The following is a 72,089-nucleotide window of genomic DNA, read 5'->3' as shown; positions in this document are numbered from 1 at the left end:
AAGGGTAGAGCCACGGGTCGTAACACATCTGAAATGTAACGTTCACTGTTAAAAGTACCTTCAAGGCGAACAAGAGGTGACCGAGACGTGTAACCAATCGCACCCCATACTATCACGCTGGGTGATACGCCAGTATGGCGATGACGAATGCAAGCTTCCAATGTGCGTTCACCGCGATGTCGCCAAACACTGACGCGACGATCACGATGCTGTAAATAGAACCTGGATTCATCCGAAAAAATGATGTATTACATTCGTGCACCCAGGTTCGTCGTTGAGTACACCATCTCAGGCGCTCCTGTCTGTGATGCAGCGCCAAAGGTAACCGCAGCCATGGTCTCCGAGCTGATAGTCCATGTTGCTGCAAACGTCGTCTTGGAAACGTCCACATCTGTTGACTCAGGGATCGAGATGTGACTGCACGATCCGTTACAGCCATGCGTATAAGATGCCTGTCATCTCGACTGCTAGTGATAGGAGGCCGTTTGGATCCAGCATGGCGTTCCGTATTACCCCCCTGAACCCACCGATTCTGCTAACAGTCATTGGATCTCGACCAACGTTAGCAGCAGCGTCGCGATACGACAAACCGCAATCGCGATAGGCTGCAATCCGACCTGTATCAAAGTCGGAAACGTGATGGGTCGCATTTCTCGTCTTTACACCAGGCATCACAACAACGTTTCAGCAGGAAACGCCGGTGAACTGCTGTTAGTGTATAAAAGTCGGTTGGAAAATTTCCTCAAATAAGCAGGTTGTAGGTGCCGCCACCGGCGCCAACCTTGTGTGAATGCTCTGAAAAGCTTATCATTTGCACATCACAGCATCTTCTTCCTGTCGATTAAATTTCGCATCTGTAGCATGTCATCTTCATGATGTAGCAATTTTAATGGCCAGTAGTGTATACTGGGTGATCAAAAAGTCAGTATAAATTTGAAAACTTAATAAACCACGGAATAATGTAGATAGAGAGGTAAAAATTGACACACATGCTTGGAATGACATGAGGTTTTATTAGAACCAAAGAAACAAAGTTCACAAAATGTCCGACAGATGGCGCTGGACAGCAAAACGTCAGTGACTGCGCATGACAATCGTGTATAAAAGGAGCTGTAATGTTACAGAATCGCATCATCCCCAGCCTGGCTGATAAACACCTGCTGGAACGTACGACGTTTATGCAGGATGGCGCTCCACCCCATATTGCTAGACGCGTGAAAGATCTCTTGCACGCGTCGTTCGGTGATGATCGTGTGCTCAGCCGCCGCTTTCGTCATGCTTGGCCTCCCAGGTCCCAAGACCTCAGCTCGTGCGATTATTGGCTTTGGGTTACCTGTAGTCGCAACTGTATCGTGATCGACCGACATCTCGAGGGATGCTGAAAGACAACATCCGACGCCAATGCTTCACCATAACTCCGGACTTGCTTTACAGTGCTGTTCACAACATTATTCCTCGACTACAGCTATTGTTGAGGAATGATGGTGGACATATGGAGCATTTCCTGTAAAGAACATTATCTTTGCTTTGTCTTTCTTTGTTATGCTAATTATTGCTATTCTGATCAGATGAAGTGCCATCTATCGGACAGTTTTTGAACTTTTTTTTTTTTTTTTGTTCTAATAAAACCCCATGTCATTCCAAGCATGTGTGTCAATTTGTACCTCTCTATCTACATTATTCCGTGATTTATACTGACTTTTTGATCACCCGGTATATAAATCAGGAACAGGAGATGGTCTATGACACTACCTGTCGGATCGCCAGATATCACTTATGTTCTACTCGATGTGTTACCGTCTATCACTACGAACTGTTACCTCTCTGAGAGGAAATCACGAATCCAGTCCCACAACCGAGACGATACTCCATATGAACGCCGTTTGTGAGGAACGGTATCAAAAGCCTTCTGGAAATCGAGGAATATGGAATCGATCTGAGGTCCTTTGTCGACAGCACTCATTATATAAGTAGACTGTTTAGGTTTTTATGTTGGTAACGCCACGTAGAGCTCTATATGAAAATCAGTGACTGTTCTGTGTGCAGTCTGTGGCTGATTTGCACTGTTGGAATATTTGCTATTGTAGTGCTGAGCAGTTGGATGTGAACATCGCGTAGCGTAGCGCAGTTGGAGGTGAGCCGCCAGCAGTGGTGGATGTGGGGAGAGAGATGGCAGAATTTTGAGAGTGTGTCCATCAAAAAGAGTAAATTTGTAATACTGGATATCATGAACTGATATATATATATGATGACTTTTGAACATTATTAAGGTAAATACATTGTTTGTTCTCTACCAAAATCTTTCATTTGCTAACTATGCCTATCAGTAGTTAGTGCCTTCAGCAGTTAGAACCTTTTATTCAGCTGGCTGTATTTGCGCTCTCTGTACTGCAGTAGTTCGAGTAACGAAGATTTTTGTGAGGTAAGTGATTCATGAAAGGTATAGGTTATTGTTAGTCACGGCCATTGTTTTGTAGGGATTATTGAAAGTCTGATTGCGTTGCGCTAAAAATATTGTGTGTCAGTTTAGTGATGATCAGAATAAGTAAAGAGAGAAATGTCAGAGTACGTTCAGCTGTTTGAAAATCAAATAACGTAAGAGGTTTATCAGCACAGTAATTCATTAATTTTTCTAAGGGGATGTTTCATATGTCGACCCTTAGCCGAGGATGCCTCACTGGAATCTTCTGATTTTTTTCTTGTAGTTTGTGTAATTAGTGTAGCTATTGTTTATTGCTAGTGTGTAATTGCTGAGAGAATCTTGTTTGTTGTTGTAGTTTTTCATTGTTGTACAGTAAAACAGATGTAGCATGCATGTAGATTTGCACCAAGTATTTTGTAGCTGTGTTTGCAATTAGTTATATATTATTTTCAGTGCTATTTTAATGTGTTTTCTTATTTTACTCTTCAAATTGTGCTTTTCTGTGTTACTGTGTGAAATAATGTGACAATTATGGAGTGTGAAAAACCTAATACTAGGCTCCAAGGTAAACTGTGAAATGACGACGAGCGTAGCTTATCAGCACCACTGATAATGAATTAACAGACATTCAGCGTAGTACTTTGGTAATTGTGCATAGGGAATTGGACCAGGCGGCAAATAATGGTGTAGACAGTGAAACAATTAGAGAACAGGGAAGCATTATCGATCGATCGGTCGGCAACCGCTCGCCTCAGGAATCCAAATTGACAGGATACAATCTTGCAAATACTGTAGATTGAGGTTTTGCGTCCTCACCGTTTTCTCAAATAAGTCAAGACACATTTTCTGCTTTTCAAAATGCACTGCCGAATAGTACTGAGGAACGAACATGTTTCAGACACCAGTGCATTGTTATTACAATTAATGCAACAAATGGGACAAAAGCATCAAAAGTTAGACGCAATGGAATAACACCAGAGACAAACACAGCAACTAATGGAACGAAATCAGAAACAAATTAAAGAAACACTTCAACAAACACATGATGATTTAACTACTGAGTTACATAGCTCGAATCGGAATGTCAAAAAGTCTGTAATGACGTAAAAACACAAATTCGTGAGCATTTTCAACCTGTTTTTTCGCTGCATGAAAATGCATTACAGAATCACGAAGCAGCAATAAAAGAACTGCAAACTATTGTTCATAAAAATCACGTGACCTCGCGACTAAAATTGAGTCAGTTGCATCTACCGATTCGGTTACGCAACTTGTAAAAACTCAGGAAAACTTAAAGGACACAGTAGATACTCTGAAAATTTGTTCAGGAAGGCACATGGAGGAAATTAGATCATCTCAAAGGAAGTAGTGGAACTTTCAGATCAGCTAAATAATTTATCTACGAAGGTAGATGAAAATCTGAATGACACAAGGCCGGTAGCCTTTAATGGCACAGAGGATTACGAACAAATTAGGAAATTCAAACAAAATCAGAATCAAATTAATACGCAACACAAAAGAGAAATCCGGACAGTACAAGATCAGTTGTCACAAGTAATACGAGAATTACATATTTCAGAGAAGACTCGCGCTCCAACACGGGAAGAGGGTCTTAGAAATACGGAAAAGCCACAAAATAGAAACACAGGGCATTTCGTAAATTATGAAAGAAATAGCAAGGTGCACCGAATTTTGAGATGGAACCGCCGGCACGACGTAACAGTGACCGATATGCGACTCGCCAACACGATTACTTTGAATATAAGCTGTTCATTACTACACGTAAATTCAAAACATTTAAGAATTCTGGCAACGACGTTCATCAACAAGCGTGTCTCCATCGATTCTCTCATAGTCTCCCTCCCAACTGGTCATTGGAGCACAGATTAGAATTTATGTGTGGCTACTTAGAGAATGAACCAGCTGTAAGAATGGTCTCAAGCTACTCATGATTGCGTAAAACGTAGCATCATGATGATGAAACACTTTGAACAATCTGAATTTTCCAGTCGTGTCAAATATTTTGAAGATATGTTGCACAAGAATCAGTACCTGTCAAACCCATACAGCCCCTCAGAACTCATCCGTATTTCCTTAATCAAATTTCCTGAACATTTACGACATATTATTTTGGCAGGACGTTGGAAAGACGACATTGAAGCTTTTCAGGGACTCTTACAAGAATTAGAAATTGACACAGACAGTCGTGGGATGCGAAAACAGGAAGACAATCATTACAGATCACATCCGCTACAATTCCGTGACGACAGAAACAATAACTGGACACGACAAGGCTATTCTTACAACGCAAATAGTGACCAAAACAGACACCATCCGTATGACAACCACTGGCAGAGTAATAATAATCACAGGGAAAGATCAATTCTCCGTGGTAATGACTGTGATAGAGACAATCAGAGAAACAGACAATATGGGAACCAAAATAATTATTGTCAAGGGAGACATAACAATTTCAGACGCAACAGTCCACCTGGCAGTTACGATTCAGGGAGAAATTTTCCACTACGTGACTGACAAGAAAGAAACTATGGAATCTACCGAAATGACGACAGACGATATAATCGTAACGAGAGACCTGAATTTCATCAGAACTGATGATTCAAACAGGGCAGGGCTCTCTCGACAAGGTGAATTCGTAGAAGTTAGATCTCCTAATCCTAATAACGACGCGCGCCAAAAAAGAGACAGTAGACAATGACTCACACCACTGGCAGCTACAAAACGTACTTATGAAGCTGACGACGTTGCTGCCGTGACTAGTAATTACGTAAAAATGGAAGACATTAGAGATATCTTACTCCAGGAACACGACGTAAAACAGAACAACATTGCATATCCTGTAATTCACATTACAGTAAATGACGTAAAATTGACGGCAGTACTTGACTCTGGCGGTCCCATTTCAGTAATTAGTGAAACAGCCTTTTGCAAAAGCAACAAATCTAACGATTGTCCCACACTTCCGTTACGTAAGATTAAATTACTAGGTGTAATCTTTGTTAAAAGTGTAGATGTACGCCAACAAACCAACTTAGAATTCTTTTGTCAAAGCCACAGCTTCTCTATGAAGTTCCTTATCGTTCCATTATTGTTGACGGAAATTATATTGGGAGTAGACTTTTTGAATGAATACAAAGCAATCTTAAACTTTTACGATGCTGAAATAAGTTTAGAGAAAGAGGGTATGTCAATAGCTTTGAGAGACGAAGATTGGCTCTCAAACCATGACGAGGAAATTAATCGGCTTTACCCCCTGTTACATAACAGTTCGGAACTTTCGACGGAACTTGACACTAACAATGACTCTGCAAGTATTGACAGGGATGATATCGACGGCGTATTTGATACTAATGAGGGATTTCAATACCAATTTTGTGTTCGTGAGCATACTAAATTTTGTGACAGACAATACGTAATCCCGGCACATTATAGGGACCGTGTTAGAACAGAAATACAATATATGCTTGACGAGGGCACTATTCAGCCTGCACTAAGCTCATACAACAATGCATTACATGTTGTTGAGAAGAAAAATGGATCGATCAGGCTTGTCTTAGATTCGAGACAAATCAATACTATCATCATTCCTGAAACAGACAGGCCGCAAACTTTAGAACTTCTTCAAATATTTAATGGTGTGAAAGTGCTGTCTTCCATTGATCTCAGATCCAGCTTTTATCACATCGAAATTCACCCAGAATGTAGAAAATACACAGCTTTTCTTTGTTTCGGCGTTTGTCATCAATTTCGGAAACTTCCTTTTGGTTTGAACATTTCTTCGGCAGCATTCATTCGCGGGCTAAATTCCTTATTACCTGAGTTCTTAAAACGTCACATGACCTTATATGTGGGCGATATTCTAATAGCAGAAGTCTCATGGGAACAACATAATCGCATCCTCAACAGTTTCTTACGTATTTTTGCAGAATCTGGAATTACAGTTAACTTGGAAAAGTCTGAATTCGGTAAGTCAAAGGTGAGGATTTTGGGACATATTATTTCTTCTGAAGGGATTCAGCCAGATCCTGAAAAGTTAGAAGCAATTAGAGCCATTCCAGTTCCATCCACAAAAAAGCAAGTCCGCAGTTTTCTAGGTCTCGTAAATTTTTACCGTCGTTTTCAGATTATGCAAATTCTAATTAAACCAAAACTTTGTTCTCACACTGGAAAAAATACTATTTGGAACTGGGACGAACAGGCACAGTTGGAATTCAATTCTTTGAAAGAAGCGATAACACGCCAATACTAGTTCATCCAGATCTGTCACAAGATTTCTGCCTTAGCACGGATTCTTCTAAAGTCGCTCTTGGTGCCCATTTATTTCAAGAAGCTATAGGAAATGACACTACTGTTCAGAAAACCATTGCTTTTACTAGCTGAGTTCTAACAAAATCTGATAAAAAAATTATTCCGTTATTGAATTAGAAGCTTTAGCTATTGTTTGGGCATTTAACAAATTCCGTTTCTTTTTTTTGGTAAGCACGTAAAAGTATACTGTGATCATACACATTACAATTTCTTATGTCTTCAAAATTAAATCATGACAGGTTGAAACGTTGGGCATTGTTTCTGCAAGAATTCCACTTCACAATAGTCTACATTCCCGGCAAGGAGAACATTGTTGCGGACGCACTGTCACGCGCACCGGCTGGGCTTGAGAAAAGTAACACAGAAGGCAACCTCGAAAAAAATTTCAGTATTCTTTACATTCAGAAAGTCGCCTTTGAAAACTTCATCGCCACATCTTTAAAGGACATTGCTCATGAACAAGATAAAGATCCGGTTTGGAAAGACATTAAATGTAAATGGCACAAGAAGACACACACACACACAGATACGGCATTGTTATCTGGTTAGATACAACATACTCTTCAAACGCTGCACTGTTGATGACAAGCTAAGGGTAATTTACATTCCTGACGATTTTGTTAATAAGCTCATTTGGTACATTCATTTCAGCTACGTACATTTTGGTCAACGAAAATGTTATAATATTTTTCGTACGACTTGTTATTTTAACACTATGGAAAAGAGAATTCGAAGTCTTGTCTATTTGTATACTGTGTCAAAAGGCTAAGCCATCTACTTTGTCACATCGTGCTCCATTGTTTCCTATCATTCCTTCTAAATTTAAAGAAATGGCTGCTGTTGTGATCTATTGAGACCCCTTGTCAGAACATCGAATGGATTTTCTTACGTTTTAGTCACTGTTGAACTTACTTCAAAATTTGTTTCTTTCACACCGTTACGTAAAGCCGCTGGACGGTCTGTGTCCAACGCCTTTGTTAAAAAATTTCTTACGTGAAGTTGGACACGTTAGTAAAGTCATTTCAGATAATGGACCGCAATTCAGATCTTCTGTTTGGTTACGCATACTTCAGAAAATCAAACCTGTTTTTATTTCATTGTACTCCTCACATTTAATCCGTCTGAACGAATTATGAAAGAAAGCTTTGCAGACTTTATTGTCACAGAAAGCATCAGTATTTGGACAGATATTTACACTTATTTCAAAATGTGCTGAATGAAATGCCTCATGACTCCACTGCTTTACCACCTATTCTTGTACTGAAGAATGAAGAACCATCAAACAGAATCAGAGAGCTTGTACCTTTTTCGAATACAAGTAAACTTCGACACAAAGACGTAATTGATTCGGCTATGAAAAATATAAATTCTGCTGCAGACAAAAGGAGAAACCTACACGGTAAAGCAAATGCAAAGAAACTATATATTGGTCAGAAAGTTCTCATTAAAGCTCATTCATTGTCACCGAAGAAGAAACACTTCAGTCACAAATTCTTTGTGGTTTACAATGGACCTTACAGAATCCAACGTATACCACATAATAATTGAATTGAAGTTGAAACTCTGCGTACTAGGAAGATTAAAGGTTTACACCACATTTCACATGTAAAACTGTTTATTGAAAGATAATCTGCTTTTTAACTTAGTCTTTGCCATAAAATTTTTCACTTCACGTTACTAGTACGCTTTGTCAGACTTAGAAACTGTTAACATGCAACAATGTTTGAAGTTAACTACCCAGTCAAGAACCAAGAGAACTTGTTTAAACAGTAATTACGAGTGCATTGTTATAGTGAACAGACGTTACAGTGTTATTATTTGTACATTCTTGCTTGTTAGTTGCACGATTACGTAACGAATATATGGATTACATACTTAGAACATCTACTGCTAATGATACTTTAATGCAACATTTTGGTTTACTTGAAAAGACATTCTTAATTTGAAGTACTTTCTGTGGGATTAAAGATAACTTAGTATTTGGTTTCTTTGACAGCTACACGATTATATCACGACGCTACTAATGTGTGACACAATTTACATTGTTGCTTTTGTGGTGTATCTGTTTTATATCCGCACATTTTTTTTGAATTCTTCTGGAAAGTAAAACATGTTTTAGTAGTAACTTTTGTGGTATAGCTACAATGAGACAACCTTTATCGTAGCACAACAACACGTTACAGTACAGTACTTTCTTGATCACGGTAATGTACGTAATAACTACGATATCTATACACATAGCACTTCACTTTTGTTTATTATGAGGTAAGTACATTGACTTCTACAGAACGTTACTTATGGACGACGATAATTACGACACTTGGCACATTTTTAAGTAATGACAGCGATTATCTTACAGCAAGTCGCACAGTTCAGCGCTACAGTACATGTATTTGAGTGATTAATTTTGTACTTAAAACATTTATTTTTAAAGATTTTTGAATTACAAAGATACAGAGTTTTTCCATGATACATTCCATTCCATTGCTGTAATCTGTAACACCTGAGTCTATAATTACATTAATCCTCAGGGGGTACACACCTACTTTGTGTAGTAAGCGTGTGGAAAGCGCTAGGAGCCCTAGCAAATATGGTATTTGCTAATACAACTTTACACATCAATACCATATTTCTGTAACACAGAATTACATAGCTATCTGATCGTTTAACTGAGAGAGATAAACATTTTTTAGTACTACATCAGTGACACGTGTTTACATGATTACACAATTGGATTACTTCACACTTATGAAATTATATTTTGTCTGTACTTCGAGAAGTGTTCAAATTTTTTAGGAACTATTGTGATACTATGAGAGTTTTTAATGATGTATTTGGTATGGAGGGCAGCGGCCTTGCCGCAGTGGATACACTGGTTCCCGTGAGATCACCGAAGTTAAGCGCTGTCGGGTGCGGCTGGCATTTGGATGGGTCACCATCCGGGCCGCCATGCGTTGTTGCCATTTTTCGGGGTGCACTCAGCCTTGTGATGCCAACTGAGGAGCTACTCGACCGAATAGTAGCGGCTCCGGTCGAAGAAAACCATCAAAACGACCAGGAGAGCGGTGTGCTGACCACACGCCCCTCCTGTCCACATCCTCAACTGAGGATGACACGGCGGTCGGATGGTCACTTGTGGCCTGAAGACGGAGTGCTATTTGGTATGGGATCATGATTTTTAAAGTATGTTTGAGGTAGATGACACTACTGAAATGAGCAGAGAATTTTTTTTAGGTTTTGAAATTAATGCAGAAAGGTATGATGTTTTTGAGATTTGTCTGAGATGTTATATTATCACGACAACGATGTGTATTATGCTGTTGAGATATGTTTATGATCAATAAACTGATGCTATATGAGGAATTTGATTACGCTATGTATTTATTATGATGAAATATTGAAGAAGTGTCGACAAATATGTATATGTTTAATAAAGTAAGGAATAATGAGTAGTGGTTAGGGACTCCAATTTGTGAAAATGTATTTTTAAAATGAGGAATCGTACTTTAAGAGTTATGTAATGTGTGTACATGCACAAATGTATCACAATGCAGGAGAAAATTTTTTGGGCCCTGTTATATTTATAGGATTTTGATCTACACATTTGTAACGCAAATTCTCGACCTGTGAATTCTTTTTTTATAAGAGACTGTCACCGTCGTAAATATTTTGGCAAGGAAGTTAAGTGACCTTGATGTAATGCATTGTGGGCGCCCAGCAGTGCCAGTCGCCTGGAGAAAAAGCCATTAAGTGGAGAAAAAAGAGGCCATTAACCTTGCTATTGACATTCCTTTGTAGAAAGCATTGAACATACGACGTGCTCATTACTTGGAAACATATGATTACACTTTGAAGCTCGTACGTTGTGCTACTTACTGAAATGCTTATGAATTGATGGGAAATATTCTTGCATCTGCACACCTGATAATGACAAGTGTCTTTCTACAAGAGTTGAGAGAATTTCTACTGACTTATGAAATGCCACATGGCTATTGAATGATGTTTTTAAGCTTTTTTTGTACATAGTTGCTTATTTCATTTGATATCTGGTTTCCAGCTGTGTTGCAGCATTGGTTTTATAAAATTAAATTAAATTCATTTGCTAATGTGAACACTTTCTGTCAACAGATCTGTTAAATAATAATTTTATGATCCACATTCTTCAAAAAAAGGAGCACTTGGAAAGGAAAGAACAATAAGAAGGGACTAATAATGGTAATTGCATAAATAATTTTCTTTTCAAGTACTTGGTAATTTGTTTTGTAGAATAAGTTGTTGTGGTGCACCACTTTGATGAGATAGACATTAAGATGTCAGTAGACAATTGCCTTATCTGCATTTATGTGTTTAGTGTACTATTTTGTTCTGCTTGTGGGTTTGTCATGTTTAGATATTAGTAGTTGCATTTGCTGCTGCTGTTTGCCAGTCATAGTACTACAAAATTTTACTTTGTATTACTCTGTTAAGCCAGGTTTACTACCGATTTATTTTTCTTGTTGCTGCACATTGGCTCATACTAGTTGTAATATTGCATTAGCTTTGCTAATTGAGATATACTGCTGCTTGCTTTGCCAAATTGCATTTTTTTACTGCTGTTTGTGTTAATTGTTTTGTGCTGCTGCATTCCCTCATCCCTTAGTATATGCATCTGAGGTCAGTAGAGTTATATTAGCATAAGAGGGGGTAGGCTATATAAGAGAATGAGTTGATATGAATTGGAAGAAATGCATTGAGAAGTTATACAAAAAAAGTTTGTAAAAAGAGGGTACTGTACAATGAAGAATAATTATTTTGAAAGAAGATATGAATAGAATACAGGAAGCAGGTATAGATAGAACTTTTTGGGAATAATGATGAACGAAGGGAAATCTCCAAGAAGTAAAGAAATATTTGTTTGCAAAATACTGCAGTAAAACAAACCCTGTCCTTTCCTTTTGTGTCATTCCGCTATGTGTTTGTGTACCCTTGTGTATCAATGTTCTTCTGGTCTTTATGTGTTTATCTAATAAGAGTTATGTTGTAGAAATTTTCTAATAATATGTTATTTACTTTGTAAAGATGTTTAGACATTATTTATTCTGTTTTGTTTTAATGCTCATGTGTGAAGATGATGTTTCGAAAGTTATTCTGATCTTTTATGTATTTAATTATGTCACAATTCCTGTAACACTGATGTATATGTTATTTCGATTCTTTTGTAAAGTCCATGTTAGTACAAATGTTATGTGTATTGCTATGTTCTTTAATGATGTATTTTGTACCTTTGTAATTTTATTCTCCTCTGGTAAATTTATAGTTGTATAGACACCAGTTCTGCAAATTAAGTTTCATTTCACTGCACACATTTCTGTTGGTCATCCTATATGCACAATATGTGTAAAAAAAGGGACTGTTAGTGGTCGCATGTGTGTTGATCATTCAGCAATGGACTGGTTAACAGCATTGATGGATCTAAGAACATACCAAAAAGTTTGTGAGTGCACAAGTGGTGGTTTATGGACTTGCTATATTGTCTGCAAGACTCTTTAATGGTGATTGTGCACCCACACAGTCGCAACAGATGGCTGCTGGCCATCTCTACAAGAACTACAGTAGGTCTACACCTTTGATGACCCACCAATACCATTATTTCTACAAGGACTGCAGTGGATATGCACCTTTGGTGGCCCACCAATACCATACTCTCTACCAGGACTACAGTGGGTCTGCTCTGTTATGACCTACCTACCAATATTCTTCAAAACTTCGACTGACTCTCTGTGGGTCTGCTCTGTTGTGGCCCATTACCTGTCTGCATGTCAAAAGTCAGAATTGTCTTTCTGTTGGAAGGCCAACACTACTTCTTCAAGACTCCATGGAAATCCACTACATCCGTGTGCTTTTTCTTTTACTGCTCAGACTTTGAGAAAAGAAAACTGCAATTACTACTCTGATGAATGATCAGGATTGTCTTTATGGACTGTGAGAAAATTTTTGCTTTTGATCAACACTGTATCGATAAGTGTGTGCATTTGATATATTTGTTAGTGTTAATATAAAAACATTTTAACAAATATGTGTTGACCAATGCACAAAACAATTTGTAAAATTTTTTGTGCGGTGCATGGGGGCTATGTAAGTAGGCTGTTTAAGTTTTTATGTTGGTAACGCTACGTAGCGCTCTGTATGAAAATCACTGACTGCATTGTTGGAAAGTTGCTATTGTATTGTTGGGCAGTTGGATGTGAACAGCACATAGCATTGCGCAGTTGCAATTTTCAGGCATGTCGTAAGTGCAGTGTAATAACGGTACAATATGAAGGCAACAACAAAGATGTTATGTTTGGCTTGAGACTCGCCATCTCAAACTGAAACACTCGACTTCCGTCCCATGTTCTCCAACTGTAGCAGCAAGTAACGTAGATGAGTTGTTATATATTTGCATCTAATATTTTGTGGCAAGCCCTTTGTAAATTAATTTTTTTACAAAATAAATTAAAAATACCGATCATAAAATTAAACTAAACACTTACTATGTATATTATTTGGAGAAGAAAGTCTCTACCATTTGAGTTAACAAGAAGCCCAGAAAGTACAGTTTCATCATGTTAACAGGATCTTCCGTCGGTTCTTGGTAGAAAGAAAGGTTATAATAAATGGAAAGCACCAATTTCTATTGTTCTACAGTATTAATTTCTTATTGTGTAAACAGATTTTCGGATTACAAGGCCATCTTCAGACGTTAACTGAGTATTATCACCAAAGAAGGTACAATGTGTGCAAACAACATTGGAAGAGAAGTTAGACATCTAGGCTGAAGCAGAAACATACAGTAAGTATCATCGTTGATAGTGTGGTGGTAATGCAATGAAGAAGTAAAAAAAAAAAAAAAAAAGAAATGGACTTAAAATAAATAAAAATGGAGTAGACAGAAAAAACATTAACGCAAAATAGGAACAGCATGCCTACATGACTGTTTCTATTAGTAAACAAAACTAATTAAAATAAAATAAAATTAGCCGGCAGCAGTGGCAGAGTGGTTCAAGCTGCCTCAGTCCGGGACCACACTGCTGCTACGATGGTGGGTTTGTTAGTTAGGTTTATGTAGTTCTAAGTCTAGGGGATTGATGACCTCAGATGTTAAGTCCCATAGTGCTTAGAACCATTTGAGCCATTTTTTGAAAATAAAATTAGTGCTTGACAAGGCTGCATCAGGAGGTATAAAAAATGGAGACTGATACACAAACCAATTAACACAAAAAACAATTATCAATGTAACTACAGAAAACATAACGAACTTAAGCAATATCAGTAACATAAACAGAAATAAGTAAATGCAGGAAAATGGGGGAGTTTCAGGGAACATACAGTAATGCAATCTTTTAGAGCGTGCTGGTACTGCGTTTTAACATAAACATATTTAAAGCTGTGGCTATGTAACAGTTTGCATTAAATAAATGAACCAAGTACAATATAAACAATATTTGATGAGACTGCTATAAGAGGTGTTAAACATGGACAGTAATACAAGTGACAGTTAAAAGAAAGCCTTAAAAATTGAAACTACAGTCTATATGGAATACATAGGAAACTTCAATAAAACAAAAGAACTTCATGAATAGAGGAAAATTTTGGAACAGACAGTGGGGAAGTAATGAAAACAGAGATGATTATATAAAGTTTAGGAAAGGGGATGTGTTGAAATGTGTCTGGTCATTTAGGATTAGATCTGGACTGTGTGCTAGATGTTTGTTAATTTTCAGAGGTTTCAGCAGATTGAGTTTGTCGCCTTTGTTTGCTAAGTGAAGTACATGCGACACTGGCTGGTAGTTGTGGCCCTCACTCAGTACTTGCTCAGCAAATGTGCAGTCAGAATTCTGCAACCTCCAGCTGTGTTCATGTTCAGCTAGACTAGTTGCTGTGTCTCATCCTGACTCACTGATGTAAAATTTGTCACAATCATAATAGGTGATTTTGTGTAACCCACTATTGGCTAATAACCGTATCTTATCTTATCTATAAAAAAAATACAGTGGGCTAACGTGTTCTTAACATAGTAGGAAAGCGTATTCTTGCAGTCTTTCAGTGTTTTGGCTACAACCTGTGATACCTCACGTAGATATGGTAATGTGCACCATTTCTTCCAGACAGTGGGTACAGAAGCAGGTGGGGTACAGGGGAGGGGTATAATTTTCCGTAGGCCTATTTGTTTCCTGTGCAAGATGTAGTCAATAAGAACTGGACTGTAGCAATTGGCTGTGGCCATAAAATTTTTTGTTGCTAACTCTGCTTTAAATTAGACGTAATTCGTAATGTTCAATCACAGCATATTTTACAAAATCGTACTGAATATCGATATTATTGATTTGGCCTGTAATTCAGCGGATCACTCTTACCAGCCCCCGCCCCCCATGAACCATAGACCTTGCCGTTGGTGGGGAGGCTTGCGTGCCTCACCGATATAGATAGCCGTACCGTAGGTGCAACCACAACGGAGGGGTATCTGTTGAGAGGCCAGACAAACGTGTGGTTCCTGAAGAGGGGCAGCAGCCTTTTCAGTAATTCCAGGGGCAACAGTCTGGATGATTGACTGATCTGGCCTTGTAACACTAACCAAAATGGCCTTGCTGTTCTGGTACTGCGAACAGCTAAGAGTAAGGGGAAATTACAGCTGTAATTTTTCCCGAGGGCATGTGCTTTACTGTATGATTAAATGATGATGGCTTCCTCTTGGGTAAAATATTTAGGAGGTAAAATAGTCCCCCATTCGGATCTCCGGGCGGGGACTACTCAAGAGGACATCGTTATCAGGAGAAAGAAAACTGGCGTTCTATGGATTGGAGTGTGGAATGTCAGATCCCTTAATCGGGCAGGTAGGTTAGAAAATTTAAAAAGGGAGATGGTTAGGTTAAAGTTAGATATAGTGGGAATTAGTGAAGTTCGATGGCAGGGGAGGGAACAAAACTTTTGGTCAGGCGAATACAGGGTTACAATAATGAATTAAAAATAGGAGTACAGGTGAGCTACTACAAACAGCATAGTGAGCACATTATTGTGGCCAAGATAGACACGAAGCCCACGCCTACTACAATAGTAAAAGTTTATATGCCAACTAGCTCTGCAGATGACGAGGAAATTGATGAAATGTATGATGAGATAAATGAAATTATTCAGGTAGTGAAGACAGACGAAAATTTAATAGTCATGGGTGAATGGAATACAAGAGTAGGAAAAGGGAGAGAAGGAAACATAGTAGGTGAATATGGATTGAGGCTAAGAAATGAAAGAGGAAGCCGCCTGGTAGAATTTTGCGCAGAGCATAACTTAATCATAGCTAACACTTAGTTTAAGAATCATTAAAGAAAGTTGTGTACATGGAAGAACCCTGGAGATACTAAAAGGCATCAGATAGATTATATAATGGTAAGACAGAGATTTAGGAGCCAGGTTTTAAATTGTAAGACATTTCCAGGGGCAGATGTGGACTCTGACCACAATCTATTGGTTATGAATTGTAGATTAAAACTGAAGAAACTGCAAAAAGGTGGAAATCTAAGGAGATGGGACCTCGATAAACTGAAAGAACCAGAGGTTGTACAGAGTTTCAGGGAGAGCATAAGGGAACAATTGACAGGAATGGGGGAAAGAAATATAGTAGAAGAAGAATGGGTAGCTTTGAGGGATGAAATAGTGAAGGCAAAAGAGGATCAAATAGGTAAAAAGACGAGGGCTAGTAGAAGCCCTTGGGTAACAGAAGAAATATTGAATTTAATTGATGAAAGGAGAAAATATTAAAATGCAGTAAATGAAGCAGGCACAAAGGAATACAAACGTCTCAAAAATGATATTGACAGGAAGTGCAAAATGGCTAAGCAGAGATGGCTAGAGGACAAATGTAAGGATGTAGAGGCTTATCTCACTAGGGGTAAGATAGATACTGCCTACAGGAAAATTAAAGAGACCTTTGGTGAAAGGAGAACCACTTGCATGAATATCAAGAGCTTTGATGGGAACCCAGTTCTAAGCAAAGAAGGGAAAGCAGAAAGGTGGAAGGAGTATATGTCTATACAAGGGCGATGTACTTAAGGACAGTATTATGGAAATGGAAGAGGATGTAGAGGAAGCTGAAATGGGAGATATGATACTGCGTGAGGAGTTTGAATGAGCACTGAAATATCTGAGTCGATACAAGGCCCAGGGTGTAGACAACATTCCATTAGAACTACTGACAGCCTTGGGAGAGCCAGTCCTGACAAATCTCTACCATCTGGTGAGCAAGATGTATGAGACTTGCGAAGTACCCTCAGACTTCAAGAAGAATGTAATAATTCCAATCCCAAAGAAGGCAGGTGTTGACAGATGTGAAAATTACCGAACTATCAGTCTAATAAGTCACGGCTGCAAAATAGTAACACGAATTCTTTACAGACGAATGGAAAAACTGGTAGAAGCCGACCTCGGGGAAGATCAGTTTGGATTCCGTAGAAATGTTGCAACACGTGAGGCAATATTGACCCTAGGACTTATTTTAGAAAATATGTTAAGAAAAGGAAAACCTACATTTCTAGCATTTGTAGACTTAGAGAAAGCTTTTGACAATGTTGACTGCCGTACTCTCTTTCAAATTCTAAAGGTGGCAGGCGTAAAATACAGGGAGCGAAAGGCAGTTATAAGAGTCGAGGGACATGAAAGGGAAGCAGTGGTTGGGAAGGGAATGAGACAGGGTTGTAGCCTATCCCCGATGTTATTGAATCTGTATATTGAGCAAGCAATAAAGGGAACAAAAGAAAAGTTCGGAGTAAGTATTAAAATCCTTGGAGAAGAAATAAAAACTTTGAGGTTTGCCGATGACATTGTAATTCTTTCAGAGAATGCAAATGACTTGGAAGAGCAGTTGAACGGAATGGACCGTGTCTTGAAAGGAGGTTATAAGATGAACATCAACAAAAGCAAAACGAGGATAATGGAATGTAGTCGAATTAAGTCGGGTGATGCTGAGGGAATTAGATTAGGAAATGAGACACTTAAAGTAGTCAAGGAGTTTTGCTATTTGGGGAGCAAAATAATTGATGATGGTCGAGAAGAAAAATTTGTTAACATCGAGTACATGTTCTGAGACATCGAGGGATCACCAATTTAGTATTGGAGGGAGACCAAGAGATGAATACACGAAGAACATTCAGAAGGATGTAGGCTGCAGTAGGTACTGGGAGATGAAGAAGCTTGCACAGGATAGAGTAGCATGGAGAGCTGCATCAAACCAGTCTCAGGACTGAAGACCACAACAACAACAACAACTCTTATTTCCTTTCTGGAGTATGAAACTTTCCAATCTTTTGCTACGGATTTTTGTCGAACGAACTGTGTTTAATAAATACCCTTAGTAGGGTTGCCATCGGTAATATTACCACTGGTATCCTACAGTGAAGGCACTAATTGTGTCTTGTCGCTGATGCATCTCTTTCGATTTTACTGGGAAATTTTGAGACAGAGTTTCGCTGGGGAAGTTACTAAAAGCATTTCGCTTTGTAGTCCGCACTATGTTTCGAATTTCTGAAAAACATCGCCAGACTTGGAGGAGGTTTTGTTTTGTTTTAAATATGGCGTGCTTTTTTTTTTTTTTTTTTTTTTTTTTTTTTCTTCTACAACAGCGTTCTGACGAGTTTTGTGTAGAATGGGGGATCAGCACTATTTATTTTGGGGGATCAGCACTATTTATTTTGTACAAATGTCTCAAGTCCCTCAGATACTATTTCTCTACACTGTCATAGTTGAGAAGAGGTACAGGCTGTGTCTTTGGAACGCGTCAAGCAAATTTTTATCTGCTTGTGTAAGCAGCTATTGTCTGCGTTTACTTTTGATGGATTTGGATGTCGCAGTGTTCAGTCTCGCTTTTGAATGGCAACAGATAAATAAAGAGAGAGAAATTTAAATAACGACTGACTTCAATGAATGTTGAACTTAAAATGTGAAAGTTGGAACGAGTGTTACGTGAATGTTAAATTAAACTTAAATGTGCTTCACAAAGAAGTTTTAAGAGAGCCATTAAATGGATTTAAGAGAGTCATTAAATGTATCTAAGCTTTCAGGACTGTCTAGCTATGCTTATTTTTAATACGTTTAATTGTATGATGTAAGTTAGTGAAGCCGCTGTAACGATCAAGTGGTAGCGATACGAATCTGCAGCTTCCGACACTGCTGTTGCACGCCACTCTCCTGGAGAGCTTATTTAAGTTTATTTCCCACGTTAGACATGCGCGGCCACCTGCACACGTAGCAGACTGTCGGATGTATGAATGTTACCGTCTCAGTTTTGGAGAGAGAAAATATTAGTAAATTACAGTTCCAATGCAAAGGTGGCCTATTGTGACGGAACCGGACTGTGTGCAGTCTCGATCTAACAGTCATAATCCGTTTCGATGAGTGTCCAATCATGTGTATATCTAAACCTGAAGCGCAAATGATTCAAATGTCTCTGAGCACTAAGGACTTAACTTTTGAGATCATCAGTCCCCTATAACTTAGAACTATTTAATCCTCACTAACCTAAGGACATCACACACATCCATGCTCTTAGCAGGATTCGAACCAGCGACCGTAGCTGTCGCGCGGTTCCAGACTGTAGCGCCTAGAAACGCTCGGCCAACCCGGCCGGCAAAGCACAAATTTCCATAGTTGTTAAAATGATCAAATTGCTCACTTTCGAATAAGTATTTGTTTATACGATAGCTCTCTTTAGCTAAAAAAACACTTTCGTATTTCTTTTCACAAGGTTTACACCTCAGCACCTAAAAAAACTTCAATCTACACTCCTGGAAATTGAAATAAGAACACCGTGAATTCATTGTCCCAGGAAGGGGAAACTTTATTGACACATTCCTGGGGTCAGATACATCACATGATCACACTGACAGAACCACAGGCACATAGACACAGGCAACAGAGCATGCACAATGTCGGCACTAGTACAGTGTATATCCACCTTTCGCAGCAATGCAGGCTGCTATTCTCCCACGGAGACGATCGTAGAGATGCTGGATGTAGTCCTGTGGAACGGCTTGCCATGCCATTTCCACCTGGCGCCTCAGTTGGACCAGCGTTCGTGCTGGACGTGCAGACCGCGTGAGACGACGCTTCATCCAGTCCCAAACATGCTCAATGGGGGACAGATCCGGAGATCTTGCTGGCCAGGGTAGTTGACTTACACCTTCTAGAGCACGTTGGGTGGCACGGGATACATGCGGACGTGCATTGTCCTGTTGGAACAGCAAGTTCCCTTGCCGGTCTAGGAATGGTAGAACGATGGCTTCGATGACGGTTTGGATGTACCGTGCACTATTCAGTGTCCCCTCGACGATCACCAGTGGTGTACGGCCAGTGTAGGAGATCGCTCCCCACACCATGATGCCGGGTGTTGGCCCTGTGTGCCTCGGTCGTATGCAGTCCTGATTGTGGCGCTCACCTGCACGGCGCCAAACACGCATACGACCATCATTGGCACCAAGGCAGAAGCGACTCTCATCGCTGAAGACGACACGTCTCCATTCGTCCCTCCATTCACGCCTGTCGCGACACCACTGGAGGCGGGCTGCACGATGTTGGGGCGTGAGCGGAAGACGGCCTAACGGTGTGCGGGACCGTAGCCCAGCTTCATGGAGACGGTTGCGAATGGTCCTCACCGATACCCCAGGAGCAACAGTGTCCCTAATTTGCTGGGAAGTGGCGGTGCGGTCCCCTACGGCACTGCGTAGGATCCTACGGTCTTGGCGTGCATCCGTGCGTCGCTGCGGTCCGGTCCCAGGTCGACGGGCACATGCGCCTTCCGCCGACCACTGGCGACAACATCGATGTACTGTGGAGACCTCACGCCCCACGTGTTGAGCAATTCGGCGGTACGTCCACCCGGCCTCCCGCATGCCCACTATACGCCCTCGCTCAAAGTCCGTCAACTGCACATACGGTTCACGTCCACGCTGTCGCGGCATGCTACCAGTGTTAAAGACTGCGATGGAGCTCCGTATGCCACGGCAAACTGGCTGACACTGACGGCGGCGGTGCACAAATGCTGCGCAGCTAGCGCCATTCGACGGCCAACACCGCGGTTCCTGGTGTGTCCGCTGTGCCGTGCGTGTGATCATTGCTTGTACAGCCCTCTCGCAGTGTCCGGAGCAAGTATGGTGGGTCTGACACACCGGTGTCAATGCGTTCTTTTTTCCATTTCCAGGAGTGTATAACTCCGTAAGTGTTGCCGTGCAACAATACAATTAGATCCGCTCCTGTAACACGTCTTGCTATTCCAGTATATCAGGCCATAATGACCAGTATTATTAATCCAGTGCCATGGAAGGTATATCAACAAAGAGTAACATCCCACTCACTTTCTTTCTCAGCCGCAAATACGTTAATTCTCAAGGGCATATAGCGCTGAGTTCGATCATCGACAGTCTGTGCCGTAACACAATATCAGCACAGTTGACATACACAATGGCTCTCAAAATTAACACATTTCTCATCCCTTACGTCGATTTCTGTGGTTACATCTCCAGAAAGAGGGTCACTAATGCTTATATCCATTATGACAGTCCTTATTTATGCAGAACTGTTTGTAGCTAAGAAGTCAAGCATATTATCTCAACCAGTTACTCTTCGAGTGGGCTCCTAAACCAACTGCTCAAAATAATTTTCGGAAAAAGCATTTAGTACAATTTCCGACAATGCTTTAAACCTATTACCGACTTTGAGTATGTATTTTCGCCAACATATGGAGGGTAGATTGAAGTCACCACCAACTGTAATGTTTGAGTAGGTTACCTACTTGTGATGAGACTCAAGTTTTCTTTGAATTGTTCAGCAGCTGCATCATGCGACTTGAGTGTCGGTAAAAGGAACGAATTATTAATACTATCTCACAGGACTATCTACTTCATTTTCGCTACAGGATAAACTACCTTTAACCAGCAACAATATCGCCGCCACCAATTGTATTTAATCTACTCCACTACATGTTAGGTCCTTTGTAAAAATTTCTGCTGAACTTATCTCCAGCTTTAGTCAACTTTCGGTACTTATGACGATTTAAGATTCAGTGCTTTTTACTAGCGGTAGGAGCTCTGGTTCTTTGCATCACAGTTATGACAGTTAATAACAAAAATATTGATTGTTTGCTACAACCCTCTTCCTGTGTTTTGCTACACCCCTATCAAACTGAACCCCTTTCTGCATTTTCCCAATACCCTCTAACATACAAAACGATCCAATTCATTCTTTACAACCCTGAATGCCCGTGTAGCAACCTCCTGCGTGTAGTGGATACCTAATCTATTAAGCGGTATCCGAAACCACACCGCACTACGGCGCAAGAAATTTGCAATCTACACTAGTCTTTACCACTTTACCTAGCTGTCCGAAACTTGAAAAAATCTCTTCTGATCCAAAGGAACACACATCATTACTACCGACATGAGCTACCACCTGCAGTTGGCTGCACTCCATGCTCATCATGGTATCCAGAAGCAGCCTTTCCACATCCGAAATAATTCCTCCTGGTGTGTACCCCAAGTGCTCATTGGATTTCTCCTCCTCCTTTGTCAGCCATATCCCTGAGAGTCTCCACTAAGCAGTTAACATTGGAGCCCTCAACTACCGTGCAGCCACACCTGGTGAATGCCCAATCTTGTGGGTCAAGAGACTTCCTCTGGAAAAGGGCGAGCGACTGCACCTGACAAATGGTCTTTGTCAGCCACAGGTAGTGCACAAATCCTGCTCGTCAGATACGTTTCACGACCATGAGTTACAGAAATATGATGGTAATCGGCCATGCCCTTTGAAAGGAACCATCCCGGTATTTGTGTTAAATAAATCACGAGAAACCCAAATCTGGAACGCCGGATGCGGATCTGAAACGGTGTCCTCCAGAATGCAAGTCCCATGTGTTGACCACTGCGCAGCCTCTCTCGGTATGATTCAAGGGCGATACTTCTCCGTGTACTACAGAATTATCAGCAAAAAGTCACAGATTTCTACTCACCCTATTTGTTCAAAAATGGCTCTGAGCACTATGGGACTTAACTTCTGAGGTCATCAGTCCCCTAGAACTTAAAACTACTTAAACCTTACTAACCTAAAGATATCACACACATCCATGCCCGAGGCAGGATTCGAACCTGCGACCGTAGCGGTCTCGCAGTTCCAGACTGTAGCACCTAGAACCGCCCGGCCATCCCGGGCGCCCCCTTTTTGTGAGAGATCATTTATGCATACAGGGTGGTAAGAAAAAGTCTGAAAAGCTTGTAAGGGTGTTTCAGGAGACGTTGTGCTGAGAAGTAATTGTTAAGAATATAATCCACACGTCGCGCCTCTATCGAATCAACTGTCATTGAAGATAGCCAGTCAGGCCACTGCACGCTCAAATTGAAGCGACGCGCCAGAGACAGTAGCGCCAAACGTTGTCTTCGTTGGTTTCCTTAAACCGAATAGGAGAGCGCTTCAGTATAGGGACGTGGGTTGGTAGTAACGATCGATCCCGAGCCAAAGTGTGACCAGTCTCGTGCGCCGTCATTTACGCTATGAGAACATCTGACACTAACTGTGTCTGGCTGGCCGCTTGAATTTGCGCGTGCAAAGGACTGATTGTCTAACTTCAGCGTTAATTACCTCGAAAACGGTGCAACGTATCGTATTCTTTGCTTAGCAGTTATTTCTTGTACATCTTACTCTGCAATACACTTATAAGTTTGTCAGACTGTTTCTGACCACCCAGTGCAGAAGACAGCAGTGGTCTTATAACAATGATTGCCAATCTAGCTAAGACCTCGTCGGAGCACTCTGGGATGTTGGTGTTGAAATGAAGTAAAAAGTTACGTAATATAATTAATCTTTATTTAGAACACACTTACGTGAAACTTGTTGCAGCAGGATTAGTAGGTAACCATATTTTTCACGTCTTTTTCCCTTTTACTCATTTATAAAAAAACTCAATGCAAGTAATCTTGTAGTTAAACTGGCACCGTAAGATTGATTCCACAGTCCATGACAGCAGTCGATATCTTTCATAAGCCCACTGGGCCCACGTCGGCGAAAATACGCTTTCCACAGTGCCCTTGTTTGCGGGAATAGAAAACAAATACTCGCATAATTTTAGCAGTTGGCATATGCGTTCAGAATTCTCCGTTTCCTACAAAAAGTGAATACAACTTTCTTCCACGGAGTGTTCAGACTTGCATTGTTCCGAATCACGCTTAGTTTCTAAATAGCGCTTCAGATACACATGTTCCTGAAAAGAAATTGGTCCCCTGAAATCTTAATACTGTGTTTAGTCAGGTATACATTGTAGTGTTTCCAGTCATCGCCCAATCTACGGTTTTGGATAGCGTCGTCCAATCAAATATTTGATATTTATTACAAGAAACAGCCAATTACTGTAAGCATTCAAATACAACGGCATAGAAAGCCATTGTCACTTCCTCAAATTTCGAATTCAAATTGATTATTTCTTGGTTACGGTTCTCATTCTTTAATTTGTCGAGATTCATCTTGGTTTGTATGCCAATACCATTGGTAGTCTCCTTCTCATTAAGACATCTTTGAGAGCCGATTAATATATTTTTCATTTCAATTGGCAAGACTTTATTCTTCTTCACGCTTTTTATATATTTTTTCAAACAGAGCCAAGTTCCTCAGCAGGAACATGAAGTAAATTTCACCGGACTACTGAAAAAATCTGAAATTATTCTAGGTGGCCTGTCTTCCACGTTAAAAAAGTGTTTTAATAGAATCCAAATCTTAAGAATTATCTCAACTGCGGGCATTAACGACAGCCATCTTGTTTTTGAGTGAGATAGAAAAGTCTGATGATTGACATCAACATGTAAGAAGACTCTTTCAGGTTATCTGTCCTTACCGTGTATATTGACAAATAATTAAATATTTTCATGACGATTATTTCAATGTCAACAGTTTAGCCTCCAGTAGCGGTTGAGACAGATTGTGGAGTATATTGGACATATTGTCGCATATGTAGCAGAATTCCTTAACTACGTCTGCTTCGTGTTCTCCATTTCTGATGCTAAGTTTCCACTATTCCCATTTCCCCATATTTTGTACTCCATTTAACACATCTTGTAATTCTTCTTCACCTTCACTGAAGACAGTAATGCAATAAGCGAATCTCATCATTGACATACTTTCACCTAGAATTTTATGTCCCACTGTTGAACCTTTCTTTTGTTTCCGTCATGGCTTCTTCGCTGTACCGATCGAAAAGTAGGGGCGAAAGACTGTCTTACACCCTATTTAATCCGAGCACTACTTTCTAGCTCTTCCAGTCTTATTGTTCTCTAGTAGTTTTTGTAAATACTGTATATTACCCGTCTTCCACTATACAGTGCGTGATCAAAAGTATCCGGACACCTGGCTGAAAATGACTTACAATTTTATCGCGCCCTACTTCGGTAATGCTGGGATTCAATATGCTGTTGGCCAACCCTTAGTCTTGATGACAATTCCACCCTCCGAGGCATACGGCCTATCAGGTGCTCGAAGGCGTCTTGGGTAATAGCAGCCCATTCTTCATGGAGTGCTGCACTGAGGAGAGGTACCGATGTCGGTCGGTGAGGCCTGGCACGAAGTCGGCTATCCAAAACATCCCAAAGGCGTTCTATGGCATTCAGCTCAGGATTCTGTGAAGGCCAGTCCATTACAAGGATGTTATTGTCGTGTAACTGCCGCACTACAGGCGTGCATTGTGAACAGGTGCTCGATCGGGTAGAAAGATGCAGTCGCAATCCCCAGATTGCTCCTCAAGAGTGGGAAGCAATAACGTGCTTAAAACATCAATTTAGGCCTGCACTGTGATAGTGCCACGCAAAACAGCAAGGGGTGCAAGCTCCCTCCATGAAAAGCACGACCACACAATAACACCACCATGTGAACGTTTCTTAATTTTCTTTCACTCTTGCTGCCATAGCAAGTCGTGGGACTAGGGCCTCCCGTCTGTTTGACCGTTCGCCACGATCGGGATCCGTGTGTTCCGCGGAGTGCTCCTTTCTGCTCCCCCACAATGTCTAATGACCACTGAGGTCGCTGATATGGAGTACATGGCAGTAAGTGTCAGCAATATGCGCCTGATATGGAAAACGTATGTTTTGGGGTGTCCGGATACTATTGATCACGTAGAGTATCTCTATATGGCTGGCCACACTCTCCCAAATGATGACCCTGTCCTGAACTACAGAAACGTGCTTCCTTTATGAGTTTCAGGATGCCTACCCTACAAATTGCGTTGATGATTTACTTCAAATATAAGCTTCCACAGGGCAGCTACAGGCGTATTAGTCATTTAAACCGTTAATACCACATTATCAGACCATGCACATATGTCCAGACCATGCACATATGTAAGATAACGTTGTACGTAACTACGCTAACGTATGACCACTTTCTTTTTCGATGTTACAGATACTCTACAAATTAATACACTGGAAAATAGTGAGGACTTAGTTTGGGCTTTGAGAATCAGCAGATCGGTGAAGGAGTGTGCGGATTAAGACGACCTCTCTCTTGTTCTATCAAAACACAAAAAGTTTCATGTACGAGTACCCTCGTCATGACTTGTTGGTTCATTATTTCTTTGAGGCAGCCACCTACGAACAAGCGGGTGTCGATGAAAAACTGAGCGACAATAAGATATTCAGTTCGTCGCAGCTGTGCTCTGTGACCTTGTGATACAGCCAGATCCTCCACTGTCGCATTTTGACTGCAGTCTCTGCTCGGTCCCTTTGTTGAAGAGTCACGGAATCACGAGTACTCCACATCACGCAGAGGAGAGCCTTATAAAAGCTCTACAGCCCATGTTCACCTCAGCACTTCCATCACCATGAGGGCGACAGTGGCAGCTCTCCTCCTGTGTCTTGTGGTGAGTAGTAAGGACTGAGGCTTTATCGACATTTGTGCCCCACGTATATTTACTGGTACTTATATCTACATTCACGTGTAAACACTGTATGCTGCAAAAGGTACCTTTAACATGGTATTCTCAAATGTAAGGGTAGAAAATTATTTGCAAGTTCATCGGATCTGTAAGCGACTTCATACTAGTTCTACACGTACAAGTTAAATGAGTTACGAGATTGTACCAAATTTATCAACTTCGTGTGAATCGTTATAAACTATTAATGTATACTTTTGGTGAATATTCATCATCTTTCTTCTTACTGGACTATAATTTAACATTGTGACTGTTGCAATCACCCTCCGACCATCCACAAGTGACTGCTGGTGGATTTCCTAAATCGTACGACATCAGTCCAGAAAGTTTCGAGAATGGATTAGTACAAAGTACAGATAAATCAAGTTGGTGGTTTCAACTCTTAAGGCGTTCTACATACACCTCCTCTTCCCCACTTGATTAATATGCACAGAACATTCATACATCCATGAGCAACTGTCAGTAAAATCTGTTTTTGTGATGTTGTTCAACTGGTGTGTCACATTGGTCTGAATGCCGGTTATGGCGTCAAATCGTTAACATTTCACGTGATTTTCTGCATTTTGTCATTTTGCGATAACTTAGATTTCATAACACCAAATCTCATCACCCGTGATGATTTGTTCCAGAAAAGGTCTGTCCACGTGTTTCATTTTATGCTAGTCGCAGCAGGTGCCCAGGCTTCGTCGCTTTCGTTCAGGAGTCAAGACGAATGGGACACGCCTTGTACACTCTTTCCTTCTCTTCTTGAACACTTAGAGATATTGCTCCATTACGATTTTTGTCTCAACAATGGCTACACATTACGGTCGCACGTCGACTATGTACTTAACACTGGCTGATTACGACTGAATCGTCGAATTTATATCTCTGTTTCACAGTTTTTCAGGTTTCCACCGTAGTTACTGCGCTAAATCGCTTGTAAGTCAGCTATAAAATCAGTCTCAGTACTTTTTGGGTGCAAGGTGAACTTAGAAAAATGCCAGCACATTTTCTTTCTCGTGTCGATCTGGCGCTCAATTTATAATGCTTCTAATGGTCTTCCATCTGCATATCTACATTGTTTTATGAATTCTGGTGCACTGAAAGGGTTCAAGAAATTTTTAGCATCTGGTTCAGCATACGTTCGTTATCATTTGTTATGTCGTTAGAGAGGTTGAATTTTCGCTTGTTCTGTCCATAAAGGCTCCCAGGAACTGCATATGCGATCCATTACAAAAGCCTATCTTCAAGTGATGTTATTTCGGTCAGTCTCTTTACCTCACTAATGTTGAGGTTAAAATCTAAGTAGTACAACTCTGATAATACACAGCTACATATCGGATTTCAAAACACAGCAATTAATCCGGAGGATAAATATTTAACTCATTATATATCGAAACCCTAAAGTATTACTGTAGAGTAACAGAACAATTTACCACATGTGACGCAAAAATCTTATTCTACACTCCTGGAAATTGAAATAAGAACACCGTGAATTCATTGTCCCAGGAAGGGGAAACTTTATTGACACATTCCTGGGGTCAGATACATCACATGATCACACTGACAGAACCACAGGCACATAGACACAGGCAACAGAGCATTCACAATGTCGGCACTAGTACAGTGTATATCCACCTTTCGCAGCAATGCAGGCTGCTATTCTCCCATGGAGACGATCGTAGAGATGCTGGATGTAGTCCTGTGCAACGGCTTGCCATGCCATTTCCACCTGGCGCCTCAGTTGGACCAGCGTTCGTGCTGGACGTGCAGACCGCGTGAGACGACGCTTCATCCAGTCCCAAACATGCTCAATGGGGGACAGATCCGGAGATCTTGCTGGCCAGGGTAGTTGACTTACACCTTCTAGAGCACGTTGGGTGGCACGGGATACATGTGGACGTGCATTGTCCTGTTGGAACAGCAAGTTCCCTTGCCGGTCTAGGAATGGTAGAACGATGGGTTCGATGACGGTTTGGATGTACCGTGCACTATTCAGTGTCCCCTCGACGATCACCAGTGGTGTACGGCCAGTGTAGGAGATCGCTCCCCACACCATGATGCCGGGTGTTGGCCCTGTGTGCCTCGGTCGTATGCAGTCCTGATTGTGGCGCTCACCTGCACGGCGCCAAACACGCATACGACCATCATTGGCACCAAGGCAGAAGCGACTCTCATCGCTGAAGACGACACGTCTCCATTCGTCACTCCATTCACGCCTGTGGCGACACCACTGGAGGCGGGCTGCACGATGTTGGGGCGTGAGCGGAAGACGGCCTAACGGTGTGCGGGACCGTAGCCCAGCTTCATGGAGACGGTTGCGAATGGTCCTCGCCGATACCCCAGGAGCAACAGTGTCCCTAATTTGCTGGGTAGTGGTGGTGCGGTCCCCTACGGCACTGCGTAGGATCCTACGGTCTTGGCGTGCATCCGTGCGTCGCTGCGGTCCGGTCCCAGGTCGACGGGCACGTGCACCTTCCGCCGACCACTGGCGACAACATCGATGTACTGTGGAGACCTCACGCCCCACGTGTTGAGCAATTCGGCGGTACGTCCACCCGGCCTCCCGCATGCCCACTATACGCCCTCGCTCAAAGTCCGTCAACTGCACATACGGTTCACGTCCACGCTGTCGCGACATGCTACCAGTGTTAAAGACTGCGATGGAGCTCCGTATGCGACGGCAAACTGGCTGACACTGACGGCGGCGGTGCACAAATGCTGCGCAGCTAGCGCCATTCGACGGCCAACACCGCGGTTCCTGGTGTGTCCGCTGTGCCGTGCGTGTGATCATTGCTTGTACAGCCCTCTCGCAGTGTCCGGAGCAAGTATGGTGGGTCTGACACACCGGTGTCAATGTGTTCTTTTTTCCATTTCCAGGAGTGTATATTCTAGAAGCTGGTTACCTGGACCGGTTCGCTTGCTTATTTATTCCACTCTGATGTTAAACAGAACGAGGAATTAAATATCATATACTGACGGGAAAAACCGAAAGACCAAAAAATAATTCATGTAGAGTAATGAAATTTCGGGATTATATTTGCCTAGGTAACATATTTAAATGATAAACTTTACAAGATCACAGGTTAACGTAAGTGCGAGATAAGCCAATGCAAATGTGAAATGCTAGTATATTAATAATCGGTGTAGCCACCAGAATGTTGAATGAAGGCATTCAAATGTGAATGCGATCTGTTGTACAGGTGCCGGCTGTTAGTTTGCGGTAATGAGTTCCACGCCTTTTGCACTTGGTCGGTGAATACAAGGACGGTTAATCTTGTTTGTGGATGATGCTGGAGTTGTCAGCCGATGATGTCCCACATGTGCTCGACTGGAGCCTTATCTGCAGTATGACGACACCCTGTAGAGCATATTGAGTTACAACAGACGTACGTGGGTGAGCGTTAACCACTTGGAAAACACGCCCTTTATTGCCGTTTATGAATGGCAGCACGACAGGTCGAATCATCAGACTGACGTACAATTTTGCAGTCAGGGTGGGTGGGATAATCGCGAGGGTGGTCCAGTTGTCTTACGAAATCGATTGCACCTCAGACCAGAGTCACTGCGGTTCCAGCTGCTGCTCAAATTGCTACTGCAGACGCCCTACGATGCGCCAGAGCCATACACCGAACACGACGGTCTTCCGTCTCTGTAGAGCCACGTGCCTCTTCCTGCTGAAGGTTCTCGTGAGCACTTCTGCCTGCAACCATATATAGTGGCTACATTCCTATCAAGTCTTTCTACAATGTCACAGAAGGAGCATCCAGCAACCTGATTTACATTCTTATACTGGCGCAACTAGCGTGACTCTTATGCGACTGGCGCGAAATTTGAATAGACAGCATTTTTTACGTGTAGAAACACGCATACCAACTTTAGTTTGTGTTGCACAAATCTTTCTTGATACTACAATATTTTTCCGTCAGTACAGACAGCGCCACCATGGCAGGGATGAGTGATTGCGACGAAGAGGGAGCACAAGAGGTCCCAGAGAAAGTCAAAAATTCTTTATTGAAGCATCTGCGTAGCACACCAGGTCAGTGGACGACTTGCTCTGAATTCTGCTGGGCTGCCTGCCTGCATGCCTCACGGTGCTGACGCAGAGTCTCTACGATGCGCTGGCGGCCTCGTTACATAAGCTACTACAGCCCTGTGTGGTGCCTCGGTTGTGTCATAGTGGGAAATGCCCATCGCTTAGAGGCGCACGTTCTCCGATGGTGGAAGATGGCTGGCATGCATGGGGGGGGGGGGGGGGGGTAAGACCCGCTCCAACCTGAGCAGGAGTCTGCCTAGTTGCTGAGGTAGACCTGGGATTGCCTGCTGCGCTGTGGCACTAAATCCGAGAGGGACTTAGTGTGTAGATCTGTTCCCCTGCTGTGACCTCAAACTGGTGATTTCTGCTGCAGGTTCATGTGATGACCTCGTCTGCCACAATCCCGTCATGCAAACCTGAGAATAATTTCGTTGCCAACCGTCCAGTACTTACAGTCGACAGTGGCACACTTGTTGTGCATATGCGCCAGTACCAGTAACGCATCCTAAAACACCACTATCACTACCAATGTAGAAATCTGCCTTGCCACTTGCTGCAGGAGCTTGTGCAGTCCTGTTGAGTCCTCGCTTCAGTGCATCGTCTTTGTCAAATTATCACAATGCGAATATTCTGCGGTAGCCTGCTGGCAATGCTGCTAAAATACACCGCTGTAGCTCACATTAATATGGTCTTATATGGTCAGTATGGTACAATATATATGAACGTAACCTTCAGTAAACAACATCTTTCCCTAGGCGTAATCTGATTATCTCCAATAGACTGTCCCTTTGATTTACTGATTACAATAGAGAATGAAGTCCACACTGAAGGTCATTGAAGTTAAAAGCAATATTTGTTGAAAAGAGATGATTGCATGACATACAGATATGGTCAGTATGCTACAATATACATGAACCTAACATTGAGTGAGGAACATCTTTTCCTAGGTGTAATCTGCTTATCTCCAATAGACTATCCCTTTGATTTACTGATTACAATAGAGAATGAAGTCCACACTGAAGGTCATTGAAGTTAAAAACAAGAGTTGTTGAAAAGAGATGATTGCATGACATACACATTGGTTTACTACATATCCATCCTGTTAAGATTTTCACTTCAGTTAAATTACCCAGTCTTGTCTTTATAGGTCTTGTCACACTGCAAAGTGGTGCTGGATATAAATTCCATAACAATATAATTGCCATCTCATTTTACTCTGAAGAGCGAAAGAAACTGCCTAACATCTTGTAGGGCCCCCGTGGGCACGCAAAAGTGCCACAACAGGTCAACACGAAGCGGCAAGAACTCTACTAGTGTCTGAAGTGGTGCTTGAAGGAACTGACGCCATGAATCCTGCAGGGCTGTCCATTAATCCGTTAGAACACGAGGGGGTAAAGTTCTCTTCTGAACAGCACGTTGCAAGGCATCCTGATATCCTCAATAGTGTTCATTTCTGGGGAGTTTGGTGGCCAGCGGAAGTGTTTAAACTCAGAAGAGTGTTCCTGGAGCCACTCTGTAGCAATTCCTGATATGTGGGGTGTCGTTTTGTTCTGTCGGAATTGACCAAATCTCTTTTTGAATGTACTATCGACATGAATGGTTGCAAGTGATCAGATAAGATGTTTACCTAAGTATAACCAGTCAGAGTCGTATCCAGACGTATCACGGGTCCCATATCACACCAGTTGTACACGTCCAACACCATTACAGAACCTCCACCAGTTTGAACCGTCCCCTGCTGATATGCAGTGTCCATGGTTTCATGAGGTTGACTCTATGCAAGTACACGTTCATAAGCTCGTTACAATATGAAACGAGACTCGTCCAACCATCAACAGTCCAATGTCGGTGTTAACGGGCTCAGGCGAGGCGTAAAGCTTTGTGTCGTGCAGTCATCAAGGGTACACTAGTGGGCGTTCGCCTCCGAAAGCCCATATCGATGATATTTCGTTGAATGGTTCGCACGCTGATACTTGTTGACGGCCCAGCATTGAAATGTTGCAGCAATCTGCGGAAGGACTGCACTTCTACCACTTAGAACTATTCTCTTCAGTCGTCGTTGCTGCCTTTCGTGCAGGATCTTTTTCCGGCTGCAGCGATGTCGGAGATTTGATGTTTTGCCGGATTCCTGATATTTACGGTAAACTGGTAAAATGGTCGTACGGGATAGTCCCTACTTCATCGCTACCTCGTAGATGCTGTGTCCCATCGCTGGTGCGCCGACTATAACACCACTTCAAACTCACCTAGATCTTGCTAACCTGCCATTGTAGCAGCAAAAACCAATCTGACAACTGCGTCAGACAGTTGTTGTCTTGTATATGCTTTGCCGACCGCAGCGCCGTATTCTAGTTGTTTGCACATCTCTGTGTTTGAATACGCAAACCTTTACCAATTTGTTTGGCGCTTCAGAGTAAGTAAAAGATGATCTGATGCTAATTCAACTGGAACTCTCTGCAGCCATTTGGGGTGTCAATAGAATCTACTGTGGTGTCGAGAACGAGGCACGATGTCGAGAATGAGACACGAAAGTCAGTTCCTTTTGATTTTCTTCATACGCCGATATCTTTCTTTGTAGATTAAACTCCTAGACTTGAAACAGCACTGGGACTGTCATGAACATTAACGTCGTTTGTTTTGTGCCATTTTTACGAGTTACGTCCTCATAGTCGGCGCCCTCACTACTAGTCACGCTAGGGATGTTTATTCATTGACAATAATCCAGTTCAGAATTTCTCCGATTTTCTCCAAGTGCTTCAGGGTTATGATTCTCATGTCACTCCTGCCTGCCACCATGGCCACCTTGAGGATTTGACTTCATCAACAGCATCACCAATCAACTCAATAACCCCAGACACTATGGATACGACAACTATTACTTTTATATGTCATATTTGCACCCAGAACATAAGAATGCCAGTGGTGTCTTACTCCAACGGTACATTTTCTCCATTTAATCCACACCTACAAGATAGAAGAAGAAAAACCTATATTATCCATTATTAAAGAGGTCAGTGACTTAGAAAGGAGCTGAATATCTGTCAACAAAGATTTCTGATCATTTCCCTAATATCATAAAATATTTGACATACAGGAGAGCAAGTTTTAAAGGTAATTTAACACCATTTCTTCAGAACTGTTCGGTATATTCCATTGACGAATTTTTTCTCTGAGGACTGGTAGTCTGTAAAAATAATAAAAACACCTAGTTCTTAAGTGTAGTTACATGTGAAGGTCTCCCTGCTGGTCTAACCTGAGCAATCCTATTCGTCTCTAACTACTGGAAGCTCGACCCATTTGAACCACCTTAATAAAGTGATGCGTTGCTCTCCCATTACTGTCCCCCCCCCCCCCCCCCCCCCCACACACACTCAACACACTTCACACTATCTTCTATTGCCAACCTGACCCCTCAGGATGTGTCCTATTAAGCGATCACTTCTTTTCATAATGATGTGCTATAAATTTCTTGTCTCTGCAATTGTATTCAGTACCTCCTCAATAGTCTATCCGTCTAATCCTCAGCAAGGTTCTGAAGCAATACTTTTCCAAGCTTCTATTCTCTTCCTGTTTGAAGTACTTATCATCCATATTTCATTTTGGTACAGGGCTACATATCACACAAATATCTTCAGAAAATATGTCCTAACACTGAAGTTCATATTCGATATCAACAATTTTGTGTGTTTCAGAAACACATGGCTTCACTATTGTCATCTGCAATTTATATCCTCGCAATTTATATCCTCTTTTCTTCGGTGACTGTTATTTTGCTGAGAAAACAACAAAATTACTTTTAGGCCCCTTCCTAAGCTAATGTTTTCAACAAATATACGAGGGTTATTCCAAAAGTAAGGTCCGATCGGTCGCGAAATGGAAACGACTATGAAAATCCGATAAAGCTTTGCACAGATGTGTTGGGTAGTGTCTCTAGTATAACCCCAGTTAGCATCACGTCGCTCTTCTCATTTCTGAGCTCGCAGTGAGTGCGTAAAGATGTCTAGAAAATAGTGTCTGCCGCCAAGTACGAGGGCCTGGTGAGAAATTTCGCCTGCAGCTATGCAGCCAACATTACATAACTGTCGTGCTGTTTCGTCTTCACGACAATTCTCAGCCGCATTCTGCAGGGGCAATGAAGATGCTCCTGCATCGTTTTCAAATGGAAGTGTTAGATTACCCACAATACAGTCCGCAATTGTCTCCCCCTGAGTTTCATCTCTGGTCACATGAACCGCTGTCTTTGAAGACAACATTTTGACACAGACAACGAGGTGTAGGCCAGCGTGGAGAATTGGCGGAAAGCACTGGCGGCTGCCTTCTATGATGAGGCTATTGAAAAGTTGGTACAACGCTATGACAAAAGTCTAAGTCAGAACGGCGACTACGTAGAGAAGTAGCTAAAAGGTGTAGCTAATTGTTACAAGTAAAACATTTCTGATGTTCACTGTGGTTTCAATTTGGCAATCAATCGGACCTTACTTTTGGAATAACCCTCGTAAATTATTCATTAACTATTTCTTATACAACTTTTTTATTAGGTGTTCTGGGATATCAAGTATGCCATAACAGTAGTTATTTGTTATTTCGTTTCTGGCGAATAACAAATAATGGCACGAAACTACATCAAATTTGCATGAATGCATAGCCCTACATTTCTTTGTGATGCCTTGAAGCAATAGACAATAATGGTTGATCATGTACACTCATTCAGTTTCTGCAATAAAACGGTAAGACTGATTTCTAATGTGCGTCAGGGTAACAAAATGCATCTGATAATTCAGTACTAATAGTGTAAGTCATAATTTCTGCAATTGTCATCATTTCAAAACTACATTAATGGAATCTTAATCTCCCTACCGAAGGAATACCACTTAATTTCCATCTACAAATACGGTGTAGTTTACAATACGACATTCCACTACAGGTATCAGCATGCCGCAGCCAAGAAACTCCACCTGGCCCTCCTGGACCAACTGAGGGGCCACAACCAACTGGCCCACCAACCGGAGGTCCTGATCCAACTGGTCAACCAACAGGAGGTCCTGAACCAACTGGACCACCAGGTCCACCAACTGGAGGTCCTGAACCAACTGGAGAGCCTCAACCAACTGGTGGGCCTGAACCAACTGGAGGCCCCCAGCCAACTGGCGAACCTCAGCCTACTGGAGGACCTCAACCTACTGGACCACCAGCGCCGCCTATCCGTATTTGGCGTGGTGTTTTCTAGTGATGCAAGATTAGCGCACCAGGAAACATTAAAGGATTTCAACTCTTTGTAGTTGAAGTTAGCCAAATTAATTGATGGAAGTGTTCTTATGAAACATAAAAATTAATTCTGATTAAACCAGCATTGAAAAAACCCCATTAACGTTTTATTTACTATGTACTGTAAAATCAACCACTTCTCCAAAAATATGATACCAATATGCAAAAATCGTTACATGCCTCATCAAATTCCTCACCACATCTGGAATTTATGTTTTCCAGATCCTAGCATATCTTCCGAAAAGAATATTAACCGGAACTCAGCGTAACGTAGGAAGCAGCAATAATAGAAGGGATAGGCATGTAGCTGTTTTAGACTGCTCACAGATGGTGCTGCCATTTAGAGGGAGCCTGTCGCTAGTGAGAACTTAAGTTGGATTCATCAAGATACGAATATTTGTCAACATAAGCAGATGAATGTCCTCAGTACTGTTTGAGGATAACATCATCAATAAAAATAGAAGTCACTAAACTTAATCACACCGACCTGACCATTCCGTTCTATTTGAAGCACAATGGCTGCATGAATGTTACGACATTAAAGGTAAAAAATTAAAAAGGACACATAACATAGTGCGAGTCGTTATGGACATAGTGAGCAGATGCATCTTTTTTACAGTGGAAATATTCTTGAAGTCTCTCTATGCAATACGCAGCTCTGAGTAACACATGGGCATCCATATAACATTGGGTGGACTGAAAAATTTTTCAAAGGCTAAAGCAGAACTGTGTAATTTGTGATCAATCTTCAGTAGGAAATTCTTCAAGCTGAAAGTTTCAAATTACTGAAGGTTGGCCCTCCAAAACTTTCCGATCGAGGCTTTCATGATGAATTTGAGAGTGGGCTGCTGCCAGTTTCTATGTAGGGGAATGATGCTAGCAGTAAAAAACTACATCTACATCTACATCTACACGGTTACTCTGCAATTCACACTTAAGAGCCTGCCAGAGGGTTCATCGAACCATTTTCGTACTACTTCTCATCCATTCCACTCCCGAATGGCGCGTGGGAAAAAGGAACACCTAATCGTTCCGTTCGAGCTCTGATTTCTCTTGCTTTATTGTGATGATCATTTCTCTCTACGCAGGTGGCTGTAAACAAAATATTTTCGCATTCTGAAGAGAAAGCTGGTGATTGAAATTTAGTAAACAGATCTCGCCGCAAAGAAGACGCCTGTGTTTCAGTGACTGCCACCCCAACTCGTGTATCATATCAGTGACACTCACATCCCTATTGCGTGATAACACGAAACGAGCTGCCCTTCGTTGCATTTTTTCGATGTCCTCCGTCAATCCTACCTGGTAAGGACCCCACACCGCTCAGCAATATTCCAGCAGAGGATGGACAAGTGTAATGTAGGGTGTCTATTGAGTGGGTTTGTAGCATCTTTAGTACCCATGTGGATGACCTCGCACTTTTCTTTGTTTAGTGCCAATTGCCACTTTTCGAACCATACAGAAATTCTCTCTAGATAATTTTGTAATTGTAATTGACCGTGTGATAATTTTACTTGACGGTAAATTACAGCGTCATCTGCCAACTATCTAATGAGGCTGCTCAGATTATCACCTAAATCTTACACTACTGGTCATTAAAATTTGCTACACCAAGAAGAATTGCAGATGATAAACGTGTACTCATATTATACTAGAAATGACATGTGATTACATTTTCACGAAATTTCGGTGCATAGATCCTGAGAAATCAGTACCCAGAACAACCACCTCTGGCCGTAATAACGGCATTGATACCCCTGGGCGTTGAGTCAAACAGAGCTTGGATGGCGGGTACAGGAACAGCTACCCAGGCAGCTTCAACACGATACCACAGTTCATCAGGAGTAGTGACTGGCGTATTGTGACGAGCCAGTTACTCGGCCACCATTGACCAGACGTTTTCAATTGGTGAGAGATCTGGAGAATGTGCTGGCCAAGGCAGCAGTCGAACATTTTCTGTATCCAGAAAGGCCCGTACAGGACTTGCAACATGCGGTCGTGCATTATCCTGCTGAAATGTAGGGTTTCGCAGGGATCGAATGAAGGGTAAAGCGATGGGTCGTAACGCATCTGAAATGTAACGTTCACTGTTCAAAGTGCCGAAAATACGAACAAGAGGTGACGGAGACGTGTACCCAATTGCACCCCATACCATTACGCCGGGTGATACGCCAGTATGATGATGACGAATACACGCTTTCAATGTGCGTTCACCGCGATGTCGTCAAACACTGATGCGACCATCATGATGCTGTAAACAGAACCTGGATTGAAACTTCCTGGCAGAGTAAAACTGTGTGCCGGACCGAGACTCGAACTCGGGTCCTTTGCCTTTCGCGGGCAAGTGCTCTTCCAACTGAGCTACCCAAGTACGACTCACGCCCCGTCCTCGCAGCTTTACTTCTGCCAGTACCTCGTCTCCTACCTTCCAAACTTTACAGAAGTTCTCCTGCGAACCTTGCAGAACTTGCACTCCTTAAAAGATTAAAACTGCCAGGAAGTTTCATATCAGCGCACAATCCGCTGCAGAGTGAAAATCTCATTCTGGAAACATCCCCCAGGCTGTGGCTAAGCCATGTCTCCGAAATATCCATTCTTTCAGGAGTGCTAGTTCTGCAAAGTTCGCAGGAGAATTTCTGTAACGTTTGGAAGGTAGGAGACGAGGTACTGGCAGAAGTAAAGCTGTGAGGACGGGGCGTGAGTCGTGCTTGGGTAGCTCAGTTGGTGGAGCACTTGCCCGCGTAAGGCAAAGCTCCCGAGTTCGAGTCGCGGTCCGGCAGACAGTTTTAATCTGCCAGGAAGTTTCATATCAGCGTACACTTCGCTGCAGAGTGAAAATATCATTCCAGAACCTGGATTCATCCGAAAAAATGACGTATTACATTCGTGCACCCAGGTTCGTCGTTGAGTACACCATCGCAGGCGCTCCTGTCAGTGATGCAGCGTCAAGGGTAACCGCAGCCATGGTCTCCTAGCTGATAACCGATGCTGCTGCAGACGTCGTCGAACTGTTCGTGCAGATGGTTGTTGTCTTGCAAACGTCCCCATCTGTTGACTCAGGGATCGAGATATGGCTGCACAATCCGTTACAGCCTTGTGTGGATGCTCTGAAAAGTTAGTCATATGCATATCACAGCAATTTCTTCCTGTCAGTTAAATTTCGCGCCTGTTGCACGTCATCTTCGTGGTGTAGCAATTTTAATGGCCAGTAGTGTAACTTTCATTAAATAAGTACTGATTAACTCTTACATGACAGTGTTACGTATTTTGGAAATGGGAACAGAAATTATTGATCAAACACAGAAATTAAACATTCTGATCTGCAATAACCTTAAAAACTCACTAAAATTACTTAGTCATAATCGCTGAGTATTAGTGCGTGCGTGATTCGCGTGCATTGAATGCACGTTTGGAGCGGGTTAAGCAGGGTCTGCTGTTCCTGCGTCGGAGATCTCAATTGGTGTGTGGTCCTCTCTGTTAGATTCGTCTTCTCGTTGTCACTTTAGTGTCTTCCTCTTCTCTTGCTGCCTGGAGATTATTCCAGCAGCACGTCAGGCCAACTGGTCGCTGGGCGCCAGTGCGGTTGATTTCCCAGTCCACTGACCAGCGGGTTTTGAGAAGTCCTCGCCGACTCGTAGAAACTTGTTGCGAGCGCGCGGAAGCGGCGCTTCAGCAGCGGGATTCGCGCGATGTCGCGCAGCAGACGAGTGCCGTAGTCGCTTGGCACGTGGAGCGCCAGCCGGAGGGCTTTGTTCTGCACTCGTTGCAACATGTGAAGTGCGTGTCTGCCGCGTTTCCCCACACCACGGCCGCGTACTCCAGCACCGGCCCGACGAGTGCTAGATAGAGCGGGAGGCCGCAGCGAGGGGGCAGCGTCGTAGCGGGGTTGACGAGGGGATACAGCGAGCGCATCCGTACGAGAACTGGGCCCCTCAACCCCCGGATGTGTTGACCCCAGGTCAGGTGTCTGTCCAGGGTGACGCCGAGGTATCTTCCTGTGCGCGACCACGGGATGGGGCCTCCCATGACCCGTACTTGCGGCAGTGCGTCGGGTATGCGGCGGCGCATGAACACCACCGCCTGGCTTTCCCCGGCGTTGAAGTTGAGCCGCCATTTGGTGGCCCACGCTCCAAGTTCGTTTCAGATTTCGCTGAGCAACAAAGTCCATTATCGATAACTATCGGTCTCAATTAGCTTTTTTAAAGTTTTGATAACTTTCACTTTTTTAAATCAGTTATTAAAATTGAATTAGGTCAGCAATTTTAGGTGTTTTGCAAAAACAGACATAATGTCTTATGGGATAACAGCAATCAGTGATTTTATAATGTTACTTTAAATCCGTCTTGATTGCAAATTTTTTATTATTCATATGACCGGTTTCGGTTCATTCAGAACCATCTTCAGATCTGATATTTAAGTTACAGGAGTAACCCGTCCAATTCAGCAACTTTCACATGCTACGTATGCTGAATGAACCGAAACCGGTCATATGAATAATAAAAAATTTGCAATCAAGACGGATTTAAAGTAATATTTAGGTGTTTTATCATCAACAGTGATACTCGGTTTCAATTAATATTGAGAGGATAGGAAACTATTTCTGAATTGTTCAGGTTTAAGCACTTGTAACACAGTGTTAATGTTAAGTTGGTAACACAAATTTCAAATGTGTGTGAATTCCTAAGGGACCAAACTGCTGAGGTCATCAGTCTTACACACTACTTAAACTAACTTAAACTAACTTATGCTAAGAACGACACACACACCCATGCCCGAGGGAGGACTCGAACCTCCGGCGAGAGGGGCCGCACAATCCGTGGCATGGCGCCTCAAACCGCTCGGCTCCTCCACGCGGCTCAATTGGTAATTATTCCCAAACTGAAACTACTACGCTGGATAGCCTTGATACGCTTCTAACTATTAAAGCTCGTCTGGTCTTACTTCAGTGAGTGGCTGCTGGTGCTGTGTAAGGTAATAATAATCGACAATGCATGGCAACAGGCTGTTTTTAACTTCGCTTTGCAATATAGAATTTTGGGCCCCAAGTGCTCTTCTTTCATATTAATTCAACTTGATGGGTTTTGCGCTGTGACCTGTTAACACGATAATTGTGCCTGGCCTTAACATACAGCTCTTCCTGAATGAGAATTACACTCTGCAGCGGAGTGTGCGCGGATATGAAACTTCCTGGCAGATTAAAACTGTATGCCCGACCGAGACTCGCACTCGGGACCTTTGTCTTTCGCGGGCAAGTGCTCTACCATCTGAGCTACCCAAGCACGACTCACGCCAAGTCTCACTGCTTTACTTCTGCCAGTATCTCTTCTCCTACCTTCCAAACTTTACACAGCCGGCCGTTGTGGCCGTGCGGTTCTAGGCGCTTCAGTCTGGAACCGTGTGACCGCTACGGTCGCAGGTTCGAATCGTGCCTCGGGCACGGATGTGTGTGATGTCCTTAGGTTAGTTAGGTTTAAGTAGTTCTAAGTTCTAGGGGACTGATGACCTCAGATGTTAAGCCCCATAGTGCCCAGAGCCATTTGAACCATTTTGAACCAAACTTTACAGAAGCTCTCCTGCGAACCTTGCAGAACTAGCACTCCTGAAAGAAAGGATACTGCGGAGACATGGCTTTGCCACAGCTTGAGGGATGTTTCCAGAGTCCTGTAAGGTTCGCAGGAGGGCTTCTGTAAAGCTTGGAAGGTAGGAGACGAGGTACTGGCAGACGTAAAGCTGTGGTTGGTTGGTTGGTTTTGGGGAAGGAGACCAGACAGCGTGGTCATCGGTCTCATCGGATTAGAGAAGGATGGGGAAGGAAGTCAGCCGTGCCCTTTCAGAGGAACCATCCCGGCATTTGCCTGGAGCGATTTAGGGAAATCACGGAAAACCTAAATCAGGATGGCCGGACGCGGGATTGAACCGTCGTCCTCCCGAATGCGAGTCCAGTGTCTAACCACTGCGCCACCCCGCTCGGTCGTAAAGCTGTGAGATCGGGCGTGAGTCGTGCTTCGGTAGATCAGATGGTAGAGTACTTGCCCGCGAAAGGCAAAGGTCCCGAGTTCGACTCTCGGTCGGGCACACAGTTTTAATTTTCCAGGAAGATTCATACATTACAACGTGCAGCACTACATACCGCTGGCAACGACAGTTCACAACAGCAAATCGCCCTACTTGTTCAAAATGGTTCCAATGGCTCTGAGCACTATGAGACTTAACATCTGAGGTTATCAGTCCCCTAGACTTAGAACTACTTAAACCTAACCAACCTAAGGACATCACACACATCCATGCTCGAGGCAGGATTCGAACCTGCGACCGTAGCGGTCGCGCGATCAAATCGCCCTACTAGAACAGCGTGTTTACTGCATGTTAGTACATTATTCTTTTTTTAGACGTTGCATGTATATGACATAATAATCGTACTCATTCAGAAAAAAATATTTACAAAATAGTTACAACGTTAATACTGTGAAAATTTCTGATGTTACACACTCTGCCCGAAATTTAAGCTGCTAAATTTACCACGTAATTGGTCGAAGTCGACAGTGGCAATGTCTTTGCTGGAGCCTAAGAAGCACTTGAAAGCCGCCTATTGCGTATCCACGGCAAGCTTCAGGTCATCTGTTACCTTTAGGAAGGCAGATGTTGTTCTGCGATGTTTACGTAAACCTGATTTGTATTCGTCTAGTAGGCTATTTGTACTTCGGCTGTTTGTTAGCTGGTCGTGGACTATATAATTTCTCCTTGGACAGTGCAGGAGAAATGCAAATGGGTCAGTAATCAGAGGGTGCTGCAGCAACGTCCTTTTTAGGTAGTCGCTTAAGTAGTCTCTGTTTTCAGGCCACGGGGAAAACACTTGTGATTAAGGAGTGGTTGAAGGTACCTGTGGTAGTGGGCAGTAGTGGAACAATAATAAGTTTCATCATTTGGGCCAGCTTCATCATCGTCACCAGTAGTCGCTGATTTGATACGCGTGATGGCTTTTTTTGACTCTACTGGAAGTAACATACTCTAGGTGGAATTTTTCATCGTAACAGTCGTTTACCCCCAGGAAGTAATCAATGAGTCTCTCTTTGGTTTGTGGTTTAGTTGTGGATGCAGGTAATGTGAAGAATTTATTCAGTTCTTCTGACGGAATACGTGTATCAAGATTGAGTTTGCCATTATGACCTCATACTTAGGAAACTATATTGCCACCTAGAAGTGTACTGACAGGAATGTACTATACTTTGGTGGAACAATGACCTGGAACTGCAAAGGAAGGAAGTAAGAAGAGTTTTTATAAGAAAATTTTTTAATTCTTTAAGAAGGAAAGAACAATGGGCGGCCCTTGCCAAATAAAAATGTGCTATTAAGCTCACAAAACTATCATCTTGTAAATTATTCTGTTAAAAGATAGAGGGTACAGCTACATGCGCCAGATTTCATAAAATTCTCACTAGAATACCAATTAATCCAAGCGGCACTCAAAAAAAAGAGAATGGTGATTATACAAGGGCAAACATAAAATGCTGAATGTGCTCCTCAAGACTCATTTCCCTCAGTGCACTCTGACAGACAACACAGACCAAGATTCAATCCCTCATAGGTTCCGGCTTGCAGAAAAACAAAGGGTAAGCTCATAATCTTCCAAAAATTCTGTTGATTAAAAAATAATACAGTGGGCTTGGTGCACGTTTCAACTGTTCATGTCACTAGGTCCCGCTGGAATTTTTCCAGCTTTACTGCAACAAGCAGGAGAGATACTAATAAGACTCCTATGCAGAAATTAATAAGGAAGCGAGTAGATGTTGAGGAAATGGCAGACGAAGTGACGTCTGCCATTATGATCTCATACTTAGAAAACTGTTTACAGTCAGCCTATCAGTAGGGGTCATTTCCAATGCTTGAAGTCAGGGAGAACTCATCGTAAAAGGTTAATGATATGAGACCGACTATTCTGTCTTCCTTCCTCCTAAAAACATTAGAAAAACTGGTTAATGTGCATGTTAGGGAATGGATGTTACTGAAGTTCCTCTACATAAGAACACATGTGAACCAGGAAAATCAGTTGAAACAGCATCACTTTGTTGGGAATGTGAAAAAAGCAGTACATTTTCAGGAAATTGCTCTGGCCATCTTCCTGGACATCGAAGTAGCTTTTACCAATACGACCTTCGCATCCATGGTTAGAGTTGCTGAAGGGCACGACATTTAGGTCACCATACATGGCTGCATTAAGACCACGCTGAGTAAACGAAAGGTAGAAGCCAGCATGCTGAATGAGAAAATGGTGATCTACACCACTGGTGGATGTCGACAAGAAGAGGATCTGACGCCAATACTGTGCAACTTAGAGGGGAACAAACTCATCAAGAGGTAAATATTACTGGTTCGTTTTTCCAGACGATTTGGTCGTAATAATATTAGACAAAAGTACGAGTACTGTACCATTAACAATGGCACACTGTACATTGAACACTGTACAAAACTGATGCAGGAAGCAGGATCTAAGGGTCATTCCAAAGGAAAATGTTGTAGTCCCATTCATGGGGAAGCATATTCAGGACACGTACTGAAATCTGAATCTCTTTGAGAAAAATCTACCAGCTGAGGGGACAACGACGTATCTGGCTGTAATCGTTTATGCAGAATTATCTTGGACCTCACACTATACTTCCTGGGCGTAAGGTTCTCTTATGTGCACTAGAAGGGCACGTGGTAAAAACTGGGGCTAAGCCCCGGGAGCATGTACTGGATATACATCTATGATTAGTTATGGGGCTGAAGTATGGCGGAATAAAGCACAACAGAAGGTGGCCACTAAGTACCTTGTCAAATTGAAGAAATTGTCTTGCTAGGATGAAAACGGTGCTGGAAATGCCCCAGTTACACCTCTGGGTTATAATGCAGGCTATAGCAACAGTTTACAGCTTAAAAACTGGAAGTAACTGGAACCCTTTAGCAACTCCAGCAACCACACCAGTATACTGAATTTGGTAAACATACCAATGATCGGGGAATGGCCAGTTGACTAATAACAACTTCCAGCTGTGTCAGTAAACAATTAAACGTATTAATTGGAATTTGGGAGCAATGGAAGAGCGTTCCTCGATACCGCTCAGGAGACATAGCCCGCTCCTCTGACGAATCAAAGCAGACTGTAGGAGCTCACAAGATGCGGCTCCTTAGCCGGCCGCTGTGGCCGAGCGGTTCTAGGCGCTTCAGTCCTGAACCGCGCTGCTGCTACGGTCGCAGGTTCGAATCCTTCCTCGGGCATAGATGTGTGTGATGTCCTTAGGTTAGTTAGGTTTAAGTAGTTGTAAGTCTAGGGTACTGATGGCCCATAGTGCTTGGAGCCATTTGCGGCCTCTTATGTGAGTGTAGGATAGACGAACGGAGGTGTAGTAATGGGATCGCGTGGAGAGCCAACCTGCAAGTAAGACTTCATTCAGTTAACAGATATTTATTTCTGAGAGTTTTACAATCACTCTGTCTTCTACAGAGTGCTGCCTAGCAGAGGCTACGCTGAGCCTACATTACATGAAGGCGCAGGGAAGGATGGAGAATGTTGTAGTCCCATTCATGTGGAAGTACATACCCGGTGAGTTGCAAATGCGGGCTCTGGCATTGTCTGACGTCATTGTTGTGGCCCCACCATAGGAGGGAGCGGCGGCCGTCGCTTAGCTGCAGCCGAGCGTGGCTGTGGACATCTGTCAGAGCCTCGTTGCTCCTGTTGAGTGAAGCTCGACCACAGAAATCTGCTGGCCCTGTTGTCGGTTGTCGACATGGCGTGTAAGCCAACATAAATCTGCTGCCCCTGTTCCCGCTTGTCGAGATGGCGCGTAAGCCCACAGAAATCTGCCCCTGTTGCCGCTGGCGGGTAATGAAGGCCAGCCTGAGGCGGTGCCAGCATGCAGCTAGTAAGGCGGTAATGCCCAGGAGCGGCGTCGCCTAGGATGAACAGCTCGCAGACCGTCAGGTCGATTCTTCATTCGTGGAAGATTGGCTCTGTTATCAGCTTCAGTCACTCACTGTCGTAACCGGCAGGAGTACAGTGAGGGCCTTGTAGCAGTCGACGACCTATTTCCCTCTATACAGATGACCGAATGTGCTTCTGTTCTCGGAGACATTCCGCGATCTTGGCAGGTTCAATGTTTCACTTCAGGGCTTGAGAGCGTTCTTTTCTTGAAAGTTCGCAGCGTGAAAGATGCTCTTGTGTCATCCCTGGGTGAAGCAGCGACAACTATCCCCATTACAGAAGAGTGTTGTGTCAAATCTGCACCGTTGTCAGAGTGCTCAATCAGGTGTTCCTGACGTTCTCTGTCGCACACTGTGAGACCATAAGCTCCGTGCCTGCTTGTACTTCAGTTCTTCTGCGGTGAAATTTGTTACGCCACCCCTGCGTACCCGGCGGACACGTTCTACTTACCGTTGTTCCAGCCACTTCTAACAAAATTTTATTCCTAAATATAATTACTATTCTACTGTGAAACAAAACAAAGGTACTTAGCCCAGGGTATATAGGATACAGCGAAGATGAGAGAGCAATCTCTCTATGTCAGCTGACCACTATACTTTGCAATCCATGCGGAAATATTTGCTATCAAATTATGCTACAAGTATCGTAGACTCTGCACTCATTCAGACAGCCAAGTAGCACTGAAATCTCAATCAGACCATGCAATATGATCCAAGATCGTTGCAGAATTCCTCGAAGCTTTTGTGACACTAGGGGAAAGCAATAGGGTAAACCTGCTGTGGGATCTCTCGTTACTCAGGAATCAGGAAATCGGCAGTTTCAGACCTCTCCTTTAATCTATTACTTCTCTTATTTTCGCTACGGTCGTAGGTTCGAATCCTGCCTCGGGAATGGATGTGAGTGATGTCGTTAGATTACTTAGGTTTAAGTAGTTCTAAGTTCTAGGGAACTGATGACCTCAGATGTTAAGTCCCACAGTGCTCAGAGCCATTTGAACCATTTATCTTATTTTCGTCAATATTTACGATTGTATCATCACCAGTCCCAAAATATTGTGATTTTTAATTCATGCCACATTCATTATCATCACATATGTTAAAAACTTCTCCCAACACCAGCCATTAATTACCTAGTCTTCAGTATTATTTATGTTTCCAAGTTGTAACTCCGGGGCTGAAACATGACAGTGTCCTTTCCAGTTTATTCCCTCTTCGGCACTCTTTTCTGCTAATACTTCTGTTTCGCTGCCTCTTGACATCCCACAGTCTGCAGCTGCCTCAGTTATTGAATCTTTTGCTGCATGCTTAAATCTTAAATTGCCACAGGTCCGAAGCTCATTTTCTTCTACTGGTACAAGTATTGCTTTTTATCCATTCGATACCCCAAATTTCTTACATTCTTCTACTTAATTTAAATCACTGGGGCAACATATCTCTAAAATCGCTTGTATCTTGGGCTCCTCACACAACTTCTCTAAGTTAGTAATTTCACTTTGTCTTCATGCCATACCTCTACTTCTGCATGACAGTTCCAACCTCAATAATTTTCTATGATTCCTTCTCCACCCATACACAGTAATATACACCTATACATTGTCTGTTCCATTCCTTTTCCAGTCTCGCCACCAGTTATTTGTTTGGTTGACAATTTCCTTCTCAGTCCTGGCCATATACATCCACAGTTCGGATCACTACTGATGCAGTCACTAGTTTTCTTTGGCATATGAATGTCACTTCTCCCATTGTTCCTTGATTTCCATTCACTATTATGGTAAATTACCTTCAAAATTTACCTCCCACGGGCCTTGTCTATCATTGTAATAATTATTATCAGACAACAAGGTTACTTTAAACTGTCTGTTTCCATTACAACTGGTATTCTCACTTTCTCTAAAATCTTGACCTGAACCTAATACACATACAGCATTCTACTTACAGTTTCCACGGTCCACCAAGCGTCCCCTCCGAAAACATATCCCTCTTCATTTACATCCTATTTAAGCTCAAAAAATTGTTCAAATGGCTCTGAGCGCTATTGGAGATAACATCTGAGGTCATCAGTCCCCTAGACATAGAACTACTTAAACCTAACTAACCTAAGGACATCATACACATCTACAGCGTCCGACTCCATCACATACCCAACTCGCCACAAGTACGCAACTGTTTCGAGGAAGGGAACCTTCATCATCAGCAAGTGTGATTATAGTGCTACAAGGAGACGCCGCACACCAGAATTGGAGGAGACCTTAGTGAATCACGTTGAAGATCCGGCAACGAGTACATGAGCAATTTCTTTGGCTATTAATGAGTGGAACTGTAAAACAAGTGGTGTACCGTTTCCCCCCTAGTCAGTTACTTGTAAACGTGGTCACGTTACCAACATTTTACATGGGTTCCAATTCAAAATATTATTTACTCACTCCTCTCCACAAGTCCTACGAGTTTGTAATGGAAATTTCCGAACACCCTGTATATGCATAAAGGAAACTGAAGACCTACTCGACAGTTGCATAGCTTCGACGGGACGGACTACCTATGGTGGTCATCATGATGGAGAGAATGTGTCAACACGTCCAGAACGTGAGGATCCGCCATTCTGCAGTTCAGAGGACCACTGTCAAGACTGTATCCAGTATGCTGTAGTCGTATGTAGTGTGGCGTCTGAAACATCTGGTCGCTATTTTGCCATAGGAGAGAGCAATGCAGCAAACTGCAGTGCGGTCAATGTGGCTTAGTATTTAGTGTCGCTGGCTCGATCCAGACCCTTGGCAATTATTTGTTATTTAGTATTTTTTCCGTTTCTGGGAGGTTATTGATATATAATATGTACATTTTGCAGTGCAAATTCTTCCCAAGAGCTCAGTTCAGTTCTGGCTGTATGTTGGCGTTCGTAATAACTAGCTTTCAGTGGAAAATGTTGCATTTCATTGACGACCCTGTACTCGGATATGGATTTGAGTCTTACGACGACTTGCAAAAACACTGCAGTTTTATATACAAACTGGAATTGCAGAAAAATCATCAAATTTTCAGAAATACTGTATAGCGCATAACCAAGAATCAGTGGTGAAAAGGATAAATAAACTGACACAACTTTCAGTTCTTCATTGCTTGTATAATAAATAAGGAACTACAAGTAAAGATACAAAACTCATCAATAAACTAACAATGTAGAGTCCAATTCTGGAGGTAAATCCGTGTTAAGCCGAGTTCTGAAGTGCTTCCTCCTGAAAGATGTTCCTCTTCATGAAATGGCAGAGTGGTTTCATAAATGGAACCAGGTGGGCCAAGTTGGATCAGGGTAAGGAGTATTTACACCTGTTGTGGCAGTTGGTCCAGGTCCATCAGTAGGTGGTGGACCTGGTGGGCTAGTTGTTTGAAGTCCACCTGTAGGGGTCCCTGGTGGTCCAGTTGCTTCAGGACCTCCAGTAGTTGGTGGACCTGGTGGGCCAGTTGTTTGAGGTCCTCCTGTAGGGGTCCCTGGTGGACCAGTTGGTTCTGGGCCACCAGTCGGAGTCTCTGGCGGCGTCTCCTGACTGTGGCATGCGGACACCTGTAACGGGAAGGCTTTTATAAGAAAAATGTTTCCCATATGTATGAACTGCAGAACTGCATAAATATTTGCAGAAAAGAAGTTTAAACTTTACTGTATGAGTCAAACTGTTAAAGTAAATATAAATTATTTACAAAGAATACATCGTTGTTCTATTAGAAAAAAATTACAGTATTTGGCGAGAAAAACAAACTGAATTCTAATTAAAGGTTTATATATAAATTCGAAGACAATGAACTGAAAATGTGAGCTGTTGTAATATCTGTTTTTCGTATCTGAAAGTGATAGACAGTCTGAAACAACCAATCGTTTCTTAACACTATCAGTTCTCTATTCAAAGAAACGTGTAACTACTACAGCTCTTGTTATCACATTTTACAGGGTCATAGTCAGAAAGGCATCTTCATAAGGTACTCCATTTAGATTCTTTTCTACACACTTTCAAGATTTATCTGCATGTCTGTAACTGTATTCTGCTCCACCTAGAAGCAACTGATTTTTTCCTAAAGAACTTCGACGTTTGATCTCACCCATTTAATGCACAGTGCACTGAAAAAGCGCATCCCCAATGTCTCTAATGTACTATAGTGTGGAAGAGTTCAATCAAGATTAGCTGGTTCAAACCTCAGTACAGAAATAATTTTTAAATTTGTGCAGCAAAAATGGATCTCTCATTTTATTTACAGTGTAATACTTCAGAAAAGGTATCTAAGGGTATAAGTGTGATATGTCAGGAGAAAAGCATTTTTTAAATTCACGTCGTTAGAATATTTTGGCAAATACAGGTAGTACGCTAATGTAAGGGTTATGCTCGCCAGATTTTGCCCTGCAAGCAATTTTAAACCTCTATTGTATTCTCATCGGCACAGAAGGGAAAGCAAGCAACATTTGCATTGGTGACATCTTCTTAAGATGAAGACATTAATTTTTGGAAATCCAATTGGTACTGTTAGAGAGGAATATGGGGATACTAGGTTTCATCATCTTCTTTCGTCAACAACATCACAAATACAACGAGGTACAAGACACTTTCATAGATTACGTATGGGAGGCACTGGAATGAGTAAAATAAGTAATGCTGTACTGTTAAGATAGTCTTTGCGTTCTTGCATCTCCTACTGTCAAATGTCATCAGCGAATCTCATTATCGATATGTTTTCAATTTGAATTTTAAGTATTCTCTAACATTTCATTTACTTCCGTCATTGATTCTTCAATGTATGGATTGAACAGACATAGTCATTGCTTCTTCAATGTATAGATTGAACAGAAAGAGCGAAAGACTAAATCCCTTCTATCTTACACAATTTTTATTCGATGTACTTCGTTCTTGGTCTTCCACTCTCATTGTTCGCTCTTGGCTCTTGCACATATCATATATTATCCGTCTTCCCCTATAGCTTACCCCTATTTTTCTTAGAATTTCGAACATGTTCACCATTTAACACTGTCGGACGCTTTCTCCAGGTTGTTAAATCCTACGAATGTGTCTCGATTTTTCTTTAGTGTTGCTTCCACTATCAACCGCAACGCCAGAACTGCCTACCTGATGCCTTTACTTTTCCCAAAGCCAAACTCACCGTCATCTAACAGATCTTCAGTTTTCTTTTCCAGTCTTCTGTGTAGTATTGTTGTCAGCAACTTAGATGCATAAACTGTTAAGCTGATTGTGCGATAATTCTCGCACCTGCGTCTCTTGCAATTTTGGAAGCTGTGTGAATGATATTTTTCCGGAAGTCAGGTGGTATATCCTCAGGCTCAAACATTCTGCACACCAAGGTGAGTAGTCGTTTTCTTGCCATTTCCACCAACTATTTTAGAAATTATTCTTATTCGATCTTAAATCTTCCAAAGCTCTTATAAATTCTAATTATAATAGTGGATCCCTTATCTCTTCTGACTCGAATCCTGTTTCTCCTTCTATCACGTCATCGGACAAGTCTTCCCTCTCATAGATGCCTTCAATATACTCTTCCCACCTATCCGCTCTCTCCTCTGCATTTAACAATGGAAATTTCATTGCACTCTTAATGTTACCGTGTTACCACAAGATCTACAAGACCATTGTTACTGTAAATTTGTCTCTTAACGTTACGTCGTAAGTGAACTAACATAAGTGAATTAACTTCAATAATCAAATCGGAAATGTTAGGCACATTTCCAAGACGAGATTAGTACGGCACAGGTGTTGTCTGGAACTTCCGGTTTGCAACCGCCGCTGTATAGTATTGTATCTGGAGGATAGTGTTTCACTCAAGCGACCGAATTTATAATCACATTAAGGAACACTCACTAGAAATCACCGTATATATTTTGCGCCATTTTCAAATGATTTTGTTGTTTGAGAGATGAGGCTGTGTTCTGCGCAGTGTTTGCATATATTGCGAGCTCTAAATATTTAACTGCTCTACTGCATACGTAAGCTATTTGATGAATATTGCTAATACTTCAGTTGCAGAGTTTTATGCTGAGTTCTACGTATTTTAAAATCTAATTACTCAATATGTTGACTATTAATTTCTATTTCGTCAACATGTGCCGTCTTGTACCTCAAAACGAGAGGTCTTCTACCATTATACTTGCAAATGGAATGAGTTTCTTTAGTACCTTGACAGTTTTCCTCGTCTTGAAAATGTTAATTTTTGTCTGTTGGCAATAGCTTTTCTTGAAATTTTTTTTAACTTGAACTCTTCTTAAATAGATTTTCGTTCTTTATTATTGATGTGTAATAGAGCAATAATGTAAACTTAACAGTCTTAACAGCTTCTCGGAGCCCCACTGCACGACCTCGTTTCAAATTCAGTGACCTGTTGACAATGGCGCCTTCTCCGTCTTATAGGCATTCTTGACTACCATCATTTCACCACGTAAAGTCTAAAAGGTAGCTAACACCCACGACCGTTACAGCGCATATTTAAAACAAACATCCTCATTGTGGCGCTACTATTGCCAGTTTTAAGCAAATGGCACGAAATATGAACAGACGTCATCTTTCAGATGTAGAAACACGCCTCCCGATTTTCGTTTCCCTCGTACAAATCTTCTTGATGCTGGGATATTTTTTTCGTCAGTGTATTTTCTTTTTCAAAATGCTAGAATTCACTTCATGTGTGCTGCAGACCTTTTTTGAAATTAAAAAAATTACTCTAGATATCTAAGGATTTTCCTAATGTGAAAAACTGTTCCAAGGTACAGTACATCATGTTCCTCCGAAATGTTCACATTTAATAGTTTCCACTCAACAAAGCGTTGTCAATACTTAACAGTCTTATGTAAGTATTGACAACGTTTTGTCGAGTGGAAACTATTAAATGCGAACATTTCGGAGGAACATGATGTACTGTACCTTGGAACAGTTTTTCACATTAGGAAAATCCTTAGATAACTAGAGTAATTTTTTTAATTTCAAAAAAGGTCTGCAGCACACATGAAGTGAATTCTAGCATTTTGAAAAAGAAAATACACTGACGAAAAAAATATCCCAACATCAAGAAGATTTGTACGAGGGAAACGAAAATCAGGAGGCGTGTTTCTACATCTGAAAGATGACGTCTGTTCATATTTCGTGCCATTTGCTTAAAACTGGCAATAGTAGCACCACTACGAGGATGTTTGTTTTAAATGTGCGCTGTAACGGTCGTGGGTGTTAGCTACCTTTTAGACTTTACGTGGTGAAATGATGGTAGTCAAGAATGCCTATAAGACGGAGAAGGCGCCATTGTCAACAGGTCACTGAATTTGAAACGAGGTCGTGCAGTGGGGCTCCGAGAAGCTGGATGTTCATTCCGCGATACTGTAGAAAGACCTAGCAGGAATGTAGCCACTGTACATGACTTTGGGCTGTCGAGGTCGCAGGACAGTACGGTAGTAATAAGACCAGGCTCTGGGCAGCCACATGGCACTACCGAGAAGGAAGACCATCGTGTTCGGTGTATGGCTGTGGCGCAACGTATCGCGTCTGTTAACAACACAACTGCAGTTGACAACACAATGACACAACGAAATGTCACGAATTGATTACTTCAAGAATAGCTCCGAGCGAGACGCCCTGTAGCGTGCATTCTACTGACCCCAAACCACCGACTGCGACTTCGGTGGTGTCAATCGAGAGTTTGCTGGAGGGCGGAGCTGTGATCTGTTGCGTTCACCAGTGGAAGGTGGTTCTGCCTCGGTGACAGTGACGGCCGTGTGTTGGTTAGGAGGAGGCCAGTCTGAAACCAACCTGTCCGCGTGCCAGACTCACTGGAGCTACACCTGGAGTTATGGTCAGTGGTGCGATATCGTGTCACAGCAGGAGCATTCTCGCGGTTATCCCACGCTTACTGACTGCGAATGTGTACGTCAGCCTGGCAATTCGACCTGTTGTCTGCCATTCACGAACATCATTCCAGGGGATATTTTACAACAGAGTACCATTATCTCTCATACCACAGTTGTAACCCAAGATGATCTACAGTGTGTCGACATGTTGCCTTGGCCTGCTAGATCATCAGATCTGTCTCCAGTCGAGCACATATGAGACATCAACAGACGACAACTCCAGCATCATCTACAACTAGAATTAGCCGTCCCTGTATTAATCGACCACGCGCAACAGGCATGGAACTCAATACCACAAACTGACATCCCACACCTGTGCGACACATTGCATGAACATTTGCATGCTTGTATTCTAATTTCTGGTAGTTACACTGGTTATTAACGAACCAGCATTTCACATTTGCAATGACTTTTCTCGCGCTTACATTAACTTGTGATCTTGCAACGTTAATCACTAACGGTTACCTAGACAAACGTATTCTCCAAATTTCATTACTCTACGTTGATTATTTCATGATGCTGTGATTTTTATTTCCGTCAGCGTACATTAAACTTCCATTACAGCGCTGGAGAAAGTCTGGAAAGTTTTTCAAGTAAAAAACACTTCCCTAATAGAGCGTAGTTCAATTCATGACCTGCTATTGAACACTAGCCAGTACTAATTGTAAGACATTTAATACTCGTTGAACATTTCACGGCTATCGGAGTACTCAGCAGGTGTTACTCAGCACAAGGCACAGGGCGAGAGCGGCCAGAGTTATCCTCATGTTGGTGGATGTATGCCACCCACTGCAGGCAGCTGCCGTCTTATAATACCCGGCACTGCGCAAGATGCAGCGTGCGTGACCTTCCAATAATAAAACCGAGGTATCTGTCGATGACGCAAAACACAACTGTTCCGGCCTGACTACGTTGAAAAGAGCATACTTTTTTAATTCGCCACATATTGAATTTCTGTCAAGCATATTCTGAATGCGCAAAAGGGCTTGCCGCGTTGGGAACACCAGTGCGCGCCACATCACCGAAGTTAAGCGTGTCGGCCTTGGCGAGCGCTTGGATGGGTGACCGTCCTGGTCTGTCCAGTGCTGTTGGCAAGCGGGTTGCACTCAGACCTTGTGAGGCCAGTTGAGGCGCTAATGGATCAGAAGAAGCTGCTCCGGTCACGAAAACTGACAAAGGACGGGGCGACGGTGTGCTGACCACTTGCCGCTTCATATTCGGATCCAGTGACGCCTGTCGGTAGAAGATGACGCGGTGGTCGGTCGGTAGCTTTCGACCTTCCGAGGTCTCCAATAATACAATACCAATAGCCGTTATTTTGGTTTTATTTATTAGGCAACCAGTTCCGCATTACGTTGTCATCTTCAGGCCTGAGTACATCGAGTAACCCTTGTGTTACAAACCGATGCTGCGTTGGTTTGTAACACAAGGTTTACTCGATGTTGTAAGATGTGTACATTGGCAGCGATGGGCGAGGCATGACAGAATCTCTGACCAGAGAGTAGTTTATCGTTAGCTGTTGCTAGTCTGCGCTTGACCGCGCGAGTCGACAGTAGTAGTAGCGAGTGAGTAGTAGTCGCCAGTCCGTGCTAGTTCGTGCTAGTCGGCGGGAGTCGGCATGCGTCGGCTGTGTGCTCTGCTCGCGACTCTGGTCAAGACTCTGGTGGATGAGTATTGTTGTAGAAGGTAAAGAAGCAGCCTTGCGCGTATTTAATAATTGTAATTTGATTTGTTCAGAAGAAATGCCCCAATAATAATTTTTGTAATATAAAGCAACTCTTTTAAAGAAAAGCATTCATTTCAATTTAAAGAATATTTCAAATGCATGACCATTCCTTCCAATAATAAAATATATATATATATATATATATATACGCCAGCATTGCACGAAGCTGTGTCGAAAAATGAGTAATTAAGAGCGGATATAATTGCAGTTTTATTGAGGTAAGAATTTTTGCTTTTTTTATTCAGAATACAGGGCCGAAGGTCAGCGATGCTGTCCTCATAAAATTTATCAGGTTACAGAACCTTTTTTTATTATTTTGCTGTTTAGGAATTTTTTTCTATTTCGAACTTGATATTAAATGAGAAAAGAATTTTGTGGGAATGTTAAGTGTGAATGCATTCTTTGCACAGAGACTATAAATAGGAGCCAATTTTGTTCAGAGGTTACAATACTAGAAAAATTCATTTAATTACTATTACTTTTTGTGGCGAGGCTACGCTTGGCTCCATTTCCATTCAAAAAAATGTTTTTTGTGGGGAGGTTACATTTGGCTCACATTTTCATTTTTTTGTTTGTTTGAGGAGGTTACACTTGTCTCATTTTTATTTCCATTTTCATTCGTTGCGGGGAGGTTACAATGTACGCCGGCCTGAAGATGACATAATGTAATGCGAAACTGGTTGCCTAATAAACAAAACCAACGTAACGGCTGTTGGTATTGTATTATTGGAAACCGACCAGCCGCACTCCAGACATAGGATGGAGTTACATTTATTCCGAGATCTGCTCAAGCGGACTATATTCTGAATGTGGTTGCTTGTAATCACGTACGAAGACAGGTCTTTTCATTTCCCGATGTGACTGAAACGAGATCGGATAATATATCTTAATGCGAAGAAAGTAGCCTTGAATCTTTCCGTACGCATTCATTTTACCTTTAAGCAGACATCAACATTAACAAGGATTCAAAGACAGTTGATAGAGTCAGTACCACTTCTCAAAGAGCTAAGTAATCTCATATGGCGCCGTCCACAGCACACATGGGATATGTTCAGGAAATAGCAGAATCATTTTTCGAAAGAAAGTTTTTATTCGCCTACATGAATAATATCCCCTTGAAAACAGCCTCCATTTACTTATTATACATGTAGGCCAGAGCCTTTTCTAATTTTCGAAGCACTTAGGGAACTCGATCTTTACGACAGCTTTTAACTCCCTCAGCGAGGTATTCTTAACCATATAACCTTGTGGAATGACAGCCCTTGAACGTCTCCTTCTTTTAGGAAGAGAAAAAAGTTGGGTGCAACCATGTATAGCGATCGTAGAGAGACTTTTTCATTACTGGAGCATTTTTTTTGGCTAAAGGTTCACGAACAGGCTGCGAAGTGTGATGTGTTCTGGTGGTACAAAAGTCATGAATTTTTCCGCCACAAACTGGAATGTTTTTTGTCGAATTGCTTCCCGCAAACGGTGTGGAACTTGTAAGCAACTCTCCTTGTTGATCGTTCGACCTTGTGGCAGGGACTCGTTGTTCACTAGGCTGTTAAAATAGATGAAGGCAGTAAGCGTAACCTTTACATTTGAACGCACATGTCGAGCATTTTTCAGTCTCCAGAATGCTTGTATTGGGACGACATATTAGATAACTCATGTTTCGACGCTTATTATGACACGTTTCAGTAGCTCTCTATTCTCATTGACTTCATCTAGCGACTCGTGAGCAAATGACATTCGCTTCTGTTATTATTCAAACTACAACAATTTTGCAACAAATTTTACTGTCACACATTTCACGTCCGAAATTACCGGGAAAATTTCGTCGTATGAGCCGGTAAATATGTCAACATCATCAGTAACTTCTCTGCTTGTGATTCGGATATCGTTACTAATCTTTTCTTTTATTTATTTATGTATGCATTTATTTTACCTGGCAAGATTAGGGCCTTCAGGCCCTCTCTTACACCTAACCAGGCATACTCAGATTCAACAAATTTCAGTGTCTACAGAAAATTAGGACATATAACATGTTATACAGTATTAATGTTAAAGAAAAAAAATAGAGATTGTAAAAGTAGTACAATGATAATTATAACAATCAAAAAATAATTATAACAATCAAGAATAATAAAAATAATAATAATAATGATAATAATAATAATAATGACTATGTATATGAAAGTAAACATATTTTTCTTTTATGAGTGTCAGTCCTATTGCTAGTTGGGAATTTTCTCATTATATTCTTGCAGCTTGTGAGTTATTCTCATCAAGCAGAGACATAAGACGATGGAATGGGGTGAAAGAGATATGGAAGAGTTAGATAGGTTAGATGAAGAGAAATAGAATGGTAAAATTCGAAGCTATGATGGAGAGGAGAAAGAAAAAGATGAGGGGGGGCACAACAATGGTGGCTATACCGTCCCTAATATGTAAGTCTTAAGTTCCCTCTTGAATGTTGAGTGGTTTTGGATAAGACGCAGATCACAGGGGAGCGTGTTCCATAGTCGTATGGCTGAGATGGAGAATGACACGGAGAAAGATTTTGTGTTATGTAAAGGTACAGCCAAGATGCTAGACGTATCCGATCTGGTATTGCGGTTGTGGAATGATGATAGGTGTTTAATGTGAGAAGATAAGTATTGGGGGCACCAGTGGCTAAGAAATCGATGAAGTAAGCACATCGTGTGGAGATCGCGTGCCTTATGTGGGCGTATCCAACCTAGCTGGGAGTATGAAGGACTGATATGATCATACAACCGTATGTTGCATACGTATCTAACACAAGCATTCATCACTAGCTCGAGGCATCTCGAATTTTCATTATTTGTGCCATGTTGAGCTACATCACAGTAGTAAAGATTAGGCAAGACTAGTGTTTGGACTAATTTTTGTTTAACATGAGTTGGAAATATTTTTCTAAATTTTTGAATTGCATGTAGGGGAGGAGAGCGATTTCCGGCAAGCTGTGACTGTTTGTTCTTCCCAGTTTAGATGTTCATCCAAGATTATTCCAAGGTCTTTTACTGTTTTTTGGTATGGTAGTTGGGTACCATTGAGGAGTATTTGAGGGACTGTTTCGCGAAAGTACCGACTGATTAACTTTGGATGAGATATAAGTATGACCTGGGATTTCTTGGGGTTTAGTTTCAGACCTAGGTTCTGTGCCCATCGAGAAACAGAGCAAAGATCTGCGTTCATACTCGCTACTGCGTCAGCAATGTTCTTGGGGCTTGCACTTATGTACAGTTGGATGTGGTAGGGCGTCCACGGTCGTCGACTTTAACGGCTGCAGGGCAGACTTATAAAGGCTTATACCACTTATAAAACCTTGTTTTAAAGGAATCAATATTTAACATTTCTAAACTTTATTCCATTCTGCACACGGTTCATGTGGTATCGATAGCAACGATGCCGCGGCCTAAGTGCCAGTTAAGTTGGCACTACGACAGACAACGACGACAGCGCCCTCTAGCAGGCGCCGTTCAGCTCTACGAGCACCACTGGAGATTCACCCCATTTGCTCAAGAGCGGACGGCCGGGACACTTCGGACCACATAGCAAAGTTATGTAATACGGTTGCATATGTTTATACACTAGTAAAGGTGCTTTAACTGTATTTGCAGTACCGACGTGCATTACCTTTTCCTGCTCCTACCCACGCGCCGCCTTGGGATACAAAAGATCAGTCACATTAATGTGATCACCACCTATGTTCGACGTCAACGAACGACAGCCTTTCACAGACGGCAGGTGGGAGCGCTAGTAGTGGTAAGTATATAAAGGTGTGTGGGAGACGCAGAAAATGATGCCTTCGTTGTGCTGATACGGTGCAATTTATCTGACGTCCAAATGGGCCTGATCATGGCTTTCACGCCAAGGGTGGGAGCACTTTGGAAACGACAAATTTTGCTCGTGAACTGTACGCGCGCGGCCATGATTAAAATGCACTTACGTAACAATGATCATTGGATACCTTCTAATATCTTGTCGGATCTACTTTTGTGCGGCGTAGTGGAGCAACTCAAAATGGAACGGATTCAACAAGTCGTTGGAAGTCCCCTGCAGAAATATTGACCCATGCTGCCTCTGTAACCGTTCATAATTGCGAAATTGTTGCCGGTGCAGGATGTTGTGCACGCACTAACTTCTCTATTATGTCCCATATATGTTAGATGGGATTTATTTCGGGTTATTTGGGTGACCATATCATTCTCTCGAATTGTCCAGTGTGTTCTTTGAACCAATCGCGAATGATTGTGGCGCGATTAATGCCGCATCATTGTTTGGGAACATGAAGTCCATGAATGCCCGAAAATGGTCTCCAAGGAGCCGAACGTAACAATTTCCAGTCAATGATCCGTTCAGTTGGGCCAGAGAAGACAGTACATTCCAGCCCACACCATTATGTAGACACAAGCTCGCACAGTGTCTTATTAACAGCTTGGGTGCTTGGCTTCATGGGGACTGCGCTACAGTCGAGCCATACCATCAGCTCTGAGCAGCTGAAATTGGGACTCATCTGATCAGATCACAGTTTTCCAGTCGTGTAGGGTCCAACCGATTCGGTCGTGAGTCCAGGAGAGGCGCAGCAGACGATGTCGTGCTGTTAGCAAAGGTCGACTACTGCCGTAGCCCATTAACAGAAAATTTCACTGCACTGTACTAGCAAATACGTTCCCCGTACGTCCCCCATTAATTTCTGCGGTTATTTACGCGTTGCTTATCTGCTAGCACTGACAGTACTATGCAATCGCTGCTGCTCGCGGTCGTTAAGTGAAGGGCGTCGGCCTCTGCGTTGTCAGCGATGAGGAATAGTGCGTGAAATATGGTGTTCTCCGCACACGCTTGACACTATAGATCTGTGAAGTATTGAATTCCCTAACGATACCCTAAATCGAATGTCCCATGCCTCTTGCTCGAACAACCATTCTGCGTTCAAAGACTGCTAATTCCCGTTGTGAGGCCATGACTACGTCGGAAACCTGTTTACACGAATCATTCGAGACAAATTACAACTCCGCCAATGCATTGCCGTTTTTTACCTTGTGTACGCGATACTACCACCACCTGCACATGTGCGTATTGCTATCCCACGACGTTCGTCACCTCAGTTTGTAAGAGGTCCGAGCAGATGTAATTTCGATGTATTGTTCATGCGCTGCCTGCGATATGCAAGGTATAAGAGAATCTCTGAACAGACAGCAGTGTTGACTGCAGTAGGAACTGTGTAGCTGTAGCAGTAAGTTGTTGCTAGTCTGGAGTCTGCTCTGGTCTGGTTTGGTGTATCGTGTTGGCTCGGCCGGTCGCGGTGCAGCGATGTCGGAGCCTGAGCATTATTGTATAAGGTAAAAAGCAGCCTCGCGCATATGTAGAAATGTTATCTCAAGTCTCATGTAAATGTTTTAAAAATCTCGTAATAATAATCTTTCTCATAAAAAGTAACTTTTAACAACCATTCATTTCAATTTAAAGAATTTACTAATTTCTCCAATCCATGATCATCCCGATTGTTGCAAAAGAAAAATCAATTGCTTCCTTTCATAAATGACAAATCTATCGGCCAGCATTGCACAGGGGTGTGTCAGAAAAAAGTATTGTATCCGGCGACTTCATTGAGGTAAGAATTTTTCTCTTTTTTATTCAGAATGATCTTTCAGGGCCATGACGCAACACTGCTGACGTCCAAAATTTACCAGGTTAAATTCACAGTCAGTTATTGAAAAGTCATAAGTGAGCGACTATTTAATTGAGAGGCTAGTTACATTGTATTATTACCAGGTTACTGAATTTATTTTTTGTTGGGACGTTACACTGAATGTGAACGACATAATTATAATTTTTATTGTTGTGAAGTTTAGGAATTTTTCTGTTTTGAGGTTACACTAAATGTGAATGAATTTTGCGGGGAGGTTAAATGTGAATAAAATTTTGTGGGGAGGTTACACTTGGCGACAACCGGCCAGGATCGTATTTTCTTTGTGAATCTCTGAAAAGTAGTCATATATCTGCTCTTATTTACTTAAATGTAGTTTGCATCTGGGGCAACGCATTTACTGATTTGTCACTCTTTCTTTCACACATCATCGGCAATTTATTGCTCTTTGTTGTTCTTGTATTTGTTCCATTTTTGCTTCGTCTTTGTTTCATTTTGTGCTTAATTTTTATTTGTGAAAAATGCCGCGAAAAACTGTTAACAGTACATCGCGATGTGCAATGAGTGAAATAGCAGACTCGAATAATTTGACCGATAATACTTGCGACACTCAGTGTAATAGTGATAATCGCCTAATTACAGATAATCAGTGCGTGCCGATCACTAGTATTGATTTTGATCCTAATGATGAACAAGCAAATTCAATTATGTCCACAGTAAATGTAACAATTGATGTCGCGGCACGTTCCGTTACCATGAACGCTACCCAGTTTGACACACCTGACTTGCAAAATTTACGTAGCGAACAGTTAATTGTTTCTATCGAAGGTGAACAATGTAGTCAGTATACGTCAGATTTATTTGATTCCGATGTAGTGACCAACAGTGCACGTCCAATGAGCAAACCTTTTCGTGAACCAGACAATGACCAAATGGTTACACAAAACGTGACACATGCAGATACACCATCACACCGCACAGAAAATAGAGCTGCTAATTTTGGCTGAGATCAAGTTATGGCATTATTACGACAACTTAATGAAAGTCTCAAGCAGCGGAATGAAATACTAGATAACCATTTCTAACAACTTAATGAATCGTACAAACAACTTAATGAATTGTACAAACAACGTAATGAAAAATTTGACAACTATTTCAAACAGCTTAACGAAAAACTAGACAACAATTCCAAACAGTTGAATGAAAAACACGACAACCTTAACGAACAGAACAAACAACTTAGTGAACAGATTAAAGCCGTTACCGTGCAACGTAATGATACTAAAGAACAATTACGTGAGGAAATTAAGGCTTGTGCTAGGAACAGTAGTGAAGAAATTAGATCTGTTGCACATGAATTAAGTAATACGCAAGTAGCCACAACGAAATTACTTAGAGATGAAAGTAGTGCAGTCGCTAAACAATGTTCTGAAAACGCAACACAGTTACGCGACGAGTTTAAATTAATGTTAGCGGAACTTCCACGCACTCTGGATGTGAAAGTCGATAAGAAATTTGAACAACAGATCAGCCAAATAGAGGAACGTTTTAAAGTGACAGAAATGAAAATTGTTTCAGTCACTAACACGTCACAGCATACGCCACATTCCGAACATTTGTCACACTCACACAGCTAGTTTAATTTAGGTAATTTACAATGAGTATGTGACTTAGATTCCAAACAGTTACAGACAAACAGACTAGCATACAATCCTGAACCTGTTCAGACATTCAGAGACGAAAATTTTTATTACAAACACTTTCTATCCGTGAGAAAATTTAAGGTATTTAAAAATGACAGAACACAGATTCACGCTTTGGACTGGATACAACAATTTGTTTTCGCATTTCCACCAGCTTGGCCTGTAATGCAGAAACTAGAATTGGACTGGATACGACAATTTACTTTTGCATTTTTACCGGCATTGCCTGTAATGTAGAAACTAAAATTTATTTGCAGCTCGTAAGAGACCTCAGGGGATTCATTACGCTTCGATGAATATGTGCCGTAGCGTGCACAGGGCCCTGAGCCGTAGCAGTGCTATTTCATCTTTAGTTTTCTGCACTGCTGCCTTCTCTTCTCCTATCTTTTATATCTACCAAACAGCTCTTCAACTATCAATCTATCTAGGAATAAGAATGAGTAAAGAAAATCTGATAAGACACGTAATACTTGAAAGTGACAGTTTCATTAGACACTCCCGAAATGGCAAGAACTACCAGCATAATTTTAATAACAGACAAAATTTTAATTATCAGTATCGTCAAAATTATCAGCAACAGGAACCACATTTTGGTAACAATAGAGGTTTTTCCCAACAACAGCAACAAAACCAGCCAGTTAGCATACCTAACCAACTATGTAATGTGCAAGGTCAACCAAGCTTTAATGTTTCGCCACCTACACGTATAGCGTCAGCTCCGCCAAATAGTAACGCACAGCAACAAGGAAATCACTACGTACAGAAAACACATCATTTCAACTCATATCGCAATGCGCCGTATAGCAACGATTATTATGACAGACGTAAAAGTAATGAGCACAATTTTCAGCGTACGTTTAACAACAGTCGGTCTTACCAGCAGCAAAATCAACCGCAACAACAGATTATCATGAATGAACCAGACAGTCGGTATCGTCCCGAACGTAATACGTCAGGAAGAAATAGCAGAACAGTACAAATAGTAGAAATGCCACAGCATCCTCCCGAAAATAACAGCACGTCAGAAAGAATTTGACTAGATACAGTGCAGAATGAATCTTCCAGCAACGTAAGCAATACTTTTGCACACAGAATCTTGTTCATGAAAATGTTATTACTTTTGACGACATCCGAGACACTCTTTTGCTGGAAATCCCAGTTATTCAAAAAAGCATTTCTCACCTTGTCATTGAAGTAAAGATGGGATCATCCAAATTTTCAGCAGTAATCGATTTTGGATCACCTATGTCAGTTATAAATGAGGAAACTTTCAACGAATGTAACAAAGAGAATACCTATCCTACGTTACCATTAGGCAAAAATAAAGTAAAAGGAGCAGTATCTGGTAAAGGAGTAGATGTAAAATTACAGACACACTTATCATTTTGTATTGCAGGTCATACGTTTCACTCAAATTTTTGGATTATTCCCTTATTGACAGCAGACGTTATTTTAGGTACGACTTTTCTGGTACAACATGACGCAATTATTGACTTTCAAAATTCCTATTTAATGTTAAAGGCATTAGAATTTTAGCACTCTTTATCTGCAGAAGAACAAACAATTAATCGGACAGAGGTCATTTCTGCATCACGTAACACGGACTGTCATTCCACATTGTTCACAGATACATATGTTCACAACTATTATACACCAGATGAAGCCGACTATGACGTTATGCAGATGATTTCTGATAAAGTTAGACAGAGCAGTGCAAATGCAGACGACGAACGCACGCAACTACGCAAAATTCTTTTACAGCAAGCTCCAGTTTTTGACAACATCCCTGGTACTATGTCCGGTTTTTTGTATGAATTTCAAATTAAACAGCACGACACGTTTAAAGCCAAACATTATCCCATTCCATATATTCACAGAGAACAAGTTAAGAAAGAATAGCAAGCTATGCTTGACCAAGGAATTATTGAACCGGCAGTTAGTCCGTACATAAACCCACTCCTTATTGTTAAGAAAAAGGATGGTTCACTTCGCCTCGTACTTGATTCGCGTCACATCGATGAGATTAGTATTAATGAAACAGATCGCCCACAGACACTAGAAGAACTTCTACAGAAATTTCATGGTACTGCTATTTATTCCACGTTAGATTTGAAATCGGGATTTTGGCAAATTCAGCTCCATCCGAAATGCAGAAGGTACACAGCATTTCTCTGTTTTGGTGACTGTCATCAATTTTGTAAATTACCGTTCGGTTTAACAATTTCTTCAGCAGCGTTTATTCGCGGTTTGAATACTATACTTCCGACAGAATTAAAAGACAGAATCACAACGTATGTAGACGACATTCTTATTGCAGAAGCTAACTGGTGTGAACAGAATCTGATTCTTGAACAACTGTTGCAAACTTTTCGTGCACAAGGACTCACAATTAATCTTAGCAAATCATACTTTGGCAAAACTACTATAAAATTTCTTGGACATGTAATTCCAGCAGAAGGCATTGCGCCTGACCCGGAAAAACTTCAGGCTTTACGTGACATTACTGTTCCTACGACGAAGAAACAACTACGCAGCTTTTTGGGTGTAATTAACTTTTTCCGTAAATTTATTCATTTCTCTGCTTTAGACACTCCTAGATTATGTCAATTGACGGGTAAAAACGCTATTTGGTCCTGGGATAGCCAAGCGCAGTCTGAATTTGTCAATCTGAAACAAGCTTTGTTGAATGCACCACTTTTATCACATCCAGATCTTACTAGAAATTTTTCCATTGCCACCGACAGTTCTAACACTGCTTTAGGCGTACACATTTTTCAGGAAATTGAAGAAGATGGTTCTACAGTAATTAAAAACATCGCCTTTGCGAGTCGCATTCTGTCACCTGCTGAACGCAATTGTTCTATTACAGAACTTGAAACATTATGAGTTGCATGGGCATTTACGAGATTTCGGCATTTTCTTTATGGAAGACATACGACCGTTTACACAGATGATAGAGCTATCCAGTTTTTACTTTCCGCTAAATTTACACACGACAGATTAAGCAGATGGAAACTTTATTTACAGGAATTTAATTTTACAATTGTTCATATTCCCGGTACGCAAAATATTGTAGCAGACGCACTATCGCGTTCTCTCAGCAACAATCAGCAAGACATCACGACCAACTTCTACCAAGCAAATCCTAGCGTCATGTATATTCAGCAAGTTGCATTCGAAAATTTTATTTCGGCATCATTACGAGACATAGCACAAGAGCAGAGCAAAGACAACGTGTGGAAAGAAATTAAACACCTTTGGCAAGATAGGAAAAATGTTACTATCAGAAACCGTTACACTGTACGCAATAACATTCTGTTTCGCCGCTCTCACCCTGACAGCAACAACTGGTTACTATGCATTCATGACGAACATGTTAACAAATTAATTTGGTATACTCATTTAAGTTACGCACATTACGGAGCCCGAAAATGTTTTCTTATACTGAGACAGAACTGTTATTTTGCCAACATGGAGAAACGTATTCGACGAGTTTTAGCGTCATGTAAAATCTGCGAGAAAGCTAAATCAGACACGACTTCACATATTCCTCCGTTACATGCCATTGTACCCGTTAAATTGAGACTCATGGCCGCTGTAGACATTTTTGGTTCGATTCCCAGATCTAATAGAGGTTTTTGCTACATCTTTGTCGCTGTTGAACTCACTTCGAAATTTGTTACCTTCACTCCGTTACGCAAAGCTACTGCTAAATCTGTTTCGAATGCATTTGTAAAACATTTTTATTTCATGTAGCACATGTATTGAAAGTAATTTCCGACAATGGACCACAGTTTCGATCTGCTATATGGACACGTATGTTACGAGCAAGAAACATTTCTCCAATCTATATATCCAATTATCACGCTTCTTCGCACCCTTGTGAACGATTAATGAAAGAAATTGGTAAACTGTGTAGAATTTACTGCCATAAAAAACATATTGATTGGGACACACACATACTCTCATTCCAGGATGTAATTAATTCCATACCAAATGAATCAACTACGCTATCTCTGTCTGTTATACTGAAAAATTTTGAACCACCTAACAAAATTAAAGAATTAGTATCCTTTCCTTCCTCTCGTCGACTACGCCACCATGAAATAATTGACATTGCACTCAACAACATCAAACGTGCCGCAGAGTGCCGGAGAAGACAGCAAAAACAGGTTTGTACACGCCGTGACTGTCACGTTGGGCAGAAGATATTAGTACGTACACACTATTTATCCAACAGAGGAAAGAGTAGATGTAGTAAATTTGAGCTTCTATACGCAGGCCCATATCGAATTCGCAGCATTCCTCACCCCAATGTAGTACACGTCGAAACTTTGAGAACCAGAAGAAGCAAGGGCAATCACCATGTCTCCAATATTAAACCTTTTATTGAATGAACATACTTTATGATTTATCTTACTGTAATGCCACTTCCTGATTTTTATATGACCACTTATGCAATTATATTTATATGAACACTTACTGATGATTATCATATTTTTTCCTGGCAAGTGCCCGGCAAGGTAAGGTTAGCAGGTCGCTTTTCTTGTCGTTATATATCAGACCGCGCACATTTTCCATTTTTCGTGTATGTATGATTGTTTTCCTGTTTTCTTTGTATGCACTACGAAATTTTTAAGATATAACAAACACCAGTTGACTTTGACATTTTTCCTTATGATATCTCAATATCTTGACTATTTTACATTTTTTTTTTTTTTTGCTACTACATTATGATACTCTGTGTACTTTTTTTTTTTTTTGCACTTGAAAACTGTCTATGTTTTTGACATAATACGTTTTCTGTCATGCTATGCTGTGTGCTTAATGTATCACTAGAAACAAGTTTTTATCTAATGAGTATATGATTTAAATGCAAGATATTAATCCTTATTCATCATTTTCAGAAAGCAATAACGTGTAAAAGAAATAACTTAAACAAACCACAGTGGATTACTATGAAATGAGAATTTCACCTTCGGAATGAACGAAAGAAAATGCAATACCTTGTCATGAAGAGTAAATGGATCAGAATTAACAAGCATTAACAAAAATGTACTATACACATCATATGATAGCAGTCTTAACTAATTATTTTTCTTTCAGAATACGAGGCGAATGATGTAGGCTGTCAGATAGAACTACACATCTTAGTTTTAGTGATGAAATATACTAGAAATAAGAAACTCTATACTATGAATAGTTGTATGAAGTAAATGGTAATATGAATAATTAAGTTTTTCTTTGCAGATGAGGATAATGATGATGCTAATATGAATAATGAAGTTTTTCTTTGCAGGTGATGATAGTAATGAAGTTATGGTAATATGAATAATGAAGTTTTTCTTTGCAGATGAGGATGATGATGAAGTTAATATATTTACTATTAGTTAAGAGATGCTATGTAGTTATTTAAGTATTAGTTGCAGTTCGTTTTGACAGTTTGTCTTATGTCGCATAGTATAATGACTGAATGTTTTGGAAAGGACAGCTAGAGTACATACATACTAAGTACACGTTTCATTACCTGTTCATTCAAAGTTCACTACTTTTCAGCATAATATGCGTTTCTTCTTTCAGCTTAATAATCCATCTTGTATTTTTCCAGGAGAAGCTATTCATGAAATTAATGTGCTGCAAGCAGTTAGTTATTAAACCTGTTCTATTACTTGCATTTCTTTTACCCATTTGTGTGTGTCATTCATGAATGTGATCACATATACTCTGCTTGTTTCATAATCTTGCTACAGCTGACTCATGACAAATGACGTTACTAATCCTTATTTGCAGCAATAAGTCAAAAGCAAATATTTTCATGCTCCAGCAATTAATTATCGATCCCAACGCAATGCATTGCTAGCACACAAAAAAAATGTATTACCAGTCCCAAATAATGCTGCTAGTTTAAGAGATATTTCTAGTTCTAAATATAATGCAAATTTCTCAAATGTATTGAATCCATTATATCTATGTATTATTGGACCACAGACCTTGAGTAATAGTTACAGTGTGTTACATTTTAAATATGTCTTATGTCACTTGAATGACGAGTTCTAAGTAATACTGAATGATGTTTTGTAATACTGCAATAAATGCTATGCCAATAATTTCTGTAAATAATATTTTTGTTATACTCTATAAATGATATGCCAATAAGTAACTCTCATTTTGAATGATGACTTCTGAATAATACTGAAAAATGTTTTATAAAATGATATGAATACTTTGTAACTGGCCAATGAGCGCCAATAATGACTGCAATCAGATGAGTTATGAATAGTGTTTTGTAATATTCAATACTTGCTACATGGTTCGCAACTGGCCAATGAGTGCCAATGATTACTATAATTAGATCAATTATGTAAATGCTATGCTATTAATTAACTCTTGCTTTGAATGATCACTTATGAATAATGCATAAAAATGGTTTGTAACTGGCCAATAAGTGCCAATATTTACTGTAATCAGATGACTTATGAATAATGTTCTGTAATACTCCATGCATAGTACAGAAATGTTTAGTAACTAGGCAATCAGTGCCAACAATTACTCAAATCGGTTGATAGACTAGTGTAATTCTCAATGATGACCAGCATAAGACTTAATGCCTTTCACCTTCAGACCTAATTAGGAGAAATTACTGCAATATCCGTTTGTCCTGGCCATCCTCATGATCATGAAGCACTATATTTGTTTTTTTGCACTAATTCTACGTTGGTGAAAGAGTATGGATTCTACAAGAATGTGGTGTTGACACATGATGCTGTCCACCACCTTGAACGATGGAGATGTTACTGTGGTCCCACTGTTTGGTGTACTTAATGTACTACCAAAAATGATAACATTGAATATTAATACAACATTTCAGTGTCTTGGCTACACTGATTAATACTTCAGAGAAGAGAACTTCAGATTGTCTCACTTGGTGTTGTGCTTCTGTAGAAATATATGGACTTTCAGTGCAGCTACGTGCAACCTACTGTGCTACAACCAGGATGCAATCCTTCCCATTCCTTTCCTAGTTCTTGTAAAATGGTAAAAATATATACAGTGCGTGTGCACTTTATGTCATTTGTTAAAATGTTTTGTACTCATTGAGTATACATTTTGTCATTTCTTGATATGTTCTGTACTCAGTGCATGTGCACTCTATTTAATTTCATGTTCTGCACTTATATATATGTATATACTCTGTGTCTGTAGACTTAGTTAATTAAGTAGATTATAGAAAAATTTGTTGCTCATGGCAAGTCCAATTGACTTACCACCGCTGCCAAATATTTGCCTTTTTGCCCCCCCCCTTCCCCCCCCCCCCCCCCCCCAGTGGAGGATTATGTAAGAGGTCCGAGGAGATGTAATTTCGATGTATTGCTCATGCACTGCCTGCGATATGCAAGGTATAAGAGAATCTCTGATCAGAGAGCAGTGTTGACTGCAGTAGGAACTGTGTAGCTGTAGCAGTAAGTTGTTGCTAGTCTGCAGTCTGCTCTGGTCTGGTCTGGTGTATCGTGTTGGCTGGGCCGGTCGCGGTGCAGCGATGTCGGAGCCTCAGGATTATTGTATAAGGTAAAAAAGCAGCCACCCGCATATGTAGTAATGTTATCTGAAGTCCCATGTAAATGTTTTAAAAAGTCATAATAATAATCTTTCTCATATAAAGTAATTTTAACAACCATTCATTTCAATTTAAAGAATTTACTAATTTCTCCAATCCATGATCATCCCGATTATTGCAAAAGAATAATCTGTTGTTTCCCTTTCATAAATGACAAATCTATCTGCCAGCATTGCACAGGGGTGTGCCAGAAAAATTTATTGTAAGAGCAGATATATATGCGTTATCCGGCGACTTCATTGAGGTAAGAATTTTTCTCTTTTTTATTCAGAATGATCTTTCAGGGCCATGACGCAGCAGTGCTGACGTCCAAAATTTACCAGTTTAAATTCACAGTCAATTATTGAAAAGTTATCAGTGATGACAATTTAATTGAGAGGTTAGTTACATTGTATTATTACCAGGTTACGGAAATTATTTTGTTGGGACTTTACACTGAATGTGAACGACATAATTATAATTTTTACTGTTGAGAGGTTTAGGAATTTTTCTGTTTGAGGTTATACTAAATGTGAAAGAATTTTGTGGGGAGGTTACAAGTTCACTAATTAAAAATTTCCTACAACGCACCCGTTCTTGTTCGTAGTAAGGTATGAGATCGGCAAATTTATATGACAGTTAAAACTTCAAATTTTAAAAGTTTATTTACTGTCCAAGCGAAGTACGCAGCTCGTGGTCTTGCGGTAGAAGTCTCGCTTCCCGCGCACGAGTTCCCGGGTTCGATTGCCGGCGGGGTCAGGGATTTTCTCTGCCTCGTGATGACTGGGTGTTGTGTGTTCTTCATCATCATTTCATCATCATTGACTCGCAAGTCACCGAAGTGGCGTCAACTGAAAAGGATTTGCAATACGGTGGCCGAACTTCCCCGCATGGGGTCTCCCGGCCAACAATGCCATACGATCATTTCATTTCATTTGTCTAAGCGAAAATTGAAGGAAGATGTTTCGGAGCTGATTACGTGCAGGGTAAGCTTTCCGACCAGGTGAGAAATGGTTTTTGCTATCTTCTGTTTGGGAAGAAGTAAGCGAGCAGCTGAACGCCATCAATCGATGAGAGAGAACCCGTGACGGTAGCAATCAGGAAATTGCTTTTAATGTGACATGTTTCCTGTAACTGGAGAACTTGTCCATAATGTTGCTAGGAAACAGCGATACACTGAGAACCCCACATACACAGAACAGTTCTCCGTGAGTGTCGATAAACTGCGACTGGAGCGCTGAGATGACGAAACAGGTAAGGGACTTACAAACTTATCCTTGCTGACTGACGAGGATATCGCACGTTTATGCACTTTGGCCTGTAAACCTCGAGAGGTACAACATCGCTCCAATGTTAATGCGTCTTTCGTAGTAGTTTCTTTGTACAGGGTATCCCAGGAGGGTTGGTCAATGTTCAGGAACATGACAGGAAGGCTCATCTGAAGAAAAAAACTTCATATGTACATATGCCCTATTCCGAATGGTTTCCGAGAGGGAACACATTTGTTTTTGGGCTAACGGCGCACTTATGTGTCTACTCACCCGACCTACCTCATAGCTTTCAACCTCTTTGCTTGCGATATCTTT

General features: G+C 41.5%; 1 protein-coding gene across 2 annotated transcripts; it reads left to right on the top strand.

Annotated features, from left to right (window-relative positions):
- The first annotated feature begins 26,588 nt into the window (after nucleotides 1-26,588).
- On the top strand, nucleotides 26,589-36,006 carry LOC124596165 (proline-rich protein 2-like). Of its 2 annotated transcripts, none has more exons than XM_047135201.1 (2): nucleotides 26,589-26,642; nucleotides 35,657-36,006. In XM_047135201.1, exons 1-2 carry the CDS (start codon nucleotides 26,604-26,606, stop codon nucleotides 35,957-35,959), a joined length of 342 nt encoding a protein of 113 aa, XP_046991157.1. In that variant the 5' UTR covers nucleotides 26,589-26,603; the 3' UTR covers nucleotides 35,960-36,006. The 2 variants fall into 2 exon arrangements, with proteins under 2 accessions (XP_046991157.1, XP_046991158.1); XM_047135202.1 differs by lacking the exon at nucleotides 26,589-26,642 and adding an exon at nucleotides 26,716-26,742.
- The last annotated feature ends 36,083 nt before the right edge of the window (nucleotides 36,007-72,089 follow it).

This window comes from Schistocerca americana, chromosome 2 (genome assembly GCF_021461395.2).
Source record: "Schistocerca americana isolate TAMUIC-IGC-003095 chromosome 2, iqSchAmer2.1, whole genome shotgun sequence".
NCBI classification, from domain to species: domain Eukaryota; kingdom Metazoa; phylum Arthropoda; class Insecta; order Orthoptera; family Acrididae; genus Schistocerca; species Schistocerca americana.
The sequence above is the reverse complement of the archived record's forward strand: the minus strand, read 5'-3'. Positions and strand labels throughout refer to the sequence as shown.

What these genes read in the sequence shown, in the direction of transcription:
- LOC124596165 (XM_047135201.1), top strand. Translation starts at nt 26,604, where the DNA reads ATGAGGGCGACAGTGGCAGCTCTCCTCCTGTGTCTTGTG. An exon ending in CTCTCCTCCTGTGTCTTGTG is followed by an intron (nt 26,643 to 35,656) that starts GTGAGTAGTAAG and finishes ATTCCACTACAG; the next exon opens with GTATCAGCATGCCGCAGCCA.